The sequence below is a fragment of the Suncus etruscus genome, chromosome 4, assembly GCF_024139225.1.
Source record: "Suncus etruscus isolate mSunEtr1 chromosome 4, mSunEtr1.pri.cur, whole genome shotgun sequence".
Lineage (NCBI taxonomy): Eukaryota > Metazoa > Chordata > Mammalia > Eulipotyphla > Soricidae > Suncus > Suncus etruscus.
In genome coordinates, this window is record NC_064851.1 from 167,457,500 (window position 1) to 167,518,447 (window position 60,948).

Here is a 60,948-nt window from a genome sequence, read left to right on the forward strand (position 1 = left end):
CACTGGATGTGGCCCAAAAACTAAAAAAAAAAAAAGTTTTATATTATTATTTGAAGGTTTACTGGACTGTTTATCTCTAGTTGAGGAGTCAGGTTTTTTTTTTTTTATTGAGCTTATGTGGCTTCTGTGATAATTTCACATCTAATTTGATGTCGTCCTAAGGGATGTAGTGTTAAAACTATGGAGATGTTGTGTGACCACATACACAGCTGCTCTGTCCAGTACTTCCAGGATCGGTGGAGCTGGACCCGTGAGCTCATATGATGGAAGCAGTGGATTGTGGGTACAGTGGCTGGAACTTCTGGAAGTACAGAAGCCTGGGAGTTGAGAAGTCAGCTGACCCTGGCTCCAATGAGTTCCTGGAGGTGTCTGCCACAAAACCAGCATTTTTTCACACCACTGGAATATGAAGAAAGAATTACTTTTACATATACTTGCCACAGGGTGGTGCTATTTAGGTAGGAAAGAAAGCAGCTGGGTTTCCTAGCAAAGGACTGAAAATTACCTTCGTACCACACAACATTGAAACTTAAGGCCATTACTGCCAGAAATGCCTCCCACACCACCCAAGCACTAGATTACATGCTAGATCAATTCATCCATATAGACTAAATATCCACCTCTGGGTGTCATGTCTTTCCCTCCAAATCCTTTAAGAGTGTGAGCCTTTAAGCATCCTCCTTGGGGATGCTCTTGGTAACAAAGAATATAGGGGTGTGAGTTCTAAAGGTGTTGCTTGATATGAGATTAGAATATATACTCTACTTTTGGTTTGATTTCACAAAATTATTTCGAGATTTGTTCAGTAATCTCTTCATCAGTAAAATTAATGCTAGGGCCAGAGCGATAGCACAGGGGGTAGGGAATTTGCTTTGCATGCAGCCAACCCAGGTTTGATTTCTGGCATCCTATGTGATCCCCTGAGCCTGCCAGGATCAGTTTCTCAATGAACAAACAGAAGTAACTCTTGAACACTGGGTATGATAAAAAACAAACAAACAAACAAACAAACAGCAATCCTGGGCGAGTATAGGGATTAATGTTCTTGCCTTGCATGCAGCTCTCCCAGGTTCAATCTCCAAATAGTACCATGAGTGACCCTGAGCAGTCAGGAATAGCTTCTAAGTAGTGCTGGGTATGACATCAAAACCCAATCATCATTTTACAGTATTTTTGTATGTTTATGGGATCCCTGGATTCAAACCAATTCTGATCCTAGGTTGCTGCTTGCAAGGCAAATGCCCTACTGCTGTTTTTTCTCTCCAGCCCCCAATCATCATTTTAATAGTACTTCCAGGGTCAGAGCCATAGTGCAGTGAGGAAGGCGCTTGTCTTGCTCATATTTAACCCAGGTTTGATCTTTGACATCCAATATGATCCAATGCACACCACAAGGAGTGTTTTCTGAGCACAGAGCCAGGAGTAACCCCTGGGCATTGCTGGATTGACCCCCCCCCCCAAAAAAAAAAACAGCAGCAACAACAAAGTCAACACTTTCAATAGCTATTTCTGAATTGTGTGACTATTTCTAAGTTCTTCCTTACAGAGAGAAGACATTTGCATCTTTGCCTAGTAAAACATTCTTTTCTGCAATGCAAAAGCAGAAGTCAGCAGTTGATCTTAACCTATGAAGGGAGCCTAGATCGTATTATTTTTGTTTAGGAAGGAGGGTAGGGTTTATTAGAGTTTTTATGCATCAGAAGAGCATGTGGAAGTGGGCACTGGATGCTGTGTACCAGGCTGACATGCAGACATGATCCGTGAAGGACAGGAACCACACCATTTCACTTATCTACACATGGCAAACAAACTCTCTGCATGTGTTTCCTCATCTTTCCTCTCTATGTGACTTTCCCCATTTTTTCTGAACAGTTTCTCTAAACCTGAGTTATTTTGGTATAGTTAGCTAGCTGTATTTCTTGTATTACTATACTCTTTTTCACTTTGAGCTCACACTGGTGGTCTAGAGGGACACTCCTAGAGCTACCAAATCTGTTTTGTTTGCAGCACTAGGGGTCAAAGCCAGGCCTCATCCATGCAAAGCTCATGCTCTACCGCTGAGTTATTTATATTGCTATACAGGTAATTATTATTTATTATTGAATGATGATCTTTGCCCATGAGGAGTCAGTTGAAAATGTGCTAGAATATAGACTGTGGGCTATGTTTGAAAGTATAGAACCTGAATGAATGGTGCCCTGACTTGGGCCCACGGTAAGGCGGGGAGCTGTGGAGCATAGTGTAGGCCCATCTGTGCAGATCGAAAATCAAGCTCCTAAGAGAGATGGCTGGAGAAAAACATGGTGGCAGTGACAAAGTGAGTGGTGCCCTGACTTGATCCCATAACAGGGCTGAAAGCTGTGGAGTGCAGCATGGGTCCATCTGTGCACCTCACTTTTGGGACACAGGCATTAGGGATTACAGCAGAGGCAAAATTAAGTGAGGCAGGGGCCCTATTATCTGGCCTTATAGCCAGTGGCAGTGTAGTTGTGAGATTTATGGCTAAAGTCAGTCAGTAGTGGGAGTGAGGCCTTGAAGCCACTGTGCATGTAGGTATTCTTTCACCCAACCCAGCCTCACTTCCTTGAAAACTCAGGCATAGCCTCTAGCCCAGAAAGAACCTTGAACTAAGGTTCGTGCACCCAGAGAAAAGTGTGGCCTGGCAACCAGAAAGAGCTGATACCAGCAGCTGTAGTGATAGTGGTAGCTTTTGATTCAAAAGGGCCATTTTGAACCCAGGCTAGTCATCGAGAGAAGAGTGTAGTCGCTCTACTTTGCACTGCAGCTGCACATTTCTTCTAGTCAAAGAACCCCACCACGAAAGATAAAAAAAACATTACCACACTGCCGAGGTCACAATGGGAAGGCAACACAGAACCTTCCCACAGAATCTTCCCACAGAACCAACTGCACCACACTTAGTGAATGAAGATGGTAATTCTGAGGACCCAACCAACATCAACCACCTACATAGTCTCTCTAATATGGACTTTAGGAAATGTGGAGGATGTTCAGTGAACTCAAAGAACCTATGGCACAAATCAGCCAGTAGAAGAGTAGAAATGAGAAAACTTCAAACAGAAATGAGAAGTGAAAAACTTGGAAGGTGAAATGAAAAACTCACTAGAAAGCCTTACCAGCAGAGTAACAGAATCAGTGAGGACAGAATCAGTGAGCTAGAAGATGAGCTGCATAGCACCTCCAATGACAGAAGAAGCTGGGAAAGGGTTTTAAAATAAATGAACAGAAAATGGAGAAAAATCTACAGAATAACTAAATACCTATATACTCGAGTATAAGCCGACCCCTCCAAATTTTACCCTAAAAACTGGGAAAATTTATTGACTCGAGTATAAGTTGAGGTGGAAAATGCAGCAGCCACTGGTAAATTTCAAAAATAAAAATATATGCCCAAAACAATTACAGTACTTGACGAATCAACAGATTAAATGTTTTTCAATATTTATTGCCAAAGAAAAACTGTAAACTAGCAACTGTAACTTTAAAACTTTAAATAAAATGCAGAAAACTAGTTTAATAGGTAATCAAGCTAAATCACAAAGGTTAAAATCCCTCAAAACCAGATTCGTCGTCCTCATCATCTGTATGTCCAAACAGAGCTTCAACTGTATCTGGTGTTAGGTATCAGCTTAGGCATTGTCATCATCACTGAGTTTGCAGATATCATCATCATTGCTGTCAGTCTCATACAAAGCGCAGAATATTGTGGGTTAAATAGTTCAGTGGCATTCAGTTAGGTTCAGCCGCCTACCTCTTCCACTCAGCTGTGACTTGTGGACTGAGCTGAAGCACCTGCCCCTCCAGCAGATGGCAGAAGATGACTGGAGACTACGTGCATATGATTCGGTGTGCACAAGTATAAGCCAAGTTCAGGTTTTTTGACACAAATTTTGTGCGGAAAAACGGCTTATAATCGAGTATATACAGTAATAGACCTTGGGGGTAAATTCAACAGGAACAAATAAGACTCATAGGGGTCCCAATGGGGCAGGAAGAAAACACCTATTAATAAGAAACAGTAACAGACATCATTGCTGAGAAGTTCCTAGAGCTGGAGTGCATGCACTCACATCCTAGACCCCCGAAAAAGACAAGATAAGAGACCCAAATAAAGGCACCCCAATACACATCCTAGTCACAATGATGAAAACTACAGATAGAATTAGAATGCTCTACACAGCCATATCAAAAAGAGAAATTGCATACAAAGAAGCAATAATAAGATTTACAGCAGGTTTATCACAAGCAACCCTCCAGGCCCAAAGGCAATGGTGGCATATAGTGAAAAAACTCAGTAAAATAAATGCCTGACCAAGAATACTTCCAGTCAGACTTTCATTCAGGCTTGATGGGAGGAACACAGCTTAATGCTTAAACAACAGCTCAGGAACTTTATAGATTCAAAACCAACATTATAAGAACTGAAAGGGGCCAAAGCAATAGCACAGCACTTAAAGCATTTGCCTTGCATGCAGCCAACTCAGGACCAAGCTGGGTTCAATCCCTGGCATCCCATATGGTCCTCTGAGCCTGGCAAGAGCGTTTTCTGAGTGCAGAGCCAGGAGTATCCCCTAGCACCATGGAGTATGACCCAAAAGCAAAAAAGGAAGACCATGGAGCCAGAGCGATGGTGCAGCGGTAGGTCGCTTGCCTTGCACACAGCTGACCCAGGACAGACTGTAGTTCTATCCCCAGCATCCCATTTGGTCCCTTAAGTCAGGAGAAAATATCTGAGCACATAGCCAGGAGTAACTCCTGAGCACCACTGGGTGTGGCTCCAAAAGAAGAAAAATAAAAGAAGACCAACTTTAAAGCAAGACAGACCAAGACTAAACTTACAAAAAGATAGCACAAAATCCTATGACAGTAATTTACCTCAACATCAACAGACTAGATGCATCAATTAAGAGGTACAGAGTGACTAAATGGATTAGAAAATTAAATACAACATTTTGGGGGCCGGGCGGTGGCGCTAAAGGTAAGGTGCCTGCCTTGCCTGTGCTAGCCTTGGACGGACCGCGGTTCGATCCCCCGGTGTCCCATATGGTCCCCCAAGCCAGGAGCAACTTCTGAGCACATAGCCAGGAGTAACCCCTGAGCGTTACTGGGTGTGGCCCAAAAACCAAAAAAAAAAAAAAAAGAAAATTAAATACAACATTTTGCTGCCTTAAACAAACATCTGTATAGACCAAACAGACTCAGAGTCAAAGGTAGGAGGACAATTCTTCAAGCAAACAACTCTGATAAAAAGTTCAGAATTGGCTATCCTAATATCAAATGACAGAGACTTTAGGCTTAACAAGTTATAAGAGAAAGAGTGTCATTTCTTTTTTTCTGGGGGGGGCCAGGTCACACACGGCAGCACTCAAAGATTACTCCTAGTTCTTCACTCAGAAATTGATCCTGGCAGGCTCGGGTGAACATATGGGATGCCGGGATTTGAATCACCATTCGTCCTGGGTTGGCTGCATGCAAGGCAAACACCGTACTGCTGTGTTCTCAAGAGTGTCATTTCTTAATAATCAAGAGATATCATCAGGGACATAGGGCTCAGTGAGTGCCTCCTGAGAATGACTTAATAGACATATGAAGGGTTTTTTTTATCCTCACAAAGATGAATGAACATTATTCTCCAGTGAACCTGGGACATTCTCCAAGACAGACCACATGCCAGGCCATAAAACATAGCTCTATAAAATCAAGAAGATATTGTATCAACTACCTTCTCAGATCATGATATACCAAAAATAAAAGTGAATTACCAGCAGAAATGGAGAAATAACTTTTAACACCTGGAAATTAAACAACTCACTACTGAACATCCAGTGAGTCAGAGATAAAATCAAAGAGGAAATCAAAAGATTAATGGAAATAAATGAGAAGGAATACATGAATTATCAGATTTGTGGGGCACAGCAAAAACAGTATTAAGAAAATTTATAACTTTGAGATCATTCAAAAAGCTCTACATAAATAACAATGGCACAGCTTAAGAAATATAAATGGGGGCCGGGCGGTGGCGCTAGAGGTAAGGTGCCTGCCTTGCCTGCGCTAGCCTTGGATGGACCGCGGTTTGATCCCCCGGTTTCCCATATGGTCCCCCAAGCCAGGAGAGACTTCTGAGCGCATAGCCAGGAGTAACCCCTGAGCGTCACCGGGTATGGCCCAAAAACCAAAAAAAAAAAATATAAATGGATCGGGGCCGGGCAGTGGCGCTGGAGGTAAGGTGCCTGCCTTGCCTGCGCTAGCCTAGGACGGACCGAGGTTCGATCCCCTGGCGTCCCATATGGTCCCCCAAGAAGCCAGGAGCAACTTCTGAGCGCATAGCCAGGAGTAACCCCTGAGCGTCTCAGGGTGTGGCCCAAAAACCAAAAAAAAAAAAAAATGTATATATATATATATATATATATATATATATAAATGGATCAACAAAATGAACTGAAAGTAGGTAGGCAGCAAGAAATAATAAAGCTTGGAGCAGAAATGAATAAGCTGGGTACCCAAAAACAGTCCAAAGAACAATTAAAGTAATAATTCAAGTTCTTACTGTTAGTGGATGGCATGGTACAATATTTGGAAAATCCTATAGACTCTTCCAAAAAGCTTTTATAAACTATAATAGACTTGTATAGTAAAGTGGCAGCTTACAAAATTAATATGTGGGGGCCAGAGAGATAGCATGGAGGTAAGGCGTTTGCCTTTCATGCAGGAGGTTATCGGTTCGAATCCTTGCGTCCCATATGGTCCCCTGTGCCTACCAGGAGCAATTTCTGAGCCTGGAGCCAGGAATAAGCCCTGAGCACTGCTGGGTGTGACCCAAAAACCACAAAAAAAATTAATACGCAAAAATCATGGCTTTTCTATACACACACAAATAATGAAAGAGAATAAATGTATTAAAAAATAATCTGGGGCCGGAGAGATAGCATAGAGGTAAGGCATTTGCCTTTCATGCAGAAGGTCATTGGCTCAAATCCCAGAGTCCCATATGGTCCCTTGTGCCTGCCAGGGGCTATTTCTGAGCAGATAGCCAGGAGTAACCCCTGAGCACTGCTGGGTGTGCCCCCCCCCCCCCAAATCTTATTCACAGTTGTGTTTCAGAAAACTTGAAACTTGAATAAGACTTGAATATTCTGAGAGTGATCACCAGGTATACAATCAATTAATTCTTGATAAAGAAATAAGAAATCAATCTTTGGTAAAGGGACAAGAAATCTAATATAATTTTTTGACGAATGGCAAGGAAAGTCTTTTCAATAAATAGTATTGGGAACCTTACTCAATTACATGCAAAAAAGTGAACTCAGATCTCTCATTAACACCGTGCATGTAGGGTCTGAGTGATAGCACAGCAGTAAGGTATTTGACTTGCACGTGGCCGGCCCTGGATGAACCCAGGTTTGATCCCCAACATCCCATGTGGTTTCCCGAGCCTGCCAGGAGCAATTTGTGAGATCAGAACCAGGAGTAATCCCTGAGCACAGCAGGGTGTGCTTCCCCGGTCTAGGTGGACTCTATAGGGGCCGACAAGCTTTCCCCCTATCTCTCCCTGCACTAATGGGAATGCACTCTGGGAGGAGGGCAGGCTGTTCTAGCTCTGGTTTATATTGGGACTAAATTTAAAGATGAACACCCAATGCTCATACTTCACTTGGAAGGGCAACCCTTTGACGGCATGATAGATACGGGTGCTCAGGTTACCATAATTTCTGATAAAGAATGGCCAGAAAATTGGTGTCTTTAGGAAATCCCGTATTCACTAGAAGGAGTAGGAGGCCTGAGCTCATGTCTGTTGAGTACGAGGACTATGATATTTTACGGCCCAGAAAATCAAAAAGTGATAATATTGACTCAATTTCCTTTTTTGGTATTGGCAAAACTATTATATCTGGGTCAAAACCTAGTAAAGATATAGATCTGAATCTTGCCTTGATAATAATCTCTGAAATCAGTTCCAAGTAGGGGACAACTGAGAGGCTGTTTGTTATGTAAATACATCCATTCCAAAGGTCCTGCTTGTTGCATCAAGGCCCCCATGGGGGCCTTGGGTAATTTTTAAAAAGTTTCCTCTACCAATGCTGTTAGAATCATTTTTTTCCCATGATGACAATGCAATATCCCTAATTAAATTTAAGATTTCTTTAGGTAAAGCTGCTTGTGTCTGAATATTTGCAAATTGATTTTCTGCCATCAATAATTCATATGATAGAGTAACACCTACCTCTTGTTTTTTTGTACCATCTGGGCTATATAATTTGGCTTTTACGCCTTCTGAATAGTACCTTTCCCATTCAGTTCACTGTTTAGATGACAGGCATATTTCAGCGATTCTTTTAAAATCATACAAAGTCCAAGATGAGTTATGACTCTAAAATTTTAGTACCTCCACACTGTATGGTGATTTTGGACCATACTCTTTACATGCTTTTTAAACCGATCTGATTCTTCCATCTGATAGGGTACATAGTTAGAAACATTTACCTGTGTAAAGGGGATGAAGCCGGATTAATAAAATTACTCTGAAAAGAGCTCTGAGGCCGTGCGTGTGGTTCATCGTCTGAATCTGCACTGTTGTGCGATTCAATTTTGTGAATAGAATGAGGCCTCACTTCTGGAGTTAGCACCAGATTCTGGAGTTAGCACCAGAGGTTGATCATTGTCTGAGTCACTACTGCCATGCGATTCGCTAGAATCAGGCTTAACTTTCCAAGTTGTTTTCCTTCCAGCAAAAATTCCTATATTGTTGATGGTGGGACTGGATTCATCAGCCCGCACCTAGGTCTGAATTTTCGTCAGAAAGATTTCCTTATTATCCATACTGGTTTTAGCCTCACCATTTCTACACTTTCTATTTCCTAAAGACCAGCCAGTACCTATGCTCACAGTAACAACGTGAGGCAACACAGAAATTCCACAAACTATGACGGCTGGAGACAATGCAATTTTCATTTGAAATATAGACCACAACTATCCAACTACAGTGATTGTCCTTAGATCAAAACCAATTAGTTTAAAACAAAATGGAATAATCCACTTGTATAATAGAGAACCACTGCATAAGCAAAAAGGTGGCAGAATCCACATGACTAACCACAGAAACCATTTAATGGTCAGCAGAGGAAATTTCCAATGAAGTATTTCACTTACAGTTATTGAGGGTCCAGGTTCAGCCTGTCCGGGCGCCATAATGTTGCAAGTCAGCACCTGAAGAGGTTTGCTGATGGAGGGATGGAGGATGAGGCCTTTCTCCTCCAGCTCGGACCATGCGTCTGTTACCCTGTTCAGTCAGCGGTTCTGAGGTGAATGCAGCAGGAAGAAAGCCAACAGGCAGTCAGGCTTCCAAAGAAAACAGCTTTTTATTCTGTGAAGAGGCCGAAGCCAAAAGGCCTAAGACTAGGCCACAGGAAAAAAGCCTCTCACCTTCCATAGACCCTTGCTTTTATGCCCCAGAATCAGGTACCACCCAATGGTGGGATCAGGTACTACCCAATGGTGGGAGCAGAATCAGTTATCACCCTAGGGTAGGGCACAATCACACAGATCAGGGTAGGGTCAGTAATATAATATTCCCATTAAAATGTTTACATACACAACAACTAGGATACCCTGGAATCACAACATGCATCCTCCAGCTCATCTATTCAGACATCTGCCTAGCTGTTTGTCCAAACTATCTATTCATCCACCCTCCCATCCGTCCATTGATTCAGTTGATTATCCATCTATCTATCCACCCACTCATCCACCCATTTATTCATTTATCCACCCATCCATTCATCCATTGACCCACCTACCCATTCATCCATCCACCAATCCATCCACCCACTCACCCATCCATCCATCCATCCATCTTTCAGCCAGGGATTCCTAGTCATTTTATTTGCCACTTCACATCTTTCTTGTATGCTGAATTGGCAGAGTTCATCATATTTGTATTCTGTTTTTTGTGTTTGATCCAAAAATAACTTTTGTCTTTTTGAACTGGAGTGATGGTACAGTAGGTATTTGTTTTGCATATGGCTAACCCAAATTTGATCTACAGCATCCCATCTGGTTTCTGAAGCATCACCAGGTGTGACCCTAAAACAAATAAACATGTGTTCCTTTATTTGTTTATTATGGGCCATTCCCAGAAATGCTTGGGAAATTCTTGCCTGAAACTTGCACAAGCAAAGAATACACTCTAGGAGCTGGAAAATTATCACGGCAGGTAGGGCATTTGCCTTGCATGTGGCTGACCCAGGTTCGATCCCAGGTATCCTATGTGGTCCCCTAATTCTGACAGAAGTGATTTCTGAGTGCAGAACCAGGAGTAACCCATGAACATACCAGCTGCTGTGCTCCACCCCCCAAAAGTAATACACTAGTCTTTTAAGCTGTTTCTCTAACCCTAACTGTAATATATTTGAGTCAAGCTGGATAGTGCAAATATTATACTATTTAAAATACCCAATTATATTCTTCTGTTATTATGATTGTAATTTCTTGGGCCCTTTGTTTCTCATACCCTTCCTATCCATTAGAGCCCTTGTGATGCTTGCTCACCAAAGACCAGCAATGTATTTATCATCTTTTCTTTAAACCCCAGTTGCTGTCTCTTTGAACTTTTCAGGTTGAAATTTTTAAATGTTCATTTTAATGTCTTCATTCAGTTCACAATATTCATCCACCATGTTATTTCTCCTTTTAGAATGAGAAGAAATGCTGAGAAATAAATCCAGCTGCCCTCTTCAAATCTGGATATTATCATGGGTGGTGGCAAGTCTAAACTTGATCCCTGCCCTCTCTCTTTCTCATGGGGCAAAAGCATCAGCATGGACACAAAGGAAGGCCAGCTGGAGCCAGGTTCCAAGGCAGCTCAAGTCCTCAACCTCTGTGGAGTTGCTGCACAAGCTGGTGCAACTGAGAAGACCCCCAGAGAGCTGGAGGGAAAGGAAGGAGCAGGAGAGATGGCGGAAGAGGACGAGGACGAGGTGTTCCTCAAGTTTGTGATCCTGCATGCACAAGAGGACACACATGAGGCCCTCAGAGTCCAGAATCTGCTGCAGAATGACTTTGGCATCAAACCTGGGATCATCTTTGCTGAGATGCCGTGTGGCCGACAACACCTGCAGAACCTGGACGATGCAGTCAATGGGTCAGCCTGGACCATCTTACTGCTGACTGAGAACTTCCTGAGAGACACCTGGTGCAAGTTCCAGTTCTACACATCCCTCATAAATTCTGTCAACAGGCAGCACAAGTATAACTCTGTCATCCCCATGAGGCCCCTGAGCAATCCCTTGCCTCGAGAAAAGACACCCTTTGCCCTGCGCACCATCAATGCCCTGGAGGAAGACAGCCGAGGGTTTGCCACCCAAGTCGAAAGAATTTTTCAGGAATCTGTATATAAGACCCAACAAACTATATGGAAGGAGACAAGAAATACAATTTCTAGACAGTTTGCAACCTGAGCCCAACAGTGCTTCATCTACAAGTGAGAAAGCAATTTCTAGAGAAAGACTTAATTGAAAGAGCCTATTTCTTAAGGAGCACCAGAAAAACAATATCTTCAAAACAATCCATAACATCATGCTGGTTTTTTCTTGCTGTTCTTGATGTTTTGATAAACCCTAATTTCTATTTCAGTTTGGTTGGGGGGGCATGCCGAGCTAGCACCCTAAAGGGGTGCTAGGGAAGAAGAGGGGCCATGCAATACTGGAACTCAATCCTGGGGCTTTCTCAGCACTCACTCCACTGGGCTCTGTTTATTTCAAGGTCTTTTCTCACCATTTTCTTAGATATTGACAAGTTTCTCAGTTTATAATCCTCATCTGGAACCTTAAGCAAAATGTTGTATACTTAACTACTTTTGTTTTCTGTTTGCTTTGTTTTTGGTTTTGGGTTTTTTTGGTTTTTGTTTTTTTATTTTTTTGTTTTTGTTTTTTTTGGGTCACACCCGGCAGTGCTCAGGGGTTACTCCTGGCTCTATGCTCAGAAATCGCTCCTGGCAGGCTCTGGACCATATGGAACTCTAGGATTCTAACCATTGACCTTCTGCATGAAAGGCAACGCCTTACCTCCACGCTATCTCTCCGGCCCCAAATTTGGTTTTGGTTTTGGTTTTGGTTTTTTTGGGCCACACCCGGTGACGCTCAGGGGTTACTCAGGGCTATGCGCTCAGAAGTCGCTTCTGGTTTGGGGGACCATATGGGATAGTGGGGGATCAAACCACGGTTCGCCTTAGGTTAACATGTGCAAGGCAAAACCCTACTGCTTGCACCACTGATCCAACCCCGATTTTTAATGTGACAAGGTCTTCACTTGCTGACTCTTGTTCAAGGATATGCAGAAGAAAATGGACCCCCAAAAAGCTGAGCTCCTTCCTTTATGAGGCCCCTTAACTGAGTGTTGTCATATTTACTCTCTAACTTTCTGTTTAGTCAGCTGGAGAGAGAGGGACCTGGGATTAGAAGTCCCAGATTACAAGGGTTTTGAAACAGGACCAATTCTGAAAGCAGCATGAGTGTGTGGGCATGTCAACAGGAGCCAGTTCAGCAGGTTCTCCACCTCCTGGAACTGGCATCTTGGCAGGTGATTCCACCTTTATTGGTAGCTCTCGTGCTGACACGGAGGAGCACAAACTCTGTCACACCTCCTCTATCACGAAGACATTGCCTTGGTGCATCTGAACACTGAACTACAAGTCCCTGACTGGGCTTCTCCTTTGAAATACCACTCAGGACAGCCCCTCCAATTATTGGCTTTACCTTTACCTTTTTGGACTGAGGTTTCAGGAGAATCTTCTGGCACAAACTGGGAATAAGGGTGGAATCATACTCAGATCGTGAGGAATAATGAGGAGTAAGAGGGAAGAACATGCCAGTTCAGTCTCTGCCACTGGAGATGAATGTGATGATTGGACTGCCACTAGCCTGCCCTTTATTGTGACTGAAAGGATTTGGTTGTCCTCTTAGAATGTGGATCAGCAGGAACTGGAAAAGGTGACAAGAGCAAATTTGGAAGGTTGAGCATGTCATCTCCAATAAAAGACTTGTGGGGGCTGCCTGCATACTTAGGGGAAGATGTTTGCCTGGTTGTACATCAGGGATTTGGCCTCACTGTCCATTACACTTCCAGACTCACAAAAACAAAAACAAACAACAACAAAAAAAAACAATGTCCACTTTATTTAGATCCTTTTAAAGTGTTGTGTTGTTTTTCTACGTGGGGTCCTCCCAAATGGTGCTCAGGAGGTCTGAGGCCCTTCCTGGCAATTCTCTGCCAGCCAGGCTGGCAGCTCAGTGTGAGAGCCTGAGGAGGCTGTGCTTCTCTGATGCGAGGTCTCAGGATATCTGGCCATCCCAGTGTGTAGCTTCCAGGGCTACACAACAATGCTTGGGGTGGGATATACAGTGCCTGAGATTGAACCTGGGTCAGCTGATGCAAGGTATCTGCATTAACTCCTATTTCTCATGCCCCTGAAAGTTTTTCTGCTTTGTTCTATTTTTAGTTTGGGTCCACACTCACCTGTGCTTAGTATTTACTTTTGGCTCTGCACTTAGAGACCACTCCTGATAAGTCTAGAGCACCATATCTGGAATTGAATCCAGGTCGGCTTCATTCAGAACAAACACTAGCTGCTGTATTATCTCTCCAACCCCTCTAGAATGTTTTCAAGAGGTGATTTTGAGAAAAGACATTTTGCGTGATTTTCCTTTCACCTTTTCCCCTCTTCTGTATCCCCTGGGGATAGATTTGAGCTCTGCTCTTCAGAGCCTTGAATCAAAATGTTCCATGTGAAGCATTTTCCTGTAATCTTACAGGTAAGTTGAAAGCCTTTCTCTGCTATTATTTGGCAAAGAAGAAATTGTTTTTGCTGCGTGCAAAAAAAAAAAAATTGGTCCTGGTCAATTTAATTTTTTTAGTTTTAATAATGAATATTCATTTTTCTCTATACTGTTCCCATTACTTAGCATTTTATATACTGATCCAGCATTAACCTCATGTCTCTCCTGCCTGGTAAATCTGGAGTAATTGAATCTGGAAGATATTATTTATGTTATTAATGTATCTGTAGCTCACAATATTGTAGAATTTTAGGAGGTTAGCTTTATACTCTGTATGTGTATAATACATGCCTCTCCACTACCAAAGTTCTGATACCATCCCATTGGGTGGTATTTTAAAAAAAAATTTAGCATATCACTGTGATTTACCAAGCTATTCATAATACAATATTACAGGCATCAAGTGTGCAAACGCCAAGACTACCACTAGTGTAACCTGCCCTTCACCAGTGGCCCTAATTTTTCACTCATCACCCTCCTGCACCTTTGCAGGTACAATTTCGGGTTGGGGGGTGGTCACACGGTGGTGCTCAGAATTTACACCTGGCTCTGCACTCAGAAATTACTGCTAGCAGGCTTGGGGGTCAAAATGGGATGCCGGGATTCGAACCACCATCCATCCTGGGTCAGCCTTGTGCAGGGTAAATGCTCTACTGCCGTGCTGTCTCTTGGCCCCTGCAGGTACAAATTTACTTCATAATGTTTGTTACAACATAAAAGCAAATGGAATTAGGGGCTAGAGAGATGGCATGGAAGAAGGGCATTTGCCTTGCATGCAGAAGGATGGTGGTTCGAATCCCGGCATCCCATGGGTCCCCCGAGCCTGCCAGGAGCTATTTCTGAGCATGGCCAGGTGTGACCCAAAAGACAAAAAAAAAAAAAAAAAAAAAAAAAAAAAAAGCAAATGAAATGATCAAACAAGCGTTAATTGAAATAATTGTTATATATCTCCATGGTGTTATTAAAATGATTGTATAATAATTTACTGGACTGTGATTGGCGCTAGTTGAGCCTTCAGTGTTTAGACTCCCTGAGCTTGGTGTTCTTCTATGTCACTTGCTTTTTTGTTTTTCTGTTTTGGGGTCATTCCCAGTGACGCTCAGGGGTAACTTCTGGCTATGCTCTTAGAAATTGCTCCTGGCTTGAGGGACCATATGGGACGCTGGGGGATTGAACCACAAGGGTAGCACGTGCAAGACAGATGCCCTACTGCTTGCACCACCGCTCCAGCCGATTTGTTTTGAAATTACTGAGTTGACACTGTGAAATTAGAGATCCTGGACTGCAAGCAGTCACATAGTTCAAAATGTACACATCTGAATCAAATTTGGTGTTTTGGCAGCTTATAAGGTCACATTGTAGAGCTGGGTCTTTTCTATTGGAGGGTGTAGGATGTGATTCTGGGTTCCTGGATTTAGGCAGAAGGGAGAATCCACTGCCACTGATTCTGAGAATATTCCAGAGGTGTCAACCCAGACCAGACTACCTGGGAATAATCTGTAGCTATTTTTTTTAGAGCTTGGTAGAGGAGCTGGGCCCCTTTCTCTGCTGGGAAGATGGCTGGTGTGGGCAGAGTCTCATGGGTTTTCTGGTGGTGGAGTGGGTATGGGGGTGCTCGGCCCAATCCTATTCTGAAAATAATCCCAGAATTTTCAGCCCGTAGCCTGGTCTCACTACTTAGAAGGTTCAGCTGCTCTTATTTGAATTCAGTTATGGAGGTCTGGCTATATCTGACAGAGAATAAGAGATTTGTTGTTGGGGGGGTTGTTTTTGTTGTTTTTGTTATTGTTTTTGTTTTGTTTTTGAGAGTGTTCACTATTGGTTTTGCAAGGTGGGAACAAGGGAAGGGGATTGACTAGAGAAGTGTGTTTCTGCCTCTCTGCCTGACTTACAGAGATGCTTGGGGAGATGCCTGGCCCAGATCAGATTACTTCTAACCTCAGCACAGGCATTGTGGGCCCATCACTGTACAGAAAGGAATTTTAGGAGTAAAGCTAGATAGTTTTGTTTATTTGGCCACATCCAGTGCCCAGGGGTTACTTCTGGCTCTGTATTCAGGGATCACTTCTGGAGGGGTGTGGGGGACCTTATGAGGAACCAGAAATTGAACCCAGTGGCCCTAAGCAAAACAACATCCTATCCATTGTACTATTGAAACTTATTTAGAAAAATGTGAAAGAAGAGAAAGGATAAGTACATGTTTGAGTGAGAACACTGGCTTCTCCAGAATGGAAATAAGCCAGCAAAGAAACTGAGAGCCAATCAAGTGAGATACATGGTCAAGGGAAAGCAGCGCAAAGAATGAGTCTGAATAACTTTATTATGGAGTTTTGCATACACAAAAGTTAATCTGGGTGTTTTCACAGGCCTGGCTAAGGTCTAGGACTGATTCTTTGGCTGCAAAGAGCAATTCCTCATCTAGCCTGGGTCCACAGTTCCCCAAGAAATGGGAGGCAGGGATCAACTCCCAAGCCGGCCACACCAAGTGGAGGTCAGGTGTGGCTGGACAGCTGCCTGATGAGACTGGTGGAACTTGCAGTCTGTGCCATGCAGGGGCTCATTGCAGATTTGATCAATTGAAGATCCCCCAGCTGTTCCTGGGTGGAGAAAGTGGAGAGAGAAAGCAGCAGGCTTCCTTCTTGGGCTGCCATCTCTCACCTCTCTCCTTCATATAAGTCACTTGGGGACTTCTACCAGCATCAGTATACTTCAAATCAATGCTTTATCCCTGAATAAACGTGATTCTTATTTCAATGAAGCTCATGGAAAAACACTTTTGAAAGCAGGCTTCACTCCAATTTGGAGTCTATCATGTGAATGATGAAAAATCTGAATCATCGGAATATATGTTGAAATAAAACACTGTCAACAGGAGACTGTCATACTGAGAAGGGTCCAGGGGTGGGTCTCAAGTGGAATAGCGCATGTCTTTCATTTCAGGGTCCTGATTTGGCCCCTGAACCTCTGAACCTCAAACATGGACAGGCATGGCCTAACAATAGTGACAAAAAACAAATAGGATAAAGAGATGAAAGTGAGGGTTTAGAGAGAGAGAGAGAGAGAGAGAGAGAGAGAGAGAGAGAGAGAGAGAGAGAGAGAGAGAGAGAGAGAGTGTGTGTGTGTGTGTGTGTGTTTGTGTGTAGATTAACACACATGGGATAATTCTGGAAATTTTAGCCACACCAGAGTTTCCCATCTGTGTGTGTGTGTGTGTGTGTGTGTGTGTGTGTGTGTGTGTGTAGATTAACACACATGGGATAATTCTGGAAATTTTAGCCACACACCAGAGTTTCCCATCTTGACTATCTTGTTGCCTATCCTGGAGCTTCTTTGGGGAATTTATGTGTCAGGTTAGGATTCTTCCAGCCCTAATAAAAAGACCCTAAGTCATGTGGCCTACCCCATAAGAGACACTTGAGCTTCTACTTGAAGAGATCAAAGTAAGAAGATCTCCAAGGTATCATTCAAATCTAGCACTGATGACGAACTTGTTATTAAAATATGATATGGGACTGAAGTAATAGTACAGTGACAGGGCATTTGCCTTGCACTCAGCCAACTCCAGCCAGACCCGAGTTTAATCCCTGGCATTCCATATGGTCCCCCGAGCCTGCCAGGAGCAATTTCTAAGCACAGAATCAGGAGTGGCCCCAAACCCAAACAAATAAATAAAATATGATATACTCAACTATCTATCAATAACTTTGTAAATCATGGCTTGTAAAATCACCCCATACACCATATCTCCAAGTCCAAGTGAACGAGTCTGAATCAGGGTCATGCACAAAACAATCCAAACCATGCTGAGGAAGAAATGCAATGGCAGCTCCCTACCTCAAATCTCCACAGCCTGCTAGAACTGCCATTTTTATTGCATACAGAGACCACCTCTGGGTAGGGCAATAAAGACAGAGTAAGGACAAACAGCTTCAGACTACCCTGAGCTAGTCCCACCTTGGTTTACAAGTAAGACGACCTCTGTTTTGGGATGAATCAAGGTTGTAAACATAGAAAGGAACCAGGGATGATCTTTGTTTTGGGTGAAATAAGGTATAACCTAACAGTGGCTCTTTAAAAGTTACTATAAAAAAATTCAAAGTCTAAATAGTACAGCATGTAGGGCATTTTCTTTTCATGTAGCCAACTCAGATTTCACCCCCAGCAACCTATATGGTCCCCTGAGCCTGCCCAGAGTGATTCCTGAGAGAATCAGAGCAGCAGAACCAGAAGTAAACCCTGAACACCTCCGGATGTGGCCCCAAAACAAAACAAACAAAAACTTCAAGTCCAGACTGGAGAGAGTGATTTGCATGTGGCTAACCCCAGTTCAGTTCCTGGAACTGATTATGGTACTTTGCACACTGCCAAGTGTGACCCTCCCTGCAAAATATTCAAGTTCTAGGATTAATATAGTCCTTTGAAGAATGCTTTGTATGTAAGAAACCCAGATGCAATCTATGGCACCAAAGACTGTGGCCCAAAACCAATCCAACAAAAATCCAATTTTTTAGGTGCAGTGCAATATTATTCTACCTTGAAAAGGAGTAAGTGGGGCCGGAGAGATAGCATGGAGTTAAGGCATTTGCCTTTCATGCAGGAGGTCATCGGTTCGAATCCCGGCGTCCCATATGGTCCCATATGGTCCCCCGTGCCTGCCAGGAGCAATTTCTGAGCCTGGAGAGCCAGGAATAACCCCTGAGGACTGCTGGGTGTGACCCAAAAACCACACACACACACACACAAAAAAAAAAGAGTAAGAAGAAAAGGGAGAGCTGGAGATGTAGGGAATTGAACTAGCTTGTACATAGCCAACCTGAGTTGAATACCCAGCACCCCATATGCCTTTCTCAGGATCCTGAGCCCTGCCAGGAGTGACCCCTGAGCACCATCAGATATGTCTCAGAAGTAAAAAACTAAAGAAAATGATTCTGGCATGTGCTACAACATGGATGAACCTAGGAAGCATCATGCTAAGTGAAACAAAACATGCATAAATATTGGACAAATGTTTCATCCAATTTACAGGAAGTTCCTGGAGTGACCCCTGAGCACGGAGTCAAAAACAAGTCCTGAGGAGCCAGAGGGATAGCATAGAGGTAGGGTGTTTGCCTTGCATGCAGAAAGATGGTAGTTCAAATCCTGGCATCCCATCTGATCCCCCAAACCTGCCAGGAGCAATTTCTGAGCTAGAGCCAGGAGTAACCCCAGAGTGCTGCCAGGTGCGACCCAAAAACCAAAAAACAAACAAGAAAGAACAAGTTCTGAGTACTCTAGGTATATTCCAAATTCTCCCATCCCTGAAAATGAAGTACCTGGAATAAACAAATTTAAGACAGAAAGTAGAACTGGCATTTTGAAGGGTTGAATGGGAGAGAACAGGAAATTGGATTTTATGGTACCAGAATTCTTATTCTATTTTGGGGAAGAAAGAAACAGTGACCTTGGCCACTTGACTCCCCAAAGATCACATAAATAATGCATTTTGTGTGTGTGTGTGTGTGTGTGTGTGTGTGTGTGTGTGTGTTTGCCATAGTGATAATAAGTAAAGAATATATCCAAGTTCTTTGCTTCCCTTTGCTTGTCCATCTTCCCTGTTATAGCTGTGCTCCTGTGGGCTAGTGCCCAGTCTATCCAGTACCACTCTGGGTGACAGCACAGGTATGGAGGGCAAGCCTAGTGAGGAAAGGGTGTGCCCCCACATGAGAAAAGTTCTACATCACTTCATGGGTATGGGGAGAAGACAAAGCCACAGTCTTCCACCTGGGCTTAACATTTCTTTTTCTGTTAGTTTGAGTTTGGGAACCACACCTGCATTGCTTGGAGCTGACCCTGTGGTGCTGGGCTTCAAACCCAGGCCTTCGCAAAGCACACACACTAGTCTTCTGAGCTGTCTCCCCAAGCCTTAGTATTTTTTATTCTTTCCACCTGCACTAAGGAATGGCTCAGGAATTAGATAGCCTAGATTTGCATCCTGCCCACTGCCAGACCCACCCCCTTAGGTAAAACATAACTTTTCTGGGTCCAGGTCCTCATCCTGAAATAAGGATAGCACCTTCTGGTTGGGTTAATTGTAAGGATAATGTGGCATAATCCATAGGAAGTATTCAAATAGTGTTTATAGGGAATGCTATTGCACTGTTCTTCCCTTAATCACTGCTGTCTCCATACAGCTGATCTGCCAACTGAATTTTGTTGGGGATGCAAGGGACAACACCCAATGAATTGTCCAGGGACTGTTCTTAGCTCTGTGCTCAGGGATGACCATGGTATGCACAGGGGACCACAAATGGTACGAGGAATTCCAAGTTGGGTCAGTGGGATACAAAACAAATACCTTAATCCCTGCACACACACTCTCTTTGGCCCAGAGAAAAGATTTTTTTTTTTTTGGGTCACACCCGGCAGTGCTCAGGGGTTACTCCTGGCTGTCTGCTCAGAAATAGCTCCTGGCAGGCACGGGGGACCATATGGGACACCGGGATTTGAACCAACCACCTTTGGTCCTGGATCGGCTGTTTGCAAGGCAAATGCCACTGTGCTATCTCTCTGGGCCCCAGAGAAAAGATTTTTAAGCCAAGAGGCTGGGCCTTGTTTCCATATAAATGCAGTTTCAGGACAATGAAAAATTGAGTGGGGGGGAGGGTGTACCCTCCACAATACCAGAAGAGATGTGAACTGTGGAGGAAGGGAGTCTTTGAGGAGGGAGTGGGGTGGGAAAGACAGAAGTAGTGACTGACCAGTCAGGAAGCAGGAAGTTGAGAGGACAGCCATGACATGACCATTGAGGTCAGTGCTGAGGAATAGCCCAGGTGTGGAAATTGTTTGTGTTTTCTAGCACGGCGCTTAAAAGACGTAGTTATATTTGTGGACTTTTGAGTTGGGGAGTTCGTAGCTCGTGTCACTGATCCTTTTTCTGGAGGCACAGCAACCCCCCATCTTCACTGGCATATGCTGACTGAGAAAAGCTTAGCTTCTCCCTGGGAGTGGGCACAGAAAGTACTGGGAGCATTTGTTATTCTGTCCTGCTAACTGGTTTCTACTCAGGCATTCAAGGTTGCTCCCTGGATTTTGTCCCTTCCAGCCTTGTTGGAGAGTTCAACTCCTCCTTCACCTTGGAAGCTTCTCAGGTCTCAGTCTCCTATTGGAGCCTCAAGCCTCAATGCCTCAGCAAGCACAACAGATATTTGCAGAACCTGCATGGAGCATCTAAACCATTTCCGCTCGTTGCTAAACCCCTAAGTCTGGCTGCTGAGTTTGGTCGTTGTTCCCAAAATTGATCACTTCCTCTCTGGGTGTTAAATAGGAACACAAAGACATCAACACCTTCTCACTTGTCTAACCACAGGACCAAAAACCTGCTGAGGAAGCAATGAATGATTTCCACCCACTGGAGAGAGGTGGGATCCCAGATCCTGAGGAGGTAGAGTCAATTCTCGAGAATGGTCTCTATGTAGGTCAAGTGAGCCTGCTATTTGTTGTCCGGTGACTCCAGATGCTTCTGACTTTAGGGGACATCTGGGACCCAGGACTGGGATAGGACGAGCCCAGAGGCCTGAAGAATCTGTGCCTATACAGCATTTCTGGGCTGATGGAGTTTAGTACATTAGCCTAGGCTGTCAGCCTTGCTGGCAAGTCCTGTTCTCATCCTGTGTCCTATGTCATGCTGCACTCAGCATGACTCTACCTATGCACTTGTGGTGAGAAGGTACAAAGGGTGAGGCGGAAGTTTCATCAGCTGCCAAGCTTCTGATGAAATGACACAGTAACATCGAAAATTGATGCTATTTTTTTTTTCACACCCAGTTCTGCATTCAGAAATTACTCCTGGCAGGCTCAGGTGACCATATGGGATACCAGGATTTGAAGCTGGGTCAGCTGCATGCAAGGCACCCACTGTGCTATTTTTTAGGGGGGTAGTTGGGTCACACGTGGTGGTTCTCAGGGCTCTGTGCTCAGGATCACTGCTGGCAGTGCTGGGGCACCATTTGTGGTGCTGGGATGAAACATGAGCAAGGCGAACACCATACCCACTGCTAGATGTAGTGAATACTACATGAATACTAGATGTATTCAAGCCAAGAAATCAAAGGCCTGAAAAAAAAAAATGAGAAGCCCAAATTGATACTCCTTAGGAGGATTCCTATAGAAGAATGTATTTCATTTTTGAACTTGGAGTGGCTGGAGAAGGATCTTAGTTTTAGGTAAATATTTCAATTCTGTTTGGACATCTAATGAGAAGATTTTATTGGAGGTAGAGTAACTAGTACTCGAAGATGCCATTAATTAATAATTTTAGAGAATGTAAATGATCTGATCAAAAGTTCACTACATTACCTGTGAAGTTTGAGGGAGAGGGCAGAGGGGCACTCTGTCCTTCGAAGTGGGGTGCTTGATTTTCACAACATACGCCAGCATCACTCTTTCTTTGTACTTTCTGGCAGAAACAAGAATTGTTCTGAGAGAAAATGACTCCTTTATTTTGGTATTCCACCCCTCCCAGTCTCTTTAAATAGAGTTCATTCTGAGTCACTTTACTCTGAGGTGAATAAATAGGATTTTTCTTTAAAGCACATAACAGAAACCTGCTCTGAAGCAGTTTCATAATCTAATTAGGACAGTTCCTTCCAGCTACCTACTCAAACAACAGGTTTAAATGAGCAAATCACTACCAAAGGGCTTCTCCCAGGGGATTTCCATGGAGACATAGGACAGACTGCATAACCAGCCTTATATACATCTCAGTGTCAATAAAAGCACAAACACATGGGCCTAAAGTTAGTTCGGGGTGATTGCATAATTCTCCAGATAAACTATGAATTATTCAATTAGACACTTTAAATAGACACAATTTGTGGTTGAGATATAAAACATACCTCAATCAAGAATGAACTATCACCACAACAAACAAACTGCAACAACAAAGCACTGTGGAACACAATTTGGCAATAGCTGGCCATGTTGAAAAGGGGCATAGATTGCAAGACAAGTACCGTATTTTCTGGCATTATAAGACGACCCCCTAATTTTAGACTTCCTCTCTGACTCTGACCAGGCTTTTTACTGTGTAGATTCGGGTCCAGAACATTGTCTAATTTGCATGCATCAAAAGTCTGCTTGGATTGGCTGAGTTAGAGAGGCGGTCCGAGCAGCCTTGCAGTGATTGGTGTAGGATCGAGTGGAAAATTCGTTTCGTGGCAATATCCAGACATTTAGCAGCACATCGAAATATTTTTCGGGATATATTCGGTGTATAAGACGACCCTGATTTTCAGTTGACATTTTTTAGTTTCAAAAGTCGTCTTATACGCCGGAAAATACGGTAATTCCTTCTCTGGATTTGTACCCTAGAGAAACTCTGCCACGTGCAACCAAATGCAAGGATCTGGATGATGTTGATCACAATATTCTCTGTCATGATGAAACAATCTGAAATGTAAACAGCTCAGCAAAAGAATGCAGAAATGCATGATGCTAAATACATACAATTGATTCTTATGGAGCGTTTTCAATATTTTAAAAAAGATTTTATTTACCAACATCAGTAAATGGATTAGCAATACTGGGGCAAAGAGAGCAAGTTGTAATGATATTGTACTGTCATTTATGTAGATTTCTGAAACATAAAATAGCACTGCTTAATTTTATTACTCTCAGATTAGTGTTACTGTTCGGGTTTGGGCCACACAGCAGTGTTCAAGAGGTCACACCAATTCTGTGCTTGAGGGTTCACTCATGGCAGTGCTCTCTGCTCATTGAGTTGTCTTTCTGGCCCCAGCACTTTAACAGGCATATAGACAAATTATGGCATATATTATTTCTATGCTTCTTTATAATAGTGCATAATCATTTTTAAGTAGCACATACTACAACACCAGTAATTGTAACAAGAAAAAGTAAAGGGAAGGAACATGGAATAAATATAGTTAAGGGCAGCGTGATAGTACAGTGATACAGAGCCAGTGATATTACCAGGTAGTACAGAGCCAGTAATAAGCCCTGAGCACCAATAGGCCCAAAAAATAAAAGCAGAAATCTCACCTGGCAGGCTCGGGGGACCATATGGGATGCTGGGATTCGAACCACCCACCTTCTGCTTGCAAGGCAAACACCTTACCTTTATGCTATCTCTCTGGCCCCTCACAGGTTCCTCCTGGCTCTGTGCTCAGAAATCACTCCTGGCAGGCTCAGGGACCATATGAATGCAGGGAATTGAACTCAGGTCTGTCCTGGGTCAGCTGCATATACGGCAAATGCCCTACCACTGTGCTATCTCTCTGGTCCCATAATTTAGTTTTTGTTTGTCTATTGTGGGTTTTATTTGTTAATTAATATATTTATTTAAGAACCATGATTACAAATATGTTTGTAGTTTGGTTCAGTCATATAAAAAGTACACCCCCTTCACCAGTGAAACCTTCCCACCACCAATGCCTCCCATCTACCTCCTCCCCAACCTCCTGCCTGTCTTCAAAACAGGCATTCTATTTCTCTCATTCACTACCATTATGATGATAGTCGTTGATGGAGTTATTTCTCTAACTGCACTCACCAATCTTTGTAGTTAGCTTCATATCATGATTTTTTTTGTTTTGTTTTGTTTTTGGGTCACACCCAGTAACGATCAGGAGTTACTCCTGGCTATGCGCTCAAGAAGTTGCTCCTGGCTTGGGGGACCATATGGGACGCTGGGGGATCGAACCGCGGTCCGTCCAAGGCTAGCACAGGCAAGGCAGGCACCTTACCTCTAGCGCCACTGCCCGGCCCCTCATATCATGATATTTAGGTACATTTTTGCATGGTGCTAGAGGTAATATTGCTATGACCTAAAATGTCATGTTTTTGGAAGAAAATTATCTTCTCTGGATTCAGTTCTTTTGTGGCCATTTGATCCTTTGGAAAATTAAACTCTCCATGGTTAGGTATCTTACTGGTCATATGAAAATGGCAAGAATGTGCTCAGGGAGATAACACAGGATCAAGGCACTTGTCTTACATGATTCAAATCCCTGGCACACATATGATCCACAGGATTTCCAAGAATGAGTTCCTGAGCACCACCAGGTAAGGTCCAAACTATGCATGCCTACCTCTCATACCTTTTCCTGCCTCCCATCCAAAAAAAGGAAAAGAAATCTTAAGAATAACCTTTAGAGAAGATGTTAAAAATGATTGAGTCAACCCAAGTGCATGCTTGTGAGGGCCAGAAGGCCCCTATCCCACTAATCCTGCCCATTCTTCATGGCTGCTGGCTGAGAAATTCAGTTCATACTGAACAGTTGCCCCAGTTTTCACCTTCAGACCATCTGGATTCACTTTCCTTCCATAAGGCTGCCTAAAGTCAAAGAAAACCTATCTACCCTGGGAGATAAAGGAATGTAGTGCTGGGGATCAAACCTAGAACCTCACACATGCAAAGCATGTGCTCTCCCAGTAATCCACATCCTTGGCCCTAAAAAATGAGCTTGGATAATGAAAAATTAGCCTGGACAATACAGTGATTGAATAACAGACATAAGGAGGTATACCAAGGACTGTAAATATTTTTCTTTTTTTTTTTAATCTTTTTTATTTATAATATCTTTATTTAAACATCTTGATTACATATATGATTGCAATTAGGTTTCAGTCATGTAAAGAACACCCCCATCACCAGTGCAACAATCCCACCACCAATGTCCCAAATCTCCCTCCATCCCACCCCACCCCCAACTGTACTCTAGACAGGCTTTCCAGTTCCCTCATTCATTCACATGGTTATGGTAGTTCTCAGTATAGTTATTTCTATAACTGCACTCACCACTCTTTGTGGTGAGCTTCATGAAGTGAGCTGGAAGTTCCAGCCCTCCTCTCATTGTCTCTGAGGATTGTTGCAAAATGACTTTTATTTTTCTTAAAACCCATAGATGAGTGAGACTATTCTGTGTCTCTCTCCCTCTGACTTATTTCATTCAGCATGATAGATTCCATGTACATCCATAAATAGGACAATTTCATGACTTCATCTCTCCTGATGGCTGCATAATATTCCATTGTGTATATGTACCACAGTTTCTTTAGCCATTCATCTGTTGAAGGGCATCTTGGTTGTTTCCAGAGTCTGGCTATTGTGAATAGTGCTGCAATAAATATAGGTGTGAAGAAGGGTTTTTGTATTGTATTCTTGTGTTCCTAGGGTATATCCCTAGGAATGGAATAGCTGGGTTGAATGGGAGCTCAATTTCCAGATTTTGGAGGAATCTCCATATTGCTTTCCATAGAGGTTGGACTAGACGACATTCCCACCAGCAGTGGATAAGAGTTCCTTTCTCTCCACATCCCCACCAGCACTGATTGTTCTCATTCTTTGTGATGTGTGCCAATCTCTGTGGTGTGAGATGATATCTCATTGTTGTTTTGATTTGCATCTCCCTGATGATTAGTGATGAGGAGCATTTTTTCATGTGCTTTTTGGCCATTTGTATTTCTTTTTTATCAAAGTGTCTGTTCATTTCTTCTCCCCATTTTTTGATGGGATTAGATGTTTTTTCTTGAAAAGTTCTGTCAGTGCCTTGTATATTTTGGAGATTAGCCCCTTATCTGATGGGTATTGGGTGAATAGTTTCTCCCACTCAGTGGGTGGCTCTTGTATTCTGGGCATTATTTCTTTTGAGGTGCAGAAGCTTCTCAGCTTAATGTATTCCCATCTGTTTATCTCTGCTTCCACTTGTTTGGAAAGTGCAGTTTCCTCCTTGAAGATGCCTTTTGTCTCAATGTCATGGAGTGTTTTACCTACGTGTTGTTCTATCTACCTTATGGTATCAGGTCTAATATCGAGGTCTTTAATCCATTTGGATTTTACCTTTGTACATAATATTAACTGGGGGTCTATGTTCACTTTTTTTTTTTTTTTTGCAATTGGCTAACCAGTTCTGCCAGCACCACTTGTTGAAGAGGTTTTCCCTGCTCCACTTAGGATTTCTTGATCCTTTGTCAAAAATTAGGTGTTTGTATGTCTGGGGAACGTTCTCTGAGAAATCAAGCCTATTCCACTGATCTGAGGGTCTGTCTTTATTCCAATACCATGCTGTTTTGATGACTGTTGCTTTGTAGTACAGTTTAACTTTTGGGAAAGTAATGCCTCCCATACTCCTTTTTCCTAGGAATACTTTAGCTATTTGAAGGTGTTTATTGTCTCAGATAAACTTCATAAGTGTTTGATCCACTTCTTTGAAGAATGTCATGTGTGTCTTTAGAGGAATCACATTAAATCTGTATAATGCTTTGGGGAGTATTGCCATTTTAATGATGTTAATCCTGCCAATCCTTGAGCAGGATGTGTGTTTCCATTTCTGTGTGTCCTCTCTTATTTCTTGGAGCAGGGCTTTATAGTTTTCTTTGTATAGGCCCTTTACGTCTTTGGTCAAGTTGACTTCAAGATATTTGAGTTTGTGTGGCACTAATGTGAATGGGATTGCCTTCTTTTTTTTTTTTTTTTTTTGGGTCACACCCAGCGGTGCTCAGGGTTACTCCTGGCTATCTGCTCAGAAATAGCTCCTGGCAGGCACGGGGAACCATATGGGACACCGGGATTCAAACCAACCACCTTTGGTCCTGGATTGGCTGCTTGCAAGGCAAACGCCGCTGTGCTATCTCTCCAGGCCTGGGATTGCCTTCTTAACGTTCATCTCTCCCCTATCATTATTGGTGTATAAATAGGCCATTGGTTTCTGTGTGTTAATTTTGTAGCCTGCCACCTTGTTCTATGCATCTATTGTTTCTAGAAGCTTTTTGGTAGAGTCTTTAGGGTTTTCTTTTTTTTTTTTTTTTTTTTTTGGTTTTTGGGCCACACCCATTTGACGCTCAGGGGTTACTCCTGGCTATGCGCTCAGAAGTCGCTCCTGGCTTGGGGGACCATATGGGACGCCGGGGGATCGAACCGCGGTCCGTCCTAGGCTAGCGCAGGCAAGGCAGGCACCTTACCTTTAGCGCCACCGCCCGGCCCCGTCTTTAGGGTTTTCTAAGTAGAGTATCATGTCATCTGCAAATAGTGAGAGCTTGACTTCTTCCTTTCCTATCTGGATGCACTTGATATTTTTTTCTTGCCTGATCGCTATAGCAAGTACTTCCAGTACTATGTTGAAGAGGAGTGGTGAGAGTGGACAGCCTTGTCTTGTACCAGAATTTAGAGAAAAGGCTTTTAGTTTTTCTCCATTGAGGATACCACCCTGTCACTGACTTGCTCCAGGGTACGTTCATATGACACCCTGAAGAGGAGGAAATGGAACAACTTGCTCTAAGGGCATGCTTTTCTGCCTCGTCACCTAACCATGAGATGAACTCAGAAGATGCTCTGTGACACCCTGACTTTGATATTGAATCTGTGCAAAAGCCAAGCTCTCTAATTACAAAGCCTGACTGCAATAACCGTGACTGAGTAGAACTTTTCCTGGCACCATGAAGAAGGCCGTGGGGGTTTGGGGTGAATGCGGGGAACTCTGGTGGAGGGAGTTCAACACTGGTAGTGGGAATGGCCCTAATTCACTGTCTGTATATGCCTGAAATACAACTATGAACGACTATAATTTACTATGGTCTCAATAAAAAAATAAAAATAAGTAAAGAAAGCAATTATATTCCTGAGAATTTGTGGAACATGAGTATAAATTTTAACAAGATTTAAAGTGAAGGATTTAGATAACTTTGGCTTTCCATTTCAGTAAGGATTTTCTTTGTAAAAGTAGTTTTGTTTATTTGGTTTGATTTGGTTGGGTCACAACCAACTGTACTCGGATTATTCCTATTTCTTCACTCAGGAACTACTCCTGGCATGCTTGGCGGGCGAGATGGAATGCCAAGGACAGAACCTACATCTTTCATGTGCAAGGCAATAGCTCGAACCAATGTGTACTATCACTTTAGCCCTCTCTGACTGATTTTCTTTTATGTTGGGGTCAGACCCAGTGGCTCTCAGGGGTTACTCCTGGCTCTGTGCTCAGAAATTGCTCCATTTGGGATGCCAGGAATCGAACCCAGGTTCGTTCTGGGTCAGCCGCATGCAAAGCAAATGCCCTACCTCTGTGTTATCTCTCTGGTCCCTGATTATTTTTTAATTTAGTGCTGAGCCTTACATTTGGACCTTCCTGCATTACAGACTTGTAATCAAATGTTTTTATTTACAAATGATGATTTGGTTAAGTTGAGAAAACCTGCCCCTGTAAAATCTTTTATGGAACATATACTGTTGGATTACTGGTCCTATTCATACTCCACCCTAGGGTCTGATCTGGTGATGGGATTATTGGATTATTCCCTATGTGGTATTCCCCTCCCACCCTAGGGTGTGGTGTGATTCTTGTCTATAAAAGCAGGGGGTGAGGTTTGGAGCAGTGACACAAAAGGTAGGGTGTTTGCCTTGTAAGTGCTGACCTGGGACGATTCCCCAGCATCCCATATGGTTCCCCAAACCAGGAGCGATTTCTGAGCGCATAGCCAGAAGTAACCTCTGAGTGTCACTGCCCAAAAACTAAAATTAAATAAATAATCAAATCAAATCAAATAAAAGCAGGGTTCTGAGGAGGGCACTCATTCTTGTTCTTCCTCCACTAAGCTGCTTTCCTTCTTAGGAACAAAAAAGCTTGAGTGGTTTGATTCCTTGCTTAAGTGCTGGATTTCCTGAACCCGTTCTTGTACCTTTTCGCTGTGTGGATTATTTCCTGTGTCAACGTTTGCTTCCAGACCAATGTCTCACCAGATCCTTGTTTTGGAACCTTTATAATATACTGCATGCCGCACATCATGTACAGGTCAATAATATAAATATAAGCAAGGTGTGGTTCCTGCTGTTAAAGAGCAACCAGAGGCAAGAGAGACAGACACTGAGTCAAAGTACAGTGCTATTACCAAATCAACTCCTGAACCGTATGTGCAGGCCCCAAAGAAGAACTGCTGGACTCTGAGCTGCCACCTGGGCCTGAGTCATAGTGGATGGAAGCTTTATGGATGTATGAGACTGAGAACAGAGCCAGACACTGTGTTCAGCACTTTCTTACTGAAGTTGCTAGGAGAATAATTTTATTTTTCAAAGAGAAAAACATTGTTTTGTTGCCAACAACAAACAAAAAAACAGTCACAATAGAACTATCGGTCTGATGTGGAGCCTAAAACAAATGCCTGTAGGGAGATGTTTCAGGTCCACACTGGCCCTCTGGTCCAGTAGTTGGTAGAAATCCCTTCACCACTATAAGCCTGTGTTTTCTCCTTCATTAGAAAAGGGGGCACAAGAGGTAAGGCATTTGCCTTGCACATGGCTAACCTAGGATAGACCGCAGTTTTGTCCCCCGCATCTCATATGGTTCCCCAAGCCAGGAGTGATTTCTGAGTGCATAGCCAGGAGTAACCCCTGAGCGCCACCAGGTGTGGCCCTAAAATAAACAAACGAACAAACAAAAATGAAAAGAAAAGAAAAGAAAAGGGGGAATAATAACATCTCTGAGAATGTGACTGGGTCCTCCTCAGTAACCTCTCTTTCTTTTCTCTTCCTTTCTGGCTAATAAAATCCACTTTAGTGATCACAATAGAAAATTCCAGCTCTGGGGACTGGAGAGATAGCATGGAGTCAGGGCATTTGCCTTGCATGCAGAAGGTCTGTGGTTCAAATCCCGGCATCCCATATGGTCTCTCGTGCCTGCCAGGGGCAATTTCTGAGCATAGAGCCAGGAGTAACCCCTGAGCACTGCCGGATGTGACCCCCCCAAAAGAAATATTCCAGCTCTGCATGTTCAAACTGACCTTGTAACTTGGGCCCATGGAACCTAACATTTTAGGGCTATGTGAGGCCATACATTGTATTCCTTTATTTCAGATACTTTTAGGACCAGAGAGATAGCACAGTGGTAGGATGCATGCCTGCATGCCGCTAACCAAGATTTTATTCCCATATGCATTTAGTCCCTTGAACACTACTCGTAATGATCCCTGAGCACTGCCAGGTGTGGTCCAAAACCACCCCTCAAAAATAAACAAATAAAATACTTTTAGGGTTGAGGATATGGCTCAGCAGTTGAGCACTTGTCTTATATGTGTGAGGTCTTGGGTTCAATTTTCTGCACTTCATGGTACCATGAACACTACCAGGAATAACTTTAAACACTTCCAGGTATGACCTCAAAATGAAACAGAAAAAAATCCCACAAATTTTAATTGGCAATTCAGATACACATTGATAAACATTCTATTTTTCAGATGAGCTAAACTGTATAAGGAAAGCTATATAAATGCTATAAACTATAAAACTGCATAAAGTTTAATATTTGCATATAGTAGTAATGTCCATCAAAATATGATTTCAGCTTGACTTTAATTTTTTCATTTTTGATCATTAGTAAAATTAGTAAAATGTTGGGTTTTCTTTTTATTGGTATAGCCTTTTATAAATTGATCAAGTCCAAACATATACATAATAATTATATCACATGGTACTTTTAGGGTGAGAAAGATAGCACAGTGGTGTAGGATGCATGCCTTGTTTGCCACCAACCAGGGTTCTATCCCAATATGTATTTGATCCCTTGAGTATTGCCAGAAATTATCCTTGAACTTAGAACTGGAGTAAACCCTGAGCACTGCTGAGTATTGTGTGCATTACCTTGGTTTTGGTATCTGTGTGACTTCTCAAGGAGATAAACATACTATGGGATAGCAACTAGTAGACTTGACTTGAAGTGGAAAACTATTAGAGGAGTGCAAGATCAAAAAATAATTAAATAATTAGTAGGCCCATTAAATAATTTACATTAAGACATTATAGACATACTCACTAAAAGGAGTTCATGTCGACTAATCCAGCTTTTTTGAAAACAATATGGATCGTCCTAAAAAATGGAAATTGAGCTCCTTTATGATTCAGCAGTACCACTCCTAGAGATATACCCTCATAACACATTACAATACAGAAATATCCTTTGCACTGCTATGTTCAGTGCAGCATTATTTACAATAGTGAAAATTTGGAAACAACCCAGGTGCCCAAGTACATATCAGTGGATAAAGAAACTGTTGTACATCTACACAATGAAATACTTCATAGCTGTTCGGAAAAATGAAGCCATGAAATTTGCTTATGCATGGATGGATATGGTGCATATTATGTTGAGTTAAATGAGTCAGAAGGAGAGAGTAATTACATAGAATAATTTCACTCATTTATAGGAAATAAGAAAAATAAAAGATGGGATGGTAGTAATATCCAGAGACAATAGAAAAGAGGGCCAGCACAGATCTCCTGGGCTGAACACTTGGTCCAGGAGACTGGGACCCCCCACACCAGGCGGGTCTTCATGGCCGGCCCTGGCAACTCGGGCCTTGGGGGAAGGCGGAGGAGGGAAACCACTCCCATTCAATTTTCAAACTGGAGAGGGAGCTCGAAGTTGGACCCAGCAGAGCGCACATGCCAGGAAAGCTGTCCCTCTGTTGTATATTCGACCCCCTGTTTTGTTTGCTAGTAATATTTTTTTTCAAACCCGCACGGGTGCTTTTTAAGCATTATCCAAAAACGTTCCTGATACTAGACTGTTCCTAGGAATAGAACCAGGATGCCCAAGATTCTGATAAAACACTCAAATTGACCTTTATTGTATAGTCTTTTATGTATTGCCTCTCCCCTCACCCCTTTGTCTCTCCTACCTCCTCATACCCAAACCCTGAACCATTATCTTCCCCTTATTCAACCCTCCTTATCCTCAGTTCCTGATTGGGTAGACACCAAGACTGACCTTCTGCTCCAACACCACCATCCAGCTTCTCATTGAATGACACCCTCTCGGTCCTCAGCTCATGCCTATACAAACAACTACAACCAACATGCCTGTTGACCCATGCTTGGTGGCCCCTCATGCCCCCATCAAACTATGGACTGTTGCATGATACCGGAATCAGCTTCAGCATAACCCCTAGTTCAAGGACAGTATAGGGTTCTGTAATGCCGCAAAACATGTCCCAAACTCAACTATCACCTGTTGTCTTCAAATACCCTTGTTTTATTTCTTTTTTTTTTTAAACATAAAAGGGTCACATGCATCTCTTTTGTATATCTCAGATGTATTCCCTTACATCTATAACTCTTTTCAAATATCCTCATATAGTGACAATTTTGCCCACTAGATTAGTTATTTGATTGTTTGATTTTCCCCCTGTGAGATCTGTTTTATAAGTAATAATGGTAGAAGAGTAACTCTGTATAGATTTCACGTTTATACCAAGTTACAGGAAATGTTGGACTTTATTCGTCGGCCCCCAGATGCACCAACAATATCTTGTGGCATTGCTTCTCTTTTGCATAGGCACATTAAAATGGGAAAATAATACATATGCAAACAAGTCTTATCTAATAGAGCTGGGAACACAAATTTGGTAATGTAGTTAGGCCTCTTACGCTGAGCATTGGCATAATGATTTGGCTTAGGTCTCAGAAGAATGGGCATCCCCACACACACCCAAATGACTCAGCAACAGTCTACATGCAGGGCAGATCGCTCCACATTTAATGGTATGCTGAAACTAGAGGATGCTCCACTTCAGCCTGATATCAATGAAAGAAATGCACAGAATCCAGAGTCTTTAAATATAAGAATCTGATACCAACAATAGCTAAAGTGTGAAAAAGTTTCGCCGGGACCACGGAGAATGACTCGGGTTGGACGGACTGGTATGCCTGGAACCCAGAGTTGGTCTTATGCCAATAAACTGGGGTGAGGCCTTTTTGTAATCAGGTCAAGGATTTTTTTTCCCAATGTCCCCATTTTTTCTGGACCTATGCAAACAATGGCGATTGCCACTATCACACCTTTACTATATTTTTACTCTTATCCTTTAAGGAAAAAAAATACAACTTACTGAACTTAAAAACAAATAACTGTAGTAGAATGCCTGTCTTGAAAACAGGCAGGGGATGGGAAGGGGGGGAGGAGGTAATGTTACACTGGTGAAAGGGGGTGTTCTTGTTATGACTGTAACCCAACTATGATCATGTTACTTAAATAAAAAATATATTTCAATAAAAAAGAAAAAGTACTTTAAATTGCATTTTTATTTAAGAAAATGAAAAACTGATCAAAAATATTGGGGGTGGCATGGCAGTTGGGAGATAACTTAATGGGCCTGAGAGCCTGCTTGCATGCCAGAGTCCTTAGTTCAATTAATCCCACCCAAAAAAGATTGCTAAAATGAAGACAATTTTCTTAGAAACAGAGTCAAATTCTAATGGTAGCTAAAGTAATAAACAACTACTCTTCATCTTTGCTAATCTCTGTGAAACACTCTAAACTTTTCCATATTGCTAAGTTGATATCTAAAAATTTTTACCCTAAAGTTCAGTTATGACAATAGATGAAATCCCCTGTATATTGTGAACATTGATGTTTTAAGATGAATTAAGTGAAGTCTAAGTATAATGGCAATTATGATCAGTAACAACAGTGTAAAAATATATAAGCAAATTATTTTTGGGGGGGTCCACACCCGGCGGTGCTCAGGGGTTACTCCTGGCTATCTGCTCAGAAACGGCACGGGGGACCATATGGGACGCCGGGATTCGAACCAACCACCTTACGTCCTGGGTCGGCTGCTTGCAAGGAAAATGCTGCTGTGCTATCTCTCTGGCCCCATCAAATTCTTATTAAAAATTTGTTTTTGGGGCTAGAGAGATGGCATGGAGGTAAGGAGTTTGCCTTGTATGCAGAAGGTTGGTGATTCGAACCCCAGCGTCCCATATGGTTCCCTGAGCCTGCCAGGAGTTATTTCTGAGCATAGAGCCAGGAGTAACCCCTGAGCATAGCCAGGTGTGATCCAAAAACCCAAAAAACTATTTGTTTTCATGGGACTGGAGCGATAGCACAGTAGTAGGACATTTGCCCTCCATGGGGTCGAACAGGGATGGACTTGGGTTCGATCCTCAGCATCCCATAAGGTCCACTGAGCCTTTCAGGAGCGATTTCTGAGTGAAGAACCAGGAGTAACCCTTAGCACCGCTGGGTGTGTCCCCCCCAAAACAAAAAGTATATATATATATATATATATATATCTCTATAAAAATTTGTTTTCATTTGAGGACGTACAATACAATGTCTCAGACATACTACATTCCAACCCTATACCCTCCACCAGAGCATCTGCTACCCTCCACCAGAGCATCTGCTTCCTTCCACCATTGTCTCAGGGACCCCTGTCCAAAATTCTTCACCAACAGTATACATATCTTTACCAATAGTATATTTTAAGTGATATATATATACATATATATACACCAATAGTATATTTTAAGTTACTTATTTTCCTCTTCAAATCCCCACCACTACTCCTCAAAAGTAGTTCCTAATGTAACCAATTTTGTTGTTGTTTTGGGGCCACACCCAGCAGTACTCAGGGTTTATTCCTGGCTTTGCACTCAAGGGTCAGTACTGGTGGTACTCAGAGGATTGAACCCAGGTTGGCTGTTTGCAAGGCAGACAGCCTACCTTCAATATCATAGCTTCAGCCCTAATTCAGCATATTTTTTTATGTCTCAATAGATTTTAGCAACTATTCTATTGAGTTTCTTTGCAATGAATATACCCAATATCAATATTTTGAGTTCAGTAGTGGGTAATATTTAAATTACCCACCACTAAAAGAGCTAAAACATTTTCTGCTAAATTATAGTATCATTATATATATATATATTATTATTATTATTCTGTTTGTTGTTTTTTGTTTTATTGGGTCACACCCGGCAGCACTCAGGGTTCCCTCCTGGCTTTATGCTCAGAAATCGCTCCTGGCAGGCTCGGGGATCATATGGGATGCTCGGATTTGAACCACCGTTCTTCTGCATGCAAGGCAAATGCCCTACCTCCGTGCTATCTCTCCGGCCCCTATAGTATCATTATATTTTAAAGTAATAATCAAGGACTCAAATATAAAATAAATGACAGAGTTTAGCCTCTCCAAGAGTGCTCAGGGGACTGACTGTTGAAATTAGTAAATATTAATAATTCAGGGTATGTGATGCAGACTTAGCAGCTGAGGGTCTGAGCTATACCTAGTAGGCTCAAGAGGCCACGCAGGCTGCACGCTGTCATTCTGGGTGTGGTTGTAGGGGAACTGCTGTACTCAGCATTAAAATCCTAGCCACAAGCATGCAAGATCTAATCAATGGTCCTCAAACTACGGCCCGCGGGCCACATATTGTATTTATTCCCATTTTGTTTCTTCACTTCTAAATAAGATATATGCAGTGTGCCTAGAAATTTGTTCATAATTTTTGTTTTTACTATAATCTGGCCCTCCAACAGTCTGAAGGACAGTGAACTGGCCCCCCGTTTAAAAAGTTTGAGGATCCCAGCCTCCACAGTAGAATTTTCAAGCATTCATGTTTTCTAATTCTCACTACAACAATGAGTTTAACACCAGTGTTGTCTCAATTTCCACTTTCAGAAACGCCACGAAGGTTTTTAAATGAATAAGTCTCTGGGACTTGCCAGAATTTTTGTCAAGTTAACGCTGCTCGATTCTTTGAACTCTTTCCAGTTTACAACCTCATTGTTCTTAGGGACATACTTTATGGAAAGTGCATCTCTAGAAATCATCTGACTCGCAAAATACCTTGTTTCTCAGTCATTAGTAGTATCTGCTTTTTCAATATAGCCCAGGGTCTGAAATAATCAAGAACAAAGGTCATAGGAGGCATTTCCAGTCGAAAATGAGAGTCGTGGCGTTTGGTCTTTGTAGTTCGATAACTGTCTGGCTGTTGTGAAAGAGCTGGAAGATGTAGCAGGAACCTTGGTAGAACGTGAATTTTAGGAAAGAATATAGATGCAGGCTGAAGGTTCAGGTAGTGCAGTTGTCTAAGGGTATGCCTGCTCGTGGAGACTCGCTTTAGTTGGAAGATGACCCTCCTACAATCGAATCCCATCTCATGAAATGGGTGAGATGGGTGAGACGGGTCAGCTGAGGTCGGGACCTGGATTGGATCGTTTTACAGGCTGCTCTACCCTCCCAGGATAGATTTGTAAGGTGACGCTTGACTTTATAAAACAGGCGTTTTATTCTCTTTAGTCTGGGGTGTCTGATTTTTTGTGGACGGCTGCTCTTTCTTTATAGGTCTGTATTTTCTTCTCAGTGGCCTAGTGTCCTTGAGTGTTTGACTATTGCTTCTGAGACTGTGTATTCATGATCGAAGATGTCCTAAGGGGAAATGTGCCCGTTTAGAACAGGTCGACTAGAAGTGCCAGAGAGATGAGAAATCGCTCTTGTGTGATAAGGGAAAGGTGAAGATGACTTTGGCATCCACGGCAGGTCAAGTGGTGGACAGAGTGAAGCTGAAAGTAACGTGCGCAAAGCGACGGAGAGCACAGAACGTGCAGGTTCCGAGGCTTCCGGGGCTGTGACTAACGGCCTTTTGTCCGGGTCTCGTTTTCCGGGCCGCTCTCGGGCGTCTTGGGGGCCTGAGCGACGCCGGGGGTGGGGGCCGGGGCCGGGGCCGAGGACAAAGGGCCTCGCTCGGCGTCCTTCGGAGAAGTCCTTTCGGGGCGGGGTGGGCGGGAGGCCCTCGGCGGCGCCGCGTCCGGACGGCCGTGACTGGGGGCTCGGCCCGCTCTGAGGAGTCAGTCGGGCGGGTCTCGCGGGTTCCGGTCGCGCTTCCGCGGGGCGGGGCGGGGCGGGGCGGGGCGGGGCGTGAGGGCTCCCGAGCGGCGGGGCCAGCGGGGACCAGGAAGTCGTCCGCGGCCCGGCCCCGCCCCTTCCGCTCGCGCAGGCGCGGTTCGCCGCGGCTCCGGGAAGCCCCGCCCCGCCGGCCCGCCCGCGCCCCGCCCCGCCCGGCGCCGGCCAATGGCGGCGGCGCCGCCGCGTCGGCACTGCGAGGCGGCCCGGGCCCGGGCCTCGGCTCCGGCTCCGGCTCCGGCGGCGGCGGCGGCTGCGGCTCGGTCCGGCGTGCGCGCGCGGAGACCGCGCGGGCTGGTGGCCGAGGAGGAGCGCCCGCGCCCGAGGGCGGGCTGAGCCGCGGAGCCGCGGAGCCCCGGAGCCTCGCCGCCGCCTTCCCTTGTCCGTGTCCGTCCCCGCGTCCGTGTCCGCGTCCGTCGCCTCGGCCGCTCGGCTCGGCTCGGCTCGGATGCGGGCCGGCCCGTCCGGGCGCGCGGCCCCGGAGCCCGCCGCGGAGCCCGCCCTGGCCGCGGCCTCGGCCGACGCGTCGGTCCCCGCCGTCCCCCCGGCGCCGGCGGCCATGGACCTGCAGACGGCCGTGTTCCAGGCGGCGCGCGACGGCAAGCGGCGGCTGCTCGGGCAGCTGCTGGGCCGGCGCTCGCGGGCCGAGGTGGCGGCGCTGACGGGCGCGCGGACGCAGGGCGCCACGCCGCTGCTGGCGGCCGCGCGGCACGGGCACCTGGCGGCCGTGGAGCTGCTGCTGGAGCGCGGCGCGGCCGTGGAGGCGGGCGGCGCCGTGCGCTTCGACGGCGAGACCATCGAGGGCGCGCCGCCGCTCTGGGCCGCCGCGGCCGCCGGCCACCTGCGCGTGGTGCGCGCGCTGCTGGCGCACGGCGCGGCCGTCAACAGCACGACGCTCACCAACTCCACGCCGCTGCGCGCCGCCTGCTTCGACGGCCACCTGGACGTGGTGCGCTGCCTGGTGGAGCACCGCGCCGACCTCGAGGTGTCCAACCGCCACGGCCACACCTGCCTCATGATCGCCTGCTACAAGGGCCACAAGGACATCGCGCGCTTCCTGCTCGAGCGCGGCGCCGACGTCAACCGCAAGAGCGTCAAGGGTGAGCCCGGCTGTCTCTGTGTCTCTGTCTGTCTCTCTCGCCCCTCTCGCCCTCACGATCCGCTCCGCTCGCGCCTCCTCGAAGCCCACCTGGGCCAAGACGAGAGCCGCTTTCCCTGGCCTTGCCTACAAAGGTCCATAAATACAGCGCCCAGGGTCAACCCCAGCCTCCGCACGGCAGGACAGGGGTGCCTTGGAAACGCACCGCTTCCTCCTCCTTTTCGTTGCTCAGGGCTTGGTCCTGGCCCTGCGCTCCCTGCTCCCTGGACGCACGCATACACGCTCCTCTGTGTGCTGGGCATGGCAGTCCCTCCCTGCTCAACGATTCACTGTGTGTTTGGCCACCCTTCCTGACTCTGGGAATCTGGGTCCTGAGTGCTACAGCCTCTTCTGTTGACGTGTGCTTCCCTTGCTCCGGGGTGGTGTCTGCCGACGGCTGGAACGGCCGGGTCACACAGTCGCTATGTTTAACTTTCCAGGAATGCCGAGCTGCTTTTCCAAAGTGTCCGCACCATTTGGCATTCCCGTCAGCGCTGTAGGACGCACGGTTCCACTTCTCCCGTACTGGGACCAGCCTTTGGGGGCTCCTCCCCACCCCACCCTTACTTGGAACACAGTCATCTTCGTGGCTGTGAAATGATGGCTTACTGTGGTTTTGATTCATATTTTTCCTTTCTTGACTTAAACGTGGAAATCGTTACCTATAGCCTTTATGTCACAGACAGGCACTTTCTGGGAAAACAAATGCTCAGGTAACATTGCTTCACATGATTCTCTGTGTTAAGGCGCAGCTTTGTACCTCTTCAGATTATACCCTTTCTCCTACAGCCACAATCAAAGGACAAGTATTGCTCTACCCCCTACCTACCCTATTAGATCCCCCTCATCCCTCCATCTCAGGATTCTGCCATTCTAACTTGAAGGTGTTTGCTTTTATCTGTTCCTTGCTTTTCTCTCCTATTCCCTACACATGAGTGAGATTCTTTATTGTTTTGTTTTTGTTGTTGCTTTGTTTGCTTTTCTGTTTTTGGGCCATACCTGGTGGTGCTCAGGGGTTACTCCTGCCTCTGTGCTCAGAAATCGCGCCTGGCAGGCTCGGGGCACCATATGGGATGCCAGGGATCGAACCTGGGCCTGTCCCAGGTTGGCTGCATGCAACACAAACACCCTACCGCTTTGTAATCGCTCCAGCCCTATTTATTATTTTAGACAGGAAGTTTTATGTCTGTGTGACACGCTGTAAACTAATCGTAAAACTCCATGTCTGCTACAGTCTTTTGTTTTCTTTTTTGGGCCATACTCAGCTGTTCTCAAGGCTTATTTATTCTGTGCTCACTGATCACTCCATGGTGGTGCTTGGGTGTCCTGGGATACAGGGGCTCAAACTCAGGTCAGCTGAGTGTACGGCAAATGCCCTCCTCATTGTACTGTCTTTCTGGCACTTGCCTGTTAAAGTATTTCAAAATAATTTTCTTTTGGGACTATACTAGTGGTAGTCTGGGCTTTGACTCTGCACTCAAGGATCACTCTTGGCTGGTTCCAGAGATCTTCTAGGGTGTCAGGGGTTGAACTTGGATTGGCTACATGCAAGATAAACACCCCACCAACTGCACTATCTGTCATTCCAGTCCCTGCTATAGTGTAAGGGTAACAGGAATGTGAAGTTTTGTACCGGTATCGCTTAACAAGGGCTTTCCTGAGTGAGGCACGGCAGTTGTTACAGTAGAGTGCTTGCCTTGTATACTGTTGCCTCTGGTTCCAACCCCAGCATTCTGTTTGGCCCCTTGAGAATTGCCGGGAGTGATTCTTACTTAGTATCGAACCAGAAGTAAACCCTGAGCATCACCAGTTGTGATCCAAAAACCAACCCCCCCCCCCTAAAAAAAAACACACCCAAATGGTTAATTTGGTTTGGTGTAGCTATTAGATGTTTGCCATATGACATATAGTAAACAGGAAAATAAGGCTTTCTTCTCCTTGTTGCTCTAAGTAACAAGGACCGGTAGATAGGCATCACTAGGATCCTCCCCAAATCAATTGGATTGGAATCTGCAATTTTCTGAAATCCTCTGTTGATTTTGTACCTTAGATTTGGAGAAGCAGCTCTCTCTCTCTGTCTCTGTCTCTCTCTCTCTCTCTCTCTCTCTCTCTCTCTGTCTCTCTCTCACTCTCTATCTCTCTGTCTCTGTCTCTCTCGCACTGTCTCTCTCTCTCTCTCTGTCTCTCTGTCTCTCTGTCTCTCTCTCTCTCTCTCTCTCTCTCTCTCTCTGTTTGAACTCTGATAACTTTAGGAAGTCAGATCCGTTTAAATGGCATCGTTTTAAATTTTGGAGGATTTATAGAACAGTGGAAAGTGTGCTTACCCTGCACACTGTCTCAGTTTCCATCCCTGGCAACCCATACATAGGGTTTCTCAAACCCCACAAGGAGTATCACTGAGCACAGAGCCAGGAGTAATCCATGATCACTGTCTGGTGTCACTGCAAAACAAAACAAAACAAAACAAGTTGATTGTATCTGTTGTTGTGTGACTCAGAAACTCACAGTTCTAATCCCCGGTGACTAAGCAATTGGCCCCAAATTGATTTATATAGACAGTCATATACACACCCCCGACAGACACAAACATACGTTACATTCATATGCTGCTTGAAGTTCCTGTATGATTTAAGCGGAGGTTCCCAACTTACAGTTTCTAATAATAGCAAGTGCCACTGACATGCATCCCAGCTGAGCTTTAGGCCACGACTTCTGCCCCCTCAGTTTCCGTTGTTCCAGCAGCACCCACCAGTATCACCATTTAATAAACACTGGTTTAAGTGGGTGATTGAAAACAGTGCATTTGTAGACAGTTAATTTATTTTTTTATATATTCATGCCCCAAACGTTGAGCTTGACAAGCTGAAGACACTAGAGTCAATTTAATTTTACTCAAAATGGAGGCATGTTTTGGATTTGCTTTTCTTTTTTTTTTTTTTTTTTTGGTTTTTTTTTTTTTGGTTTTGGGGCCACACCCGGCATTGCTCAGAGGTTACTCCTGGCTGTCTGCTCAGAAATAGCTCCTGGCAGGCACGGGGGACCATATGGGACACCGGGATTCGAACCAACCACCTTTGGTCCTGGATCGGCTGCTTGCAAGGCAAACGCCGCTGTGCTATCTCTCCGGGCCCTGGATTTGCTTTTCTATAGTTGAGCATGAATTCTTATTTTTTTTTTTTTTCTATGTGCTTACTAGTATTACAAAATTGCAGGTATTCTTTTTTTTTTGGTTTTTGGTTTTTGGGTTACACCCGGCAGCACTAAGGGGTTACTCTCTTGGCTCTACGCTCAGAAAATCACTCCTGGTAGGCTCGGGGGACCCTATGGGATGCCTGGATTCGAAACACCGTCCTTCTGCATGCAAGGCAAACGTCACACCTCCATGCTCTCTCTCCGGCCCGAAATTGCAGGTACTCTTAAAATTAACAGCAACTTGGACGGGCACTTCAGAAGACAAGAGTCTAAATGACTTAACTCATACAGTTTTCAACCACAGTTGTTCCTCTGTCTTAGAAAGGGTGACCCCCCTGGCTGCTGCCTTGACTGTAAGTGCTGATCTGTGGGGATCTGGAGGTGATGCAGGACAGGTGCTGGTCAGCAGGGAAGGGTGAGTGCTACTTTAGTTGTGAGAGCACTTCCCAAACTTACTTCTCAAAATTTCATTTGTGTGATTGCTGAGCATATGGAGAGTCAACACCGTCTTTCTCATTCTGATGTACAAAAACAAGACATTTTGAGGTTGAGATACAAGATAAAGTGCTGTCATTGTACTTTTTTTTTTTTTTTTTTGGTTTTTGGGCCACACCCGGCGGTGCTCAGGGGGTTACTCCTGGCTGTCTGCTCAGAAATAGCTCCTGGCAGGCACCCAGGATATGGGACACCGGGATTCAAACCAACCACCTTAGGTCCTGGATCGGCTGCTTGCAAGGCAAACACTGCTGTGCTGTCCCTCCGGGCCCACACCCTGTGGCGCCCAGCTCAGGGGTTACTCCTGTCTCTGTGCTCAGAAATTGGGGGACCATATGCGATGCTGGGATTTGAACCTCAGTCCATCCTGTGTTGGTTGCATGCAAGGCAAACGCCTTACTGATGTGCTATTACTTCGGCACCACTTTTGAACTGTTTTTAAAAAGTATTTAGCCTGAGCTAAGTACAGTGGTATGGCGTTTGCCTTGCACATGTTCAGCCCAGGATGGACCTGGGTTTAATCCCTGGCATCCCAGATGGTCCCCCCCAAGCCATCCAGGAAGGATTTCTGAGCACAGAGCCAGGATTAACCCAAGCGCCACCAGTTGTGGCCCCAAAACCGAAGGGGGTGGAAAAAGGTACTTAGCCCAGGGAAAATGTATGCATTGAATCTCTAATAGAATTTAGCACTTTTTTTGGTTGGTTGGTTGGTTGGTTGGTTGGTTGGTTGGTTGGTTGGTTTTGGTCCACACCTGGTGATACTCAGGGTTTACTCCTGGCTCTGCGCTCAAATTGCTCCTGGCTTGGGGGATCGAACTGAACCGTGGTCCATCCTAGGCTAGCTGCGTGCAAGGCAAATGCCCTACCACTTGCACCACTGTGTCTTCCCCTAATTTAGCACCTTTTTTTTTTTTTTTGGTTTTGGTTTTTGGTTCACACCCAGCAGTGCTCAGGGGTTACTCCTGGCTGTACGCTCAGAAATCCGCCCCTGGCAGGCTCGGGGGACCATATGGGACGCCAGGATTTGAACCCACCATCCTTCTGTATTCGAGACAAATGCCCCACCTCCATTCTATCCGGCCCGATTTAGCACATTTTTTAATGCAACGAAACTTATTATAAAATCAATGATCTCGAAAAATTAAATGTTTTTGTTGTGTAACTTAATACAAACTAGTCATAACATACTAATTCCAGTTTAACTTTAATTTCATTCAAGAGTAATTTAATATTCTATTGAAACTGATAGCAAAAAGTTACAGAGAGTAAATAGATTAGTAGAGGGTTTTTGTAGAGTAAGTTGTAGACACTAAATCTGGAGCTGGAACATAAATAGGCCTTTCTTTCTTCCCTCCTCCCTTCCCTTCCTTCCCCGTCCCATTCCCTCCCCTCCCCTCTCCTCTCCTCTCCTCTCCTCGCCTCTTTCCTTCTTTCCCCTCTTCTCTTCTTGCCACATCCAGTGATGCTCCGGCATTACTCTTGGCTCTTTGCACTCAGAAATCACTCCTGGTAGGTTCAGGGATATGGGATAGTGGGGAATGAACCTGGGTATGCCGCTTGCAAGGCAAATAAATGCCTTACCCTCTGTGTTACTGGTCCAGCCCCTAAATAGACATCTTCCAAAATTCTAATTTTAATAATCACAATTAAAATACTGAATTATAATATTCACTTTGGCGAACACAACATTTTCCAAAAACATGAAAACCACACTTTGGTGAACTTTATCTCTAAAATTAAAGTTTAAAATATTTTTTGACTCATTGATTCATTAATCAGTGGCACTTAAGGGCCACTCCTGGGTCTGCACTCAGAAATCGCCCCTGAATGACTTGGGGGTCCTTTTGGGATGCTGGAGATCGAGCCCACGTCCATCCTGGGTTGAACATGGGCAAGGCAAACACCGTACCACTGTACTATTGCCCCAGCGCTTAAACTTGTACTTTTATAAAAGCCTTTGTTTTGGGGGTTTAGAGCGATATATGCATGCTTGCCTGCATGCTACTGATCTGGGTCTGATACCTGGCGTCCCATATGGTACCCTGAGCCCTCTAGGAGTGATTTCTGAGTGCTGAGCTAGGAGTAATACCTGCTTGCCACTGTGTGTGGCCCCAAACCAAAATAACAACAAGGGGGAAAAAATCAACTTACTTGGTCCTCAGAAACGTTTCAGGCCCCCTCTTTCTTGTTGATAATCCGCTGGGTGTGACCCAAAATCCACAAAAAAAGAAAAAGTCAGACATGCACATTAGCTTTAACATTTGAGTAAGTTGCTTTTTGATGTATAAAGAATCTGTGCAGATATGAAAATGATCTGCCAAGCAGTAATGTATACGTGGAGGTATTATATAATATCTGATAGTGGATGCAATGTAGGTACTTCCAGGGTGACTGTTACAGTTATTCATCAGGCTTTCTCAGAATGACAGACTGACATACATACTCCAAAAGTTCTCTTTAAACAGTTTCAAGGGCAAGTCTAAAAGGTGAAGATTAGCCTATTAGAGGGCTGGAGAAATAGCAAAGCAGGTCGGGTGTTTGCCTCGCATGCAGCCAACCCGGGTTCAATCTCCAATACCCCATATGGTCCCCTGAGCCTGCCAGGAGTAATTTCTGAGCACAGAGCCAGGAGTAATCCCTAAGTGCAGCCCGATGTGGCCCCCAAACCAACCAACCAACTAAACACAAGTGTATCACAGAGATAGATGATGGGAGACTTGCGTAAGATGCCTTGGCAGGGTCGGTGCCTCTTATGCCGTGTGTCTTGACCGTGTCTTTGAAATTAGAGTTCGTATTGGTAACTATAGCCCAAAGTTCACATCTTGCACTACTCATTGTTTTGCTTCATTTTATTTTTGGGCCACACCCCACGGTGCCAGGACTTACTGCTGATTACACACAGGGCTGACTTCAGGCAGGTCAAGAATTGAACATAGGTCAACTGCATACAAGGCACGGGCTGTCTGCTGTGCTATCTCTTTATCTCAGAGATTTTTTTGGCATTTTTTCCTTAGAAGAAAACATGAAAGTTTTGTTTGTATGGGGGCTACATCAAATAATGGACATTACTCCTGTACTCTTCTTTTCCATACATTACATTTATCTTCTCTACAGAATTACAAGGGACAATTGTTGAAATTAGGAAAATTTAAAAATGTTTTGATAGTAGGTATTTCCCTTTTCATCATTGTCTACCTTTTATAGTTGGTTCGCTCTATTTTCTCTGGACTTTAGTTCCTGGAACTTGAGATGAGAATAGTTTATTTTACAGCCTCTCCTAGTTTTGCTTTATTTCATCGTGCTTTCCTTTGTGCACCGTCCTGTGTTTTTATTCTTAGTTTATCAGTTCTTTCGTTTAACTACATGAAACTACGTGTAACCTGCCTTTAAAGCCACCCACCAAATTTTCCCCCCTTTTTGGTCATTTTTATTTATTTATCTATTTATTTTTGGTTTTTGGGCCACACCCAGTGGCACCTCAGGGGTCACTGCTGGCTCTATGCTTAGAAATCGCTCCTGGCAGGCACGGGGGACCCTATGGGACGCGGGGATTCAAGCCAATCACCTTAGGTCCTGGATCGGCAGCTTGCAAGGCAAACGCCGCTGTGCTATCTCTCCGGCCCCCATTTTTATTTTTTAAACCTAATTCTCAGTCATTTCTTAATCCTTTTGACTATGCTAAGCATTTTATTTTAAAGTCTGTCTAATAGGTATTATCTAAACTTCGATTGGCCTTTTCTATCACTTTTTTTTGTTTTTTTTTTTGTTTGTTTTTCAGCCACACCCAGTCAGGCTCAGGGGTTACTCCTGTCTATGCGTTCAGAAATCACTCCTGGCTTGGGGACCATATGGGACGCTGGGGATTGAACTGCAGTCTGTCCTAGGCTAGCGTGAGCAAGGCAGACAGATGCCTTACTGCTTGTGACACCACTCTGGCCCCAGTTTTCTATTGTTTTTTTTTTTTTCTTTTTCTGGTTTCTGATTCACACCCGGTGGCGCCCAGGGATTACTCCTGGCAGGCTCGGGGGACCATATGGGATGCTGGGGTTTGAACCACCAGCCTTCTGCATGCAAGGCAAATGTCCTACCTCCATGCTATCTCTCTGCCCCCCCCCCTTTTTTTTTTTGGTTTTTCAGGCCACACTCGTTTGATGCTCAGGGGTTACTCCTGGCTAAGCGCTCAGAAATTGCCCCTGGCTTGGGGGGACCATACGGGACGCTGGGGGATCGAACCGTGGTCCTTCCTTGGCTAGCACTTGCAAGGCAGACACCTTACCTCCAGCGCCACCTCACCGGCCCACCCTTTTCTGTTTTTAAATTTTTATTTTATGTATGTGGTTTTTTTTGGTTTTTAGGTCATATCAGGTAGCGCTCAGGGGTTACACCTGGCTCTACGCTCAGAAATCACTCCTGGCGGGCTCTGGGGACCATATGGCATGCCGGGATTCGAACCACCATCCTTCTGCATGCAAGGCAAACACCCTACCTCCATGCTATCTCTCCGGCCCCCTATGTATGTGTTTTTTGCCCTGATTTCTGTCCATTATTTTGTGTGTGAAGCAAACATGAGCCAAACATGTAAAGGCAGTGAAAAAATAGCCTAAGTCTTAGTATGCTAAAATCTCCCTCTCCATGTATTTGTGTTTTTTTTTTTTTTTTTTTTTTTTTGGTGGGGGGGTCACCTGAGCCTGCCAGGAGCAATTTCTGAGTGTAGAGCCAGGAATAACCCCTGAGCATTGCTGGGTGTGACCCAAAAACAAAACAAAACAAATAAAAGATATAAGGTAGGAATGTTTAAATTACTTTGAACGAATGAACATTTGTGTTCAGTTCTAAACTCCCAGGGTTTGAATATCTTATACAGTATTAAAATGTTGAGTCAGACAACATTCCATTGTAAATCATTGAAATATCTTGGGTCAGAATAAATATAGCCCACGTTAATTAAATAGCTCTCATAGACAGCATTAGAGACTAAACAAAACAAGTTCATGAAGAAATTAAAGTCCTAGTATATGATTACTTTCACTTTTTTTTTTTTTTGGTTTTTGGTTTTTAGGCCACACCTGGTGGCGCTCAGGTATTACTCCTGGCTCTGCACTCGGAAATCATTCCTGGCAGGCTTGGGGGACCATATGGGATGCAGGTTTGTCCCGGGTCGGCCTGGTGCAAGGCAAATGCCCTACTGCTCTTGGCAGGTTCCGGGAACCATATGGGATACCTGGGATTGAACCCGGGTCCATTCTAGGTTGGCCAAGTGTCCTACCACTGTGCTATCTCTCCAGCCCCTACTTTCACTTTTTTGGCTGTTAGTTGCAAAGCACATTAGTTATGTCAAGTTTTTAGGTTTAAGCTGCTTTCCAGGGCTTACGCTAAGTCAGGGGTCTCCAAGGCCACTCCCATGCTTCCTTAGAGGGTGACTCACTGTATAATTATACTCACAGCTAACATTTATGGCAGTGATGTAATAGGACATGCAGCTGGATCACAAGGGAGGAAGGCACACATTTGGTCTGCAGGAATTTATGCCCAGCTCTTTTTATTTTTGCTCTCTTCTTTTCGCCATAGTAACATAAATACATGTGTGAAATGGTTCTACACAGGGAAACCCATTGGAGACTCTGCACCTAAGATATATATATATCTTTTTTTAATTAGGGGCTTGCCACATGGAAGCACTCTTTGTTGAGCACATATCCCAGAATTCCAAGGGAAAATAGGTCTTCATTATAAACTGTATTGTTTGTACACTGAAGGCACATTGAAACACCGTTGTCATTTAGGGGAAGTTTTTTCACTTGGAACTGTTCACCACTGGAGTTCCAGATGCCCACACAGGACCCTTCTATACACAGGTCTTTCTAAGTGCAGTGACTCTTCTATGCACATGCCTGAAATGACTCACACAACAAACATAACAACAAATATAAATGTCAGAATGCCATAGGTTGAATTTTTTTTTTGTTTTTTTTTTTGTTTTTTTTTTTTTTTTTAACACCACCCATCACCAGTGCAACATTCCCATCACCAATGTCCCAAGTCTCCCTCCTCCCCACCCGACCCCCGCCTGTACTCTAAACAGGTTCTCAATTTCCCTCATACATTCTCATTATTAGGACAGTTCAAAATGTAGTTATTTATCCAACTAAACTCATCACTCTTTGTGATGAGCTTCCTGAGGTGAGCTGGAACTTCCAGCTCTTTTCTCTTTTGTGTCTGAAAGTTATTATTGCAAGAATGTCTTTCATTTTTCTTAAAACCCATAAATGTGTGAGACCATTCTGCGTTTTTCTCTCTCTCTCTGACTTATTTCACTCAGCATAATAGATTCCGTGTACATCCATGTATAGGAAAATTTCATGACTTCATCTCTCCTGACAGCTGCATAATATTCCATTGTGTATATGTACCACAGTTTCTTTAGCCATTCGTCTGTTGAAGGGCATCTTGGTTGTTTCCAGAGTCTTGCTATGGTAAAGAGTGCTGCAATGAATATAGGTGTAAGGAAGGGGTTTTTGTATTGTATTTTTGTGTTCCTACGGTATATTCCTAGGAGTGGTATAGCTGGATCGTATGGGAGCTCGATTTCCAATTTTTGGAGGAATCTCCATATCGCTTTCCATAAAGGTTGAACTAGACGGCATTCCCACCAGCAGTGGATAAGAGTTCCTTTCTCCCCACATCCCCGCCAACACTGTTTATTCTCATTCTTTGTGATGTGTGCCATTCTCTGTGGTGTGAGGTGGTATCTCATCGTTGTTTTGATTTGCATCTCCCTGATGATTAGTGATGTGGAGCACTTTTTCATGTGTCTTTTGGCCATGTGTATTTCTTCTTTGTCAAAGTGTCTGTTCATTTCTTCTCCCCATTTTTTGATGGGATTAGATGTTTTTTTCTTGTAAAGTTCTGTCAGTGCCTTGTATATTTTGGAGATTAGCCCCTTATCTGATGGGTATTGGGTGAATAGTTTCTCCCACTCAGTGGGTGGCTCTTGTATCTTGGGCACTATTTCCTTTGAGGTGCAGAAGCTTCTCAGCTTAATATATTCCCATCTGTTAATTTCTGCTTTCACTTGCTTGGAGAGTGCAGTTTCTTCCTTGAAGATGCCTTTAGCCTCAATGTCCTGGAGTGTTTTACCTACGTATTGTTCTATATATCTTATGGTTTTGGGGCTGATATCGAGGTCTTTAATCCATTTGGATTTTACCTTCGTACATGATGTTAGCTGGGGGTCTAAGTTCAATTTTTTGCAAGTGGCTACCCAGTTTTGCCAACACCACTTGTTGAAGAGGCTTTCTTTGTTCCATTTAGGATTTTTTGCTCCTTTATCAAAAATTAGATGATTGTATGTCTGGGGAACATTCTCTGAGTATTCAAGCTTATTCCACTGATCTGAGGGCCTGTCTTTATTCCAATACCATGCTGTTTTGATAACTATTGCTTTGTAGTAAAGTTTAAAGTTGGGGAAAGTAATTCCTCCCATATTCTTTTTCCCAATGATTGCTTTAGCTATTCGAGGGTGTTTATTGTTCCAAATAAATTTCAAAAGTGCCTGGTCCACTTCTTTGAAGAATGTCATGGGTATCTTTAGGGGGATCGCATTAAATCTGTACAGTGCTTTGGGGAGTATTGCCATTTTAATGATGTTAATCCTGCCAATCCATGAGCAGGGTATATGCTTCCATTTCCGCGTGTCCTCTCTTATTTCTTGGAGCAGAGTTTTATAGTTTTCCTTGTATAGGTCCTTCACATTTTTAGTCAAGTTGATTCCAAGATATTTGAGTTTGTGTGACACTATAGTGAATGGAGTTGTTTTCTTAATGTCCATTTCTTCCTTATTAGTATTGGTGTATAGGAAGGCCATTGATTTTTGTGTGTTAATTTTGTAGCCTGCCACCTTGCTATATGAGTCTATTGTTTCTAGAAGCTTTTTGATAGAGTCTTTGGGGTTTTCTAAGTAGAGTATCATGTCATCTGCAAACAGTGAGAGCTTGACTTCTTCCTTTCCTATCTGGATTCCCTTGATATCCTTTTCTTGCCTAATCGCTATAGCGAGTACTTCCAGTGCTATGTTGAATAGGAGTGGTGAGAGAGGACAGCCTTGTCTTGTGCCAGAATTTAGAGGAAAGGCTTTCAGTTTTTCTCCATTGAGGACAATATTTGCCTCTGGCTTGTGGTAGATGGCCTTAACTATATTGAGAAAGGTTCCCTCCATTCCCATCTTGCTGAGAGTTTTGATCAAGAATGGGTGTTGGACGTTGTCAAATGCTTTCTCTGCGTCGATTGATATGATCATGTGATTTTTATTTTTCTTGCTGTTGATGTTGTGTATTATGTTGATAGATTTACGGATGTTAAACCAGCCTTGCATTCCTGGAATGAAACCTACTTGATCGTAGTGGATGATCTTCTTAATGAGGCATTGAATCCTATTTGCCAGGATTTTGTTGAAGATCTTTGCATCTGCATTCATCAGCGATATTGGTCTGTAATTTTCTTTTTTCGTAGCATCTCTGTCTGGTTTAGGTATCAAGGTAATGTTGGCTTCATAAAAGCTATTTGGAAGTTTTCCTGTTTTTTCAATTTCATGAAAGAGTCTTGCCAGGAGTGGTAGTAGTTCCTCTTGAAAGGTTTGAAAGAATTCATTAGTAAATCCATCTGGGCCTGGGCTTTTGTTTTTGGGCAGACATTTGATTACTTTCTTAATTTCCTCAATAGTAATGGGTGTGTTTAGATATGCTACATCCTCTTCATTCAATCGTGGAAGATTATAAGATTCCAAAAATTTATCCATTTCTTCCAGGTTTTCATTTTTAGTGGCATAGAGTTTCTCAGAGTAGTTTCTGATTACCCTTTGAATCTCTACCATATCAGTAGTGATCTCTCCTTTTTCATTCCTAATACGAGTTATCAAGTTTCTCTCTCTTTCTTTCTTTGTTAGTTTTGCCAGTGGTCTATCAATCTTGTTTATTTTTTCAAAGAACCAACTTCTGCTTTCGTTGATCTTTTGGATGGTTTTTCTGGTTTCCACTTCATTGATTTCTGCTCTCAGCTTTGTTATTTCCTTCTGCCTCCCTATTTTTGGATCCTTTTGTTGAGCACTTTCTAATTCTATGAGCTGCGTCATTAAGCTATTCAGGTATGCCCCTTCTTCTTTCCTGATGTGTGCTTGCAAAGCTATAAATTTTCCTCTCAGTACTGCTTTTGCTGTGTCCCATAGGTTCTGATAAATTGTGTCTCCATTGTCATTTGTTTTCAGGAAGGTTTTGATTTCCTCTGATTTCATCTCGGACCCACTGATTATTCAGTATGAGGCTATTTAACTTCCAGGTGTTAAAATTTTTCTTCTGTGTCCCTTTGTAGTTTATATATAATTTCAGGGCTTTGTGGTCAGCAAAGGCAGCCTGCAAAATTTCTATCCTCTTGATATTATGGAGATATGTTTTGTGTGCTAACATGTAGTCTATCCTAGAGAATGTCCCATGTACATTAGAGAAAAATGTGTATCCAGGCTTCTGGGGGTGGAGTGTCCTGTATATATCTACTAGGCCTCTTACTTCCATTTCTCTCCTCAGGTCTAGTATATTCTTGTTGGGTTTCAGTCTGGTTGACCTGTCTAGTGTTGACAATGCCGTGTTGAGGTCTCCCACAATTATTGTGTTGTTATTGATATTATTTTTCAGATTTGTCAACAGTTGTATTAAATATTTTGCTGGCCCCTCATTCGGTGCATATATGTTTAGGAGGGTGATTTCTTCCTGCTGTACATATCCCTTGATTAATACAAAATGTCCATCTTTGTCCCTTACAACTTTCCTAAGTATAAAGTTTGCATCATCTGATATTAATATGGCCACTCCTGCTTTTTTTTGGGTGTTGTTTGCTTGGATGATTTTCCTCCAGCCTTTTATTTTGAGTCTATGTTTGTTCTGACTATTCAGGTGCGTTTCTTGTAGGCAGCAGAAGGTTGGATTGAGTTTTTTGATCCATTTAGCCACTCTGTGTCTCTTAACTGGTGCATTTAGTCCATTGACATTGAGAGAAAGAATTGTCCTGGGAGTTAGTGCCATCTTTATATTAAAGTTTGGTGTGTCTGTTGGTAAGCCTTGTCTTAAAGTATGCCATTCAGTTTTTCTTTTAAGAATGGTTTTGAGTCTGTGAAGTTTTTGAGCTGTTGTTTGTCTGTGAAACTATGTATTGTTCCTTCAAACCTGAAAGTGAGTTTTGCTGGGTGCAGTATTCTAGGCGAAGCATTTATTTCATTGAGTTTTGTCACTATGTCCCACCACTGCCTTCTGGTCTTGAGTGTTTCTGGTGACAGGTCTGCAGTAAATCTCAAGGATGTTCCCTTAAATGTAATTTCTCTTTTCGATCTTGCTGCTTTCAGAATTCTGTCTCTATCTATGGGATTCGTCATTGTGACTAGGATGTGTCTTGGGGTGTTTTTTCTGGGGTCTCTTTTAGTTGGCACTCTTCGGGCATGCAGGATTTGATCACATGTATTCATTATCTCTGGTAGTTTCTCTTTAAGGATGTTCTTGACTGTTGATTCTTCCCGGAGATTTTCTTCCTGAGTCTCTGGGACTCCAATGATTCTTAAGTTGTTTCTGTTGAGCTTATCATAGACTTCTATTTTCATCTGTTCCCATTCTTTGAGTAATTTTTCCATTGTTTGATCATTTGCTTTGAGGCTTTTTTCCAATTTCTTCTGCTGTATGTAATTGTTATGTATCTCATCTTCCAGTGTACTGATTCTATCCTCAGCTGCTGTTAACCTGTGGGAAATCTCAAACATGTTTTTCTTCAATTCATCTACTGAGTTTCTCAGACCTGTTATTTGATCTGAAATTTCCGTTTGGAGTTTTCTCATTTCTATCTTCATATTCTCCTGATTCTTTTTAGTTTTCTCTTCTATACTTTGTTTGAGTTCTTTGAACATGTTCCATATTGCAACTCTAAACTCCTTATCTGAGAGACTGACTAGGTGGTTGATCATGTTCAAGTCATCAGAGTTGCCATCTTCATTCTCTATGTCTGGCACTGGCCCATGTTGTTTCCCCATTGTCACACTAGTACTGCGTGTTTTTCTACGTGTTGTGATTGTATTCATTGGCTAAATGCTGTGCACCGTCGCGAAGGGGAGCGGAGCAACGGTGCTCCTCTGGCTTCTCCCTTTCTGGGCGTGTCGACTCACCTCCACGGAAGGCTCACAGGAAGGCAGGCTGGCAGATGGGCCGCACCCAGGATGAAATCAGGCCAAAAATGCAGGACAGCAGAGTAGAGAGGCAGAATGGTGCTGGCATCTGAGATCCAGCGAAGTTCAGTGGCTCCTCCCTTTCTGGGCGTGTCGACTCACCTCCACGGAAGGCTCACGGGAAGGCAGACTCCCCGGAAAGTTCACAGGAAGGCAGGCTGGCTGATGAGCCGCACCAAGGGTGAAATCAGGCCGAAAATGCAGGACAGCAGAGTAGAGAGGCAGAAGGGTGCTGGCATCTGAGATCCAGCAGAGTTCGGTCGGTTGAATTTTTTTTGATAATTAGTAAACTACTTAGTCTTTAATTTTGGTTGCTAAAATACTCAAGTGAGTATAATGCTTTACTTAATATGTTTTATCAGACTTTTACTAATGTGCCATTGCCTTTGTCAGTTTTAATCTATGCGTGGGAAGAACAGGACAGTGTTAGAACATTTAGTACATCTAAAAAAAATGTTTAAAAAATAAATTACAATAGGAAATAATCCATTATAAAAGGACACTTCAGATGTCTCCTTTTAAAGTTCATACCAAACCACCTACTTATTTTTCTGATATCATTAGACTTGTTTTTCTCATTGAGAAAAGTACTTTGATCAAGAATTTTAGGGCCCAGGGGCCGGGCGGTGGCGCTGGAGGTAAGGTGCCTGCCTTGCCTGTGCTAGCCTAGGACGGACCAATCGCGGTTCGATCCCCCGGTGTCCCATATGGTCCCCCAAGCCAGGAGTGACTTCTGAGCACATAGCCAGGAGTAACCCCTGAGCGTCACCGGGTGTGGCCCAAAAACCAAAAAAAAAAAGAATTTTAGGGCCTGGAGAGATAGCACAGCGGCTTTTGCCTTGCAAGCATGGACCAAAGGTGGTTGGTTCGAATCCCGGTGTCCCATATGGTCCCCTGTGCCTGCCAGGAGCTATTTCTGAGCAGATAGCCAGGAGTAACCCCTGAGCACTGCTGGGTGTGACCCAAAAACAAAAACAAAAACAAAAACAAAAAAAAAAAAGAATTTTAACAATTGCTTGTTCACTTGGCAATTAGATTACAAATTAATTTCTCATACTTTTAGATTCAGTTCAATTTTAGATATTATTGGACTCATCTGCTCATTTAAAAATTTAAGTGACTTGGGGCCGGAGAGATAGCATGGAGGTAAGGCATTTGCTTTTCATGCAGAAGGTCATTGGTTCAAATCCCAACATCCCATATGCACCCCCCCACCCCCCCACCCCCCCCCACGCCCCCCACCCACCCCCACCCACCCACCCCCCACCCCCCCCCCCCCCCCCCCCCCCGAGCCTGCCAGGAGCGATTTCTGAGCATAGAGCCAGGAGTAACCCCTGAGCGCTGCCGGGTGTGACCCGAAAACCAAAAGAAAAAAAAATTTTTTAAGTGACTCAGTACAACTATGAATAGCTGGTTAATTTCATTTATCTGTTTCTGGTCAGAAAATCTTTTTTTTTTTTTTTTTTTTTTTGGTTTTTGGGCCACACCCATTTGACGCTCAAGGGTTACTCCTGGCTATGCGCTCAGAAATCGCCCCTGGCTTGGGGGACCATATGGGACACCGGGTGATCGAACCGTGGTCCGTCCTACGCTAGTGCTTGCAAGGCAGACACCTTACCTCTAGTGCCACCTTCCTGGCCCATTGTTTCTAGTCAGGAAATCTTTACTTGAAAACCTTGTTAAAAGTACCTTGAAGCAGTGCCTTTAGATGTATTTTCATGCCTAATTTGGTCATTGCATTTATTTAGCATTTGTTCATTTATTTACTCACATTTTCACACATTTGGCCACACTGCGTGGTGCTCCTGGCTTTGTGCTCAGATAACCATGTAGAATGAGGGGGATCAAACCTGCAAGGCAAATGCCTACCCGCTGTGCTATTGCTCTGGCCTTGCTTAGTAAATACTTTCATCACTGCAGTCATTGTGTTAGAGTTTTAGGTGCTGAAGTCTTTCTCTTTTATAATCAAATTTAAATATGCTCAGTTTGGAATTTCTGCTTTTCCTAGGGTTTAAAGTTTATACAGTTTATTACATGGCATCCTGATCCTTCCAAATATGTTATCTTTTCTTTTTTTTTTCCTTTCCCTAAGGTAATACTGCATTGCATGATTGTGCAGAATCTGGAAGTTTGGACATCATGAAGATGCTTCTTATGTATTGTGCCAAGATGGAAAAGGATGGTTATGGAATGACACCCCTTCTTTCAGCAAGTGTGACTGGTCACACAAATATTGTGGATTTTCTGACTCACCATGCACAAACCAGCAAGACTGAACGGATCAATGCTTTAGAGCTTCTGGGAGCAACATTTGTAGACAAAAAAAGAGATCTGCTGGGGGCTTTAAAATATTGGAAAAAGGCAATGAATATGAGGTACAGTGATAGGACTAATGTAATTAGCAAACCAGTTCCACAGACACTAATAATGGCTTATGATTATGCCAAGGAGGTAAACAGTGCCGAAGAGCTAGAAGGTCTTATTGCTGATCCCGATGAGATGAGAATGCAGGCACTATTAATTAGAGAACGTATTCTTGGTCCTTCTCATCCCGATACCTCGTACTATATTAGATATAGAGGCGCTGTCTATGCAGACTCTGGAAATTTCAAACGATGCATCAACCTGTGGAAATACGCTTTGGAAATGCAGCAAAACAATTTGGACCCTCTAAGCCCAATGACTGCCAGCAGCTTATTATCTTTTGCAGAACTGTTTTCTTTTATGCTACAGGATAGGGCTAAAGGCCTGCTGGGTACCACTGTTACATTTGATGATCTTATGGGCATCCTGTGCAAAAGTGTCCTTGAAATAGAACGAGCTATCAAGCAAACCCAGTGTCCGGCTGACCCATTACAGTTGAATAAGGCACTTTCCATCATTTTGCACTTAATATGTTTGTTAGAAAAAATACCTTGTACTCTAGATCAGGACCACTTCAAAAAACAGACTATCTACAGGTTTCTTAAGCTGCATCCGAGGGGCAAAAACGACTTCAGCCCTCTCCATCTGGCTGTGGACAAGAATACTACCTGTGTTGGGAGGTACCCTGTTTGTAAATTTCCGTCTCTGCAAGTGACTGCGATACTGATCGAGTGCGGTGCTGATGTGAATGTCAGAGACTCGGATGACAACAGTCCCCTACATATCGCTGCTCTCAACAACCATCCAGACATCATGAATCTCCTTATTAAGTCAGGTGCACACTTTGATGCCACAAACTTGCACAAGCAAACTGCTAGTGACTTGCTGGATGAGAAGGAAATAGCTAAAAATCTGATCCAGCCCATCAATCATACCACATTGCAGTGTCTCGCTGCTCGAGTCATAGTGAATCATAGGATTTATTACAAAGGGCATATCCCAGAAAAGCTAGAGACCTTTGTTTCACTTCATAGATGATAATTTGACTGTGTTTTAGCACTGTTAAAGCACGAATTCGTAACAGTTGTTTCATGAATGAGCACTGTTGTGATAACACCAGCATTCATTGAGCTTGACATCATTGTGCTCTCATTGGCTTTCTAGCATTCTAAGCATAAAATTGACAGGATTGGTTTCCCAGTATTTAATATAAATGTACCATATATTATATTGTTTGTAAATTACTAAGAAATGTAATGTCATTCAAATTTCTAAAATGGTCTGCCAAAGGCTTACCCATTCTGGTTGTTTGCTCTTGGGTGTTGGGGACAGTTACTAATTTTTCAGCAGTGTCTTTATACTTCACTGGTTTGTGGATTTTATACAAAAGGAAGGTTTCATTCTGCTTTTCAGTTCTCTTTAGGCTTCTCTCCCTGTTTCGGCTTTCCTCCTACCCTTTTCTACTTAAAATAACCTTTTCCCCCTTTTGACCCATGCTAGATGATACAAACTCTATGGACTTGTAACCATTTGCAGTTACCATAAGTGCTTTATCTTCTCTATGCACAGGCTTAAACTTGACTGTTGTATGTTAGCGTATTTTCTATGCAGCAGATGGTCAACTTCAACCCAAAACACTGTTGAGTTGTTACTAAGTTCATTTTATAAAAGTACTCTTTTTGTAGCATGAGAGACTTTTCAGAGAGCTATGTGAGTCAACTAGTGACCTGAGCTCAGCCTTTTTTGGTTTTTCCTCACATCTGAGGTTTCTCTCTCTGATCCACCAAAATTAATTGTGTGCTAAATTTGGGTAACAAATCTAGCTCATTAACCCAGTTGAAATTTAGGTCTGTCATTTTAATAATATCATGCAGTAAGAGGAAGCATTGTGATAAAGTGACCCAGCTTTCATACTGCATCAGCATTGTCCTGCTTGTGCTGATGAGTGATTTGGTGTTGAGCATCCTCTTCAATTTAACCTCAGAGTTTATCACACAGCTTAGTGAGTCACATGGAAATATTCAGTAATTGGAATGCAAATCACTTTTTGTTACAAAGAAAGAGCTGAAGCATGTCAGTGGCATGATGCTTGCCAAGCCAGATCTAGGCCTCTAGGATAATTAAAGCATTTTAGTACGCAATTTACTACCTTAATATCAAAGGTCAGTAACGGTGTTCTTTCTTTCTTCAAGCTTTACCTTTAAAAATAACTTGCATGAATTACTTTGCTCTCAGTTATTTGTCACTATCGTTAACATAAAAGGTTGCAGTGCTTCTATTCCTTTACTAAAATTTAACTTCTTTTTCCTTTTTTCATTTAAAAATAAAAAAAAAATCGCTTTGCTAATGCCACAGAAAGGGCTCTTTTAACTTAAAAGCTAAGTGAAAAGTACTAAAAAAGATTCAGGTAATTCTCATTCAGCACTTTATTGTTATTCAGAATAAAATTTATGATGGCATGTTTGCCCTGCAAATGTCTTAATGAAATTGTTCTGAATAAAAGCTCCTTATTGATTTGAGAAAAACTCAAGTTTACCTTGTAAGTTTAATTAGCTGTATTACTTGGATTTTCGAGTCAGCTTTTATTTTGAGGGTTGATGAAGTATTATTTAGGAGTAGTCATAGCACTCAGGCTTATCTTCAACTTTGTTCAGAAAAAACTAACAATGACATGTAAAAGTAAAATTAGACTTTCTGCTTAAATACTGCAGTTTAATAGTTCTCTTGCTCATTTTATTAGGTTGTAAATTTAATCTCACCGTGAAAAAGGCAAGTTGGATATAAAACATTTGTTTTCCAACTTTTGATGAAATTTTAATCTTATTTACCAGGCGAAATTTCTTACATTATATAAAAAAAAATAACTTGATTTAGATAACTACTTAAAAGTAGCAGCTGTCAAAATTTTGCCTCTAACTTGTGGAATGAATGAAAGTTACTTTAAAGTAAAAATAACATGAGTTATTTTAAAGTTAAAAAAAAAAAAGATAAGAAAGAATGTTTGACAAGTATAGTAAATTAGTTGACCAGTGTTTTTTGGGTAAAAGATGAATTATTGGATTTCTTATATGATAAACGATTTTTCCCCTTTATTAGGAGAGGGGAAGGAACGGAAGGTTTTACATACTGTTCTAAAACAAGGTACATATATTATTACAGATGAAGTTGAATTGAGCATCTCTAGTATAAATAATTTTTTTACAAAGCGTTTTCATTTATGGAAAGTAGGTAACATAGGACTGTTTCATGAGCTTGATAATGAAAATGCTTCACTTTGATTAGGATACATTTCCTTGCTACTTGCTATCTCCTCGGATTATTGTACACTCTTGAAAAAACTCTAATAACTGAATTATCCCACGGCTATATATAGCTTGAGACACTTGGTTATTAAAAAACCGCAGACATTTGTTCAGGCCTTGATTAGAAAGTATTCTCAAATTTGTCATATGACTGTATCAAACATTTAAATTTATGGGGCTTTTTCTTAACTACTGTAAGCAACTTAGTGTTTAATGAACAATTTGGACTCAGTTGAGTCAAACCTACGTAACCCATAGCATGGTGATGTTGGAATTAATGTGTAAGTTTGAATAACATTTCTACCCAAAAACCACTTATAACTTGCTGAATATTAGGTGTTCCACTGTGTATTTCTATAAAAGAGATGGACATTTGAATCATTAGATACCAATCTATAAAGACAAGTGGACTATAGACGTTAAAAATCATCACTTTACTATCCAGTAATCTGACAGGGGTATAAGCTCATAGGTTGTCCATTAATTTTTAGCAGTTAAGTGATTGCTCACAACAGAACAACCATCATGTACAATATTGTAGAGAATCTCATCTTCTGTGACTTGGGGAGATTGTTTATATTTGAAAAAAACTTAAATGATACTACTCAGGAGAAATGTTAGGGTGAATTGGGCAGGTAATCCTTATAGTTCTAAATGGCTTTTTTTTCAGGATGTGAGCTGGACGAGATAGTAACCATATTATAGCTATAACCAGGAGCATTATTATTTGAAATTTGAACTGTTTTAGGAAGCTAAATTAATTGGTCATCATACCCTCCTCCCACATATCAGTGAATAACTAATTTCTCCCTTTTGTCAGTTCCCATTGCGTGTCTTTCAAAAGAAGTCCTGTATTCAGATGCTGGCCGATAAATTGTCACACACTGGAAAATGATATGCCACAGCATTCATTGTAAAGTTTAATAAAATTCAATTTGCATCAAATATAAGTGTGTTCTTTTTTTTTTTTTTTTTTTTTTTGGTTTTTGGGTCACACCTGGCAGTGCTCAGGGGTTATTCCTGGCTCCAGGCTCAGAAATTGCTCCTGGCAGGCACAGGGGACCATATGGGGCGCCGGGATTCGAACCGATGACCTCCTGCATGAAAGGCAAACGCCTTACCTCCATGCTATCTCTCCGGCCCCATAAGTGTATTCTTAACTTTTTTGTGTCAGGCTCACACTCAGCAGTGCTCAGAACTTCTTCCTGGCTGAGTGCTAAGGGATCACTCCTGGTGGGCTCAGGGTACCAGGGTTTGAATCCAAGTCAACCTTTTGAAAGGTACCTAGGTGCCTTACCTGCTGCTGTACTCTTGCTGATCCTTTTATTTTTCTGGTTTACTCCTAGCAGTGTTTGGGGACTGTTTGATGCCAGGGATCAAATCAGGACCTCTCTCGTGCTTAAGCCCCTAAAGCTAGCTCCCCAGCTCCTTACTAAAATATTTGATTCATCTTAACCTAGTATGTGTAATAGTGGACTTATGTTCAAAAATACCAACTAATTGGTAGTTTACAGTCAATTAGAATATGAGAGAACATTTATTCTTTAGTGTAACAGTTTTTCAAGGTACATTTTCAAATTTTTAGTAAATTTCTAGAAAAGCTCATTGAAGATACAGGAAGACTTTTGTTGTTAAATCTAAGGGATGGTTTTGTTTTGGTTTTATGTTCATGGTGCTTAGGAA

At 43.2% G+C, this 60,948-nt stretch overlaps 2 protein-coding genes across 2 annotated transcripts; both read left to right on the forward strand.

Moving 5' to 3' along the window:
* The first annotated feature begins 10,647 nt into the window (after positions 1–10,647).
* TICAM2 (TIR domain containing adaptor molecule 2) lies at positions 10,648–11,669 on the forward strand. The gene has a single exon (XM_049771457.1). The coding sequence runs from the start codon at positions 10,770–10,772 to the stop codon at positions 11,472–11,474; it is 705 nt and encodes a 234-aa protein (XP_049627414.1). The 5' UTR covers positions 10,648–10,769; the 3' UTR covers positions 11,475–11,669.
* Positions 11,670–38,079: 26,410 nt separating this feature from the next.
* On the forward strand, positions 38,080–60,215 carry FEM1C (fem-1 homolog C). Its single transcript, XM_049771452.1, has 2 exons — positions 38,080–38,620; positions 55,692–60,215. The coding sequence occupies exons 1-2, from the start codon at positions 38,080–38,082 to the stop codon at positions 56,999–57,001; spliced, it is 1,851 nt and encodes a 616-aa protein (XP_049627409.1). The 3' UTR covers positions 57,002–60,215.
* Positions 60,216–60,948: the final 733 nt, after the last annotated feature.

Excerpts from the sequence above, each read along its gene's own strand:
- TICAM2 (XM_049771457.1), top strand. The coding sequence starts at position 10,770 with ATGGGTGGTGGCAAGTCTAAACTTGATCCCTGCCCTCTCTCTTTCTCA.
- FEM1C (XM_049771452.1), top strand. The coding sequence starts at position 38,080 with ATGGACCTGCAGACGGCCGTGTTCCAGGCGGCGCGCGACGGCAAGCGG. Across the intron at positions 38,621-55,691 it reads CAACCGCAAGAGCGTCAAGG|GTAATACTGCATTGCATGAT; the intron begins GTGAGCCCGGCT and ends CCTTTCCCTAAG.